We start from the raw sequence: 72,089 nt of genomic DNA on the forward strand, positions 1-72,089 counted from the left end.
TTCTTCGTTTAGTGAGCATGTTGCTGATCGTTCTGCGCCAATTTTTGATAATTTATTTGTTCCAATTCCTGCTGACTTGAAAATTGTGTTTAAGCTTAGGAAGATATAGCTTAGGTTGGATGTAACCTTGCTGGTTGGCTTGAACCTTGTAGTATTTAATTTAAGAAATTAATGTAGTGTAAGTACTGTTTAGTACTTTAAGTATTTTGCTTATGATGTAGTTTCGGCTTGCCTTTGCTTTTTAAATTATAATGCCAACTCATGGGATGTAATGTTTAAGTCTAATGCAATACTACATCATGTAATGCACTATTATTGGTTTAAATGAAATGAATTATATGTTATTTGGCTTCTTCCAATCTTGTTGTTGTGCTTGTTTCCTACCATGCTTACAATATTAAAATTAATTTGTTATTATTGTGCATTCTGATAATTTTTAGGTTTTGATGAATTGCAGCATACACCTAAACAAGATTATTAATTATCTTATATTACAAGTACAAATTCCCTTTAAACATGCATAAAAGGTGTGATCAAGAAACAACAATAATAATACATCAAGCAACAATAACAATCATCATTATAATAATAATCTCAATAAAGCATAATAACAATAGCAAGATCCTAGGCATGATACTAACAAGCCCTAGCATGTCACTAAACATTAAAACTTCAAACCTAACATGATACTAACATGATATTAGAAAAGAAATAGGAAGCATCATAAACATACATAATATCAGAAATATTAGTTAACCCTAAACATGATATTAGGAAGCAATAAAACATCCTAACATGATACTAGGAATCAAAATAATCAAGCATGCTTCCTATATCAAAAGAATAATAAAGCATTAAATCACTTACTTCGATACCTTGTATCTCTTTCTAATAACAAAATACACGTGTTAGTAACTTCAAGGAAAATAATAAATCAAACAATTAAATTAAAAAATTGAAATAGAGTTTGGGACCAAACCCTCAGAAATTATCAACCTTTCACGTCTAGGGAAAAGACAACTTCTAACTTGGCTAGGTGTGTCTAGAACTAATGAATGTGGAATTTTGTGAGAGGGAAGGTTTAGAAAAAGAATAGAGAGAAAGAAAGCTTCTAGCTTTTAGAGAGAGAATAGAGAAAGATGATGGTTGTGAATGAATAAAAACGAGAGATACGACCCCTATTTATAGAAAAAATAGCCCGAAATCAAATCAAGTCATATTCGAAATAAAATACCTCCTGTCGCCAACGACAGAAGTTAGCGCCAGACAACAGGCTTAGCGCCAGGCGACAGCCTTGTCGTCTGGCGCTAAGTCAAATTAAAACGCGCTTCCACGGGAATCCTCTTCTTAATACGATTAAGAAGCTTATTCCGCGTTGATCAGATTAAAATCATGTTTGTGACAAATCACATACTTTATCCAAAATAAAACTCTTTAAAATATAATTATTAATCCTAATCTCATCAGAATTTACAGGAACCTTCTAGATATTCTAGAAGATTAAAATCAATACTAATAGCTTTAGGAATAATAATTAATAGGCCCTCCTCTAAATCGTTCGGCCACATATAAAATCATTTTGGGTCAAATCTAATTTAATCCATAACTTCCTCATTATTCATTAGAATTGGGCTTATAATATATTATTGAAAAGCTCTCTTCGAGCCCAATCCAGCTACACTATTTTGGACCCTTATCATGGACCAAACTAGATTGGACTGCCTATTTTCATAAATAGAGTGTAAGAAGAAACATTTTCAAAACAGAAAGAAAGATATCTTAATAAAAACATCCACATCACTAGACTTTTCACACTTTTACTTCATTCGATAATCAAATGACGTGAAAGATATTCATCACTGGTTTGGTTTTTGGGAGACACATTTGGGTGTCTACAAGTATGAAACACTTTAAACTAATATGAACCTTCATAATACAACTAAGGGCATGTTCACATTTACTGAACCGAGCTGAACTGAACTGAACTGATTGGAGCTGAACTGAAATGAACTGAACTGAACTGATTGGAGCTGAACTGAACTGAACTGAACTGATTGGAGCTGAATTGAACTTAACTGAGCTGAAATGAATATTTTATGAGAGAGAAAAATTAGGAGCTGAACTGAACTGATTAAAGCTAAACTGAACTGAACTGAAATTAAGTAAATGTGAACAGACCCTAAGTCAATAATACACAATGAAGGATATGCATTTAATGAGTAGTTATCTAAATTGTTGACCTAATTATATACATAATAATACATACTGAAAATGATGCATGCAATACAAACAATTTGAAACCTATTTCATTTAAAAATGACTAAATGTTACATACTCATTCAAATAGTTTAAATTTCTTAATACCATAAATTAAATCGAAAAATATTAATATTGAATCAAATTTGATTCTTCACTACTGACACCCTAATTTAAATTTACAAGGTGGTGCGCGCGCACAGGGTTGTTTCTCAGTTTTTAGGGGTCTAAGAGCAAACTAATTCGGGGCCCAATAAATTTGGGTATTTGCGAAATATACTAAATATACATTCAATTTCTTAAACACTATATTTAAAAATAGCATTAACTTAAAGTGCGAATACGCTACAGTCCAAATAAAAATGTTATTCTATAAAATTCATTAAAGAAAAAATAATAAAAAAACACTTGAAAAAAGTTAGTAGGGTAAGATTTGGGAGTATCATATATGTACCTTGGATAGACTAAAAAAAATAGTGTTATTATACTTTTTATAAGATTTATTATAAATTTTATACCCTATTTATCTCAGTTTATACTTCATGTATTCTATTTTTGGTGTTTTAAAATGTCGTTAACGTTTTAGTTTTATTTTACATACTTTTATAATATATCCTTTGTTTCCTCAAATTGTTTTTGTACAAAGGGATAAGAGAATAGTAAATAAGAGAATTGGAAGCCGACTATAAAAATAAAACTCAAAAGGCTCAAAAAATAAGGGGGAAAATTGAAACAAATACAAGAAGAAAACAAGTAAAAAATAAAGAGTTCTTATAAAATTTCCCAAAAAAAAAAAGAAAAAAAAAAATGGTTAAAATAGAAAGGAGAGTAGATTAAAATTAAAGAAAGAAGCCGAATTGAAAAATGAAACAAAAACATGAATGACCCAAAAGTCAAAGCTAATTAAATTCAACTATAACAAAGTTAACAACTTTCTATGACCGTTGCGCTAGTTTATTTATTTGTCTAACATTTTAGGAGATTAAACTTTATGGCTTAAACATTTTTCATAGAAACGGAGATTTTGATTTGGGGTCCCTGGCCGACAGCCCTGGCTTCCTTGGTCCAACAACGCACTGCACGCGAGCGTATGAAAAAAAGAAACTAGTATACTGTAAAAGTCAAAGGGTGACAACTAAAAAAAGGGAGGAATTATAATTTTGTAAAATCATATTTTACAATCCCCTCTTTTTTTTTTTTTTTTTTTTTTTTTTTTTTTTGTGTGTGTGTGTTTAAAAAGCCACAAAGGGTAGATGATGAAAATCAATTTCAAGATCCCATGGGACCAAGAAGCTCGGTCCAACCGAGTTGTCCTCCACTCTACTTTTCAATTCTAAATTAAGGCTTTAATTTAAAGGTTAATTATTGAAATCATTATATATAAGCCACTTAGACGGAAAATTACACAAAACCACAAGTTACTAGTACCAAGATAGAAACAAAGTAATTGTTGGCAAAATTAAAAGTATGTATTGTATTAGGTGTTTAGAGAACAATAAATAACAAAAATAAATAAATAAATAAATAAATAAATAAATAAATAAATAAATAAATAAATAAATAAATAAATAAATAAAATAAATAAAAATAAAAAATAAAAAAATTGGTTCGTTGACCATGTACATGATTAGAAAGGGTATACTGTATTACTGTGAATTTATGAGAAGGGTAAGGTACCAAAACCAAAAAACAAAAGAAAAAAACAACCCAACTACGAGGGGCAACTGTTAGATGGTTAAAAAATAATGGAACATATTTGCAATATTGGAAGTATTTTTCCTTGATTCCTCCTGTTATCACAAACAATATTTTTTTTTTTTTTTTTTTTTTGGTGAAAGAGAGGGGCAAGCCTCAATCACAAACAATACTAGAATAAATCAAACACGATTAATCAATTCATGGCACCATAAAACAAGCAATGAATTTTTTCTACGTATTATTTTTTTTTGGGTTGGCTCAACCATCAATTACACTATGGCTACAACCGAGGCGGCTAGGTACAGAATCATCTAACCTCTACAGTCCCTTGTTGGCAAAATGGCATGGGAAATAAGTTATGTTACAAAAAATGTCTACAGAATCTAACAGAACTAATTCTATAAATCTATTGAAGCAAAATTCATGTTTTTGGCAGGTTCCAAGCTTTTACATTTTCCCTTTGTCTTCGGCTACTTAGCCGCAACTGAGTACCTGAGTTCATTCTTTTGAAGATGTCTGCTCATCGGTCTTCTCACCCAAGGCAAATCTTCATCAAACCAGATTGTCATAATTCTTTATACGTATATTGCAGTTGCTTTTCAAGAACAAGGAGAAAGAGTTATCAAAATGTCTTCTTTCGCACAACTGGCTTCCTTGCTTCTTTCTTTGCAGTTGAAGTGGATCCCGGCATGGATATTCCTGAGACTAAATCCTTTATTCTGTAGAGTACCAGGATAAAAAAAAATGTTACTAAAGATGGAATCTCTGGACAATGAGTCTCTAAGAAGTGAAGGGAGAGGAATTTGGGAGGGACACCCGGTGGATAGCACTACCTTGGTATACTCATGAAAAGAAGTATCACCGAAACTCCAACAACAAGAGGGAAAACTGGGGCTGCCGTTAATTCCTGTGAGAAAAAAAGTAGCAAGTAAATTGTAAAAACAAACATTAGTTCCCCAGATATGAAACAGAGCTAGTCTCAAGAGTCCATTAAGCTTGGCACCAACCTGTATTTGAATATCCTCATTTATTCTGTATCGGAGAGGGCCAACATGTATATGTCTATGCTTCTCTATGTCGACCTCAATAACGTCTGATATAAACTTGTGGGTGGTTAAAGGGAGAGCAGATCGAAGCTGCAGCAGGTGCTTACCCTTGGGCAAGTCTTTAACCTGGAAGAAGCGTGATAGTGGCAGGGGAAAGGAAGACTTCACTTTTGATGGCTCACCAGCTGACTTGACCTCCACCCAAAGATGAGAATCTAATTCAGCATTTCTTTCACCCTCAACATGGCAACTCAAAATGCTTCTCTCAGGCTCTTCAAAAACTACAAAGTCCAACCCCTTGATATCCTCAAAGCCAACCTAAGATCAAATCAGTGGAAAGCAAATCGATACATCAATGAATGTAAGAACAAATATACTACGTATATTAGAAAAAGTCTCAAGGAAAGCTTATGAGTATAAAACACGTGCTCCCTTTACGATTTCAGAATGGAGATTCAGTTGTGCTATACTAGGGTCCTAGGCAAATACAATTTCAACAAGAAACCCAAGATAGTATATCTGTTGGTAGGAAGAGGTGAAGTCAACACTAAAGCTGTAAAAGGATCTTAAATTTCAAATCCCAATCTAAACCATAGCAGCATATACTCAAGTCAACAAGAATGAATCTCACTTTGAATAAGCATAATCAATAATAAAGTGTTCATTATTTTTATAACCACACAAGAGAGGTGGGGTAGGTTTTTCATCCATAACAAAGGGCTCGACTTTACCAGTTGCAAATGATATAAGACATACCTTCACAGTGATAGATTCTGGAGATGCGCGCTCAATTCCAGCCCCGGGTAAATCATTCTTTTTAGCTACCTTGATTATATAGGTTGTGTCTGGCAGAAGTCCTCGTAATCGATAGAATCCGAATGAATCAGTAGTTGTTTCCTCATAATAGCCTTTTGATTCTGCTCGTGCCTCAATTGAGATACCTTCTCTAGGTTGGCCGGACAACAAAGTAATCATGCCCATAGCACTACAGGAAGCAAACTTTTAGATCCAAGGGAATGTAAGTAGATATGAGATAGGATTTTAAGGAGTGCAAAACCAACACAAGTAAAACGCTAATCGAATTGCCTGGTAGAGCCATCTTCATCATCTTAATAAAGAAAAATTAGGTTATTCTCATAGGTGTTACGATAAATTGCTAACCAATGTACTAGTTCAGACCATATAAAAGAAAAACTATCATCTGAAAGAAGCATGGAAAGACCAATATTGAGATTCTTGCTCTCGCTATGAAAACCTTCAGACTGCCCTTTTCTGTCCAGAACAAAGGATATCAAATAGGTTAGCTTCCTTTGTGTCTACCCATCATGCAGGCATGCTGATCCACAAGCAGCACATACAAAGAGCTCTTCTACTTCAGAAGGTTTTCACTGGTTAGGTAAGATCTTCTAGCGCTCATCATTCTATTTTATTCCAATGATCATCAAATTCTTCCGTTTCAAAATTATCATATTTATGTCCAAGATTCCATTTTATGATTAGAACCAACAGGTTATTTAGTTTGAGCTTGTGAGACACACACTAGTGTTTTGCAATCATAAATGTGATTGGTACTAGATATATATATTTACATGGACTGAAGGGCAATTTACCATGAATAATAAGCACCCCCTCTATCAAAGTGTTAACATATGATGCAAATCCACCAAAGATAATGTCAAACCTGTAAGCAACACGAGTGGCTTCAAAAACAACTTCTTTAGACTCTCCTGATCCAAGTTCAATTGGCTGTGCACGTGGAGAGAAAGCATACTCCTGCAGAAGGTTGCATAAACATAAGCCTCAAAGAGCAATGCATACAAATCACGAAACCAGCAGCCAATTATCAAGTTAGGAACAGCCGATGCAATAGATTATCATTCCTATAATGACTAAGTCATTGGTTGTCAAGCATAGACCATAATTCAATAGAACCAAATGACCCCATCCCAACACCTCGAGAAGAAATTACTCAACAGAAACAAGTAAAGGAAATAATCTCAATCTGAGAAGCTTAAGTCCTGACTAAAGACTCTCAAACTATATCATATTCAAAATATGCCACAATCTAGATGAATAGTAATAACAATAAAAAAATATTTTATAAAAAAGGAAAAGAAAAAGATCTTAACAGATCATTTAAGTTTTTAAATGTAACCACTACAAAGACTTACTCATAAGATCAAATGACAGATTATTGCCTGTAATAGGTCAATGAGCATCGAGGATGTACCTTTAGCAAAGGGCGGAGATAGAAACTTCCAGGGAACAAGTTCTCAAAAGCAAAATGGCCACCAACTCCTGTAATGGAGTTGTTCCTGTAGCCATCATCACCACTTAGTGATAATAAAGCTGAAGGAAATGGCTCTTCGGTGACTTCTTTAGAGTATATATGCACAGATATTTGACCAAGCTTCTGACAGGAAAAGGAATGAGGTCCAACAGCTTTCAGATGATAGCCAGGCTGCAAGGAATAGGAAACTCATTATGATCCACCAAGTAGGCAAAAGATAATTACCCAATAATGACTACTCTACTAATGAATAAGTAGGCAAAACATAATGTTTCAACTATTAAATAAAAAACTGTCAACTTTTAATGTTCATCATGTCTTTGAATTTACAATTTACAAACAGTAGATGACTAAATAAACACAATGAAAACATGGGATAGCATCTTCCTAAGAGGCCAGTTGTGAGAGATAGTGCGACTTGTGCAGTGCTTGTTATTTTGTCTAGTGTTAAGGTTTAGGTCAAATCAACACTACTTCACTATATTCCATATTCTGTTATCCCTGTGTCAATGTTGGACTTTAGACCTATTGTTTGTTCTGTACCATATAAAGCCATTACTAAACGCTAAGCATGAGGTTGAATGCGGAGTAAGCAGTGGTTGTTTCTCAAAACCAGAGTGCATTTTTTACAAGTAGAACTATCGTGCATAATAATCAGGTTGCTGCAGGATATAGTCAAAGTGTCAAGTATTATAATTGTGTTTTTCGTTTTCAATCTAATAAACAATTGGGTTTGCCAGAGAATAGTCTAATGAGTCATGAGACTACATAAATAAGCACACATTGACCATTCCAATCCATCATTCATAATCTACCCAGGGGCTGATTGATGACCTCAAGAAACCCTTATAACGAATTCCACAAAACTCCTACCTCAACAATAAAGGATTAAAAGTGGATTAGTTATTCATTTCATTTCTTTATATTTTATTTTATTGTAATAAGAACCTAAGGAGGGTGTCATTCATAATTTCATACAATCCAGGATACTTCAGGCTATCATGTGTAATATTATCCATGAAAGAAAGAAGATAGGCAATTGTCATCTTAGCAGCACACGCACCAGCATCAAAACGCAGATGACAATTACAGATTTTAGTGTTACAGATTCATTAAACACGACATTAACTTAATTACATTGGTTTCACAATTACAATGATAAATCACTATAGGAGATAACTAACCTTTGAAGCTTCCAAGGTGTAACTTATATCATCATATAAAGGACCCCCTACAAAGACACCATCAGATCCAGTTGAAATTTCAAGAGCTAATTCACCCTTCTTAAGTGGAGCATTATGGCTATCTCCAGCAGCTATTATCCTGATACTTACACCAGATATAGAGGGCGAAACAGATCCTTCAATATAGAGACCCAATCGACCAGTGAATGAAGGAACTGAGCCTTGGCAACCATCATGTGTAACTGCGATCTGAAAAATATAGGTGGTTAGGAAGCCATGAAAGAGAATCTTTATAACATACCACTCCCAGCTTACCTGATGTTGTCTAGGGTAGAACAAAATTTTCTTTAAACGATTTATACTCGAAGATGTGGCTGAAGTCAAGGTTCTGCAGCAGCAAACACAAGTCAATCAGAAACAAAATGGTTTTGAAGGAGCAAAATTATAACAACAGAGGAAGGAAGAATAAAGGCAAATGATGATTGGTCAGAGACCTTTTTCATGAAATTTACAGAAACATAATTTAAGTTAAAACATGTTTTGGAACCAAATAAGTTCAATCCAAATTAGAATTATGTACTTTGTATTTTAAATTACACTCACTCTATCTAAAGCGTCCACCTCTTTATTTAGGTTTATCCCATATATTATTCTCTTTGGTCATCAATGAACATGAACCCAAACAACATTTTCTACACTAACTTATTTATGGTAAAATTCCCACTCATTTACTGTACATTATAACATGTGTGATAGGTCAGAATGGACAATATCTTTAACGAGAGCTAAACCCTGGCCTTCGTAAAAACCAGTCATTCCATGGTTCTAATCCAAGACAGGTCATGCTCACTATGATAATGTTCTCTTCACCTTTAAAAGGTAAAAAACAATTTTTTATTTTTTTTTATTTTTTTATTACTTTCTCCGTTCTTTTATTATTGCACCATAAGAGCTTGACACAAATTTTTTGGTAGTGGAAAAAAGGATGAGAGAGAATGGTAGAAATACAAAGTTGCCCATGTGATTATATATTCAAAATGAAAAGTAAGTGTTGAAAAGCAAGGGTATATTAGGTATTTATAGTGTGAACACAAATATTTCTTTTCCTAAAATGGATATGGTGCAATATCTGTGAAACTTCATTAAAAGGCAAGTGGTGCAATATTATAAAAATGGAGGAAGTATTAAAAATGAATTTCAGTCAGTAAAAAATCTGTTTGAATTATTAAAAATAAGTTTTATTTGGTACATTAAATCAGTAAAAAATCAGTTCCAATAAGTAAAAATAAGTTTTAATCTGTGAAAATCGGTTTCAATAAGTACAAATAAGTTTTTATCCATAGAATCAGTAAAAATAAGGTGAAAGTGTGGCTTAATGCTAATGTACATAGTTATACTAATGTATCAAAACTAAAACTAAGACGACAAAGTTTCTAAGGATATTCAATGCACAGCTTAGCTTGATGACATGGCATTCTAATTTCAAATTGGTGATTCAATAGATGGAATCATGGAAAACAAACTGCATTAGAGAAAGACTTTTCTTTTTTCTTTTTTCTTTTTTTTTTTTTTTTTTTTTTTTTTTTTTTTTTTTTTTTTTTTTTTTGAGGAAAGGCAATAGCAGGATTTTAATCCAAATCAAGATCCGCTAAGGCTAGGAGGCCTTGTGGTATGTTTCCAATACAAACAAATTCAGCACAACTACGGGTATCCCATCTTGCCACTAGATGGGCAACCGTATTTCCTGCTGTTTTGTGTTATAAAGTTTACAAAAATAATGCTTATCTCCACTCTCTGTACAAGATATCCTGAAGATGCATACCCAAAAAAACCCAAAAAAAGGGTTTCTATCTTACCATGGAGATCAACCCAATTGTGGGCCAAAAATTTGAAAAGACATGCACATGTCATACATGAAAGAGGTAGAACTAGCTTTCTAAGAAAAAGTTGGTGGTTCTTGGCGAAGAGCTTTCTAAAGTGTCTCTCTAATGATAACCACATAAGATATTGTTGGGATAGAACTAGCTCTCCAATCTTTTCCTTATATTATATTTTTTAAAAAAAGTGAAACTTTTGGACCAGAAAAGCTCATGAATATTAAATAGACCCTTCATCAGATTCAATTTTACCAGCACTTCCCAAGTACAAAATAATTATCACCTTCTGCCAGAAGAGATTTCTTTAATTTCAATATTCTTACCTTCATGGCTCATCTAAGGAGCTGACAAAGCAAGACACTTAGTTTAAGTAAGAATTATTCATAAGGTCACAATTAAGACATAACACATAAGCCTAGTTTGAAATTTACACACACACAAAATAAATAAATAAAGAATCTTACAAATATACGACATTCCTAACCATAAACAAATGCATGGGAATGTACATGCCTCATATACATTGGAATGGGAGATATACCTTGATTCACTTGGAATAATTGTAATTTTCTGCCCAGGATTTACCCACATAGAATATTTATATAGAGCAACCTCTGTTTCATCACTTTGATCAGGTAAAAGCTTGGCAATTGTCCCATCAGCAAGAACATTGCCATTTTCAAAGACATCAATAACAATGCTCTCTGGAAGTTCAACAGATGTCACTGAGGTACGATCAACATTGATTTGTCCTTTCACAAGATACTTCTCCCCTTTCAAGTGAACAGGCTGCATATAAAGTTGAAAAAAAAAATGGTCACAAATAAAATTTGAGCAGAAAGAAGTTAAAAAAAGCACTTTAATTAAACAGTTAAATAAGCAACACACCATCAGATTTGCTGTATCAATGTTGATGGAAGAGCTCCCAAAGAAAATGCAAGAGTTGACAAACTCTAATTTATTTAACCCTGGAGACTCCACACACAAGCGCTGCAAGCCTTTCTGTAGGAGAAAATTTTAAGTTAACTATTTTAGGTTACAGTAAGTCAATGACCAATCAATGAAGGCTTAAGAACTCTACATAAGGGTATGTGGCTGAGTGCTTATAACAACCTTAATTTTCAAAGGCAGAGACTCTCCATCTGGCTGAATCATCCTAGCATCTACATCGTGTGAAGAAGTAACATCAACCCAGTAACCTTTATGAGAAAACAAAATCCCTTCAACATCCTCTGTGCCAACATCAACATCAATAGAACTCTGCTCCCAACACCATCTATCTTCTTCTATGGCAGTATCAGCAGGAGCATACTTGACCTAGTGTGTAAATACATTACCAGAAAGAAAGAATTCCAATTAAATAGGAACACATCTGAGTCAAAACCATCACAATTACAATTGTCCCACACCTTAATTGAAAAGGCTATAAATAAATAATTAAACAGCATTTGTTTGAAGTTTAAGTACCACATAAATTTAAAAAAATGTAAAGATATAAAATAAAATAAATACGTAGTATAAAAAGCCTTGAACATGAAATATTTTGTGATGAACATTCCACCATAGCAGTTTAATTGCAATAAACCATGACCATACTAAATAATTTCAAAGGGATCAGAACAAAGTAATGCACAGTATGTGCATAAAATGGATATACTGTGACACATGAGCATAAACACAAAATAATTATGGAGAAAATCACAGCATGATCTCATTTCACAGTAAATCACTAGTTCTAGAATGCTAAATCAGGTATCAGCTGTGTCATGTAGTCCTTGCAGACCATGCTACACAATTACGAAATAACCAAGTAACACAGTTTGGATCTGCAAGTTATAATAAAAATATGGAAAGAATTGCATCCATGCCAAAATGGAATTTGAGAGTACTTCACACACATGTGTTCCAAGGTTGGAGACAGATACGTAATGAATCTGACATTCTTCAACCTAGATCATAAATTAGCACAGATATTTGCATGGCTTTTGTACAGTTGTTAAAACAGAATTTATTTTACCATCTATTCAAGGTTCTTGCTTTCAATTAGATATCTACATTCACCTGAAATTAATAGCTTACTTTGTACGAAGTCATTAATATTGCATATGATAGGAAAAAAAACAACTAATTTTAAATTAAAATAGCATTTTGCTATCTCAAAACATGAGAATGTGGATCTTTGTCATCCCAACAGCCAAACAAAAAGGAAAAGGAAAAGGAACCTTTATCACTGTAGAAATATGAGGTATATTCACATTATTCTGAATGAATAATCATTGAAAGCACTAAATAAAATCTAACAAAAAATTAACAGGTACCCTAAAAATAGCAATCTGCTTCACCCTCTTAAATAGTTGAAATATATCTTCACCAAACAAATTGCATAGCATAAAGTAAAAGCAAAGTGTGAAACAAAAACAACATGACAATACGTTCTGCATTTGCAAGGAGTGAAGATGATTTTTAGTAATGATGGTTTCTAGACCTCATAGGATGAAAGACTAAATGCAAGTAATATACCTCAACCCTGTACTTTCCAGGGAAGACATCCAAAAAAGTAAATTTGTTATGCTCATCAGTCAATCTGACCGTCCTCCCTTTGTTACTTTTACCCAGTCTCACAAGTGTGATGGAAATAGATGAGCCACATCTCTCCTTACACACGACCTCTCCGTGAATTTTCACTTGTGCCTGAAAGTTTGTTAATTTGTAAATCAGATAATGCCGATAAAACATTCTATTGCTTAATAAGAGCAGATTTACTCAAATGAAGCAGGAACTCAAAGCAGAGGTCATATAAAGCATCAATTTAAAACAAAGTGGACAAACTTCCAATGAAATTTCATACTTGCCCCTAGCACTCCAGCCAACATCAAAATTGTACTTATATGTGTTATGAGGAGATGGTTAGAGCATAAGTTAAGCACAAATAATTAAGCTAAAAGCGTAAGTAAATATTCAGGGAAACAAACCAAAAGAAATCATATACATGTCATACGACTAGAAATTTATGGAGAATGACCTACCTGAGAGAATTCAATATTCAAAAGTGGACTTCTAACACTGACATCAGTATAAGGAGGCAAAAACACAAGTTCCGGAGCATTCTCCGGTGTAGATGCCATGGCAGACAGACGATAGTCACCTGGTGGAACCTGCATAATGTAAAAGTGAGATATGATTGTTTAAAACAAGTCAGTCAGATATAATAGGTCAAATCAGAGAAAATCAATTTGACTTTAGCCAGAAGATCAATTAGGAGTTTAGGACTGCAAATATGCAACGATGAATGATTCATAACCAGACAGCAACAATAAGACAAACAAGAGGTTAAAAGCTACATATTGCAGATAATAGACATAGTTAAGTTACCATCAACATCATTGCATAAGCCAATCAGCAACATCTTAGCATCAGAACCAAAGCAAAGAATTTTTATTGGCCCGATATCCTAGGCAGTGGCTAATTTACTTCACACCCAGTTACAAGCAATTGTTTTGTAATGGGATTTTACCAAAAAAAAAAAAAAATACAACAAAGAATTTTTTTTAAAAAAATACTGGAATCTTCACAATTATCATAAAACTCCAGGTTCCATCTGCAATTGGATCAAACTCACAGATAATAATTTCCTTTCATATTTAAACAAGAAGAATATGTCTAATTTCCAGCAAAGCTTTAAAAACAAGAATATTCAGACCACTGATTTCATTACTGTCAGTCAAATTTCAACCTGCAGGGCAAAAATCAACTCTAAATGCCAAGTAGAGTTATAGCTTCCATTTTCTGTAACTGGAATGGAATGAAAGAAACTGATGCCACACATAAGAGAGTGAAAACAAGCAACTATGCAGGTTCATGCAATAATCAGGTTGCTAACAATCCATGTTTGCATAACCATAAGGACTTATCAACATGTTACATCTAATTATCAGGAAAGATATGCTTAAAAAATAGGTAAAAGGAAGTTGAATCATTTCAAGCACACCTGAAAACAGAAATTTCCATTTTGATCTGCCTGTCTCACTTGAGGTTTAACATTCTCTGGTCCATGGGTTAAAGCTACCTACAATTTAATAAATACAATAAGTAGAATCAAAAATATCAACAATTGTAATAATAGACATTAGTAGGATACCAATACATGCTCAATCAGAAAGGATGACACAATTTCCTGACAAAACAATAAAAGAACCAGGTGCGCCTACATTAAAAATATGAAGAATAAAAACTTAAAACCCTCTGAATATCTCTCTATTCCTGAATATTTCAAAGCCGAGGATTTGTCTAGTAAGGGAAAAACTAGTTTAAGGGCCAATTGGGGAAAAACATCCTCAACCAAATAAGTTAAAGGGCCAATAGGGGAAAAACACAAAAATATGATATCACATTATCACACAACAATTACCCATGTCATGAGGTCATGACAGGATATGACATTATTATGCAGCAAATGCTCTGAACAACTTGTCATAGAACAAGTGGAACAAAAAATGCTTTTTTTTTTTTTTTTCTTTCTTAAAGTGAAGAAGAAATGCTTTAAAAAGGTAGGACCTTTAAATTCAAGTCAAACCATAAGTAGAAACAGGAGCACAAACAAAAAAGCTGATGTTGAAAATGGTTCAAAATGCAGGTTTGGCCAATATTGTGGAAAAAGTTGCGGTTATGGTAGACACAGTTAGGATCACGATTGTCGCGGTTCTAAATATTTTAATTAAGCCTTAGAGTTTAATTACAATAAGTGTGTACTACTTGTACTATTGTACTTTGAGAAAAATTAAATTTTATTGAGAGAAAAAAAAAATAAACTTAGTCCTTGAACAAATTAAATATTGTGGAAGTAAACTCTCTGTTTACCATGTATTAAATGATCTCATACACCCGAGTAATGAGTTCTTGAAAGAAAAAAAAAAGGTTCAATGGTCAAACTTGAAAGTGACACCAAAGGTCTAACTGCTTTTGCTATTTCCATTAATTCATTGGACGTAGAGAGACCTGATTCTGTGAAGGAAAGAAATCCCCACCAGGTGTACAGACCAGAAAACCTCACATCTGGAATACTCTTTAAATCACAACCTTATTCTCTCACAAGATAACTCATTTCTCTCTCTCTCTTCTACCCAATGAAGCATTGGCCTTCATCTCCACCCTTATTTTACAAGATGAAGCCATGGAAGACAAAACTGTTGAATAATTTTGAGAATTGGAGGCATAATTCATGTTAATTAATTATATTACTTAAGCAAAGGTGTTGTGTATAATTAATAAAGAATATTAAAGCAAATAAACTTGATTGAAGGTTGATAAAGAAGAACTCAAACTTTGTTTTGCTGCCCCTGTACTTCGCCCGGTCAGCCGCCCGATCGTGGTGGTGCTCGCCCGATCGGGCACGAGGGTGGCCTGGAAATTGCATTCTTCGCCGCCCGATCGGGCAGACGCCGCCCTATCGGGCGCGAGAAGGACTGACGAATTCATTTCTGGATTTTGGGGCAGCCACCCGATCGGGCGCGAGAAGACGCCTGGATTTGACGTCGATTTCCGCCCGATCGGGCGGCAGCGGGCCCGATCGGGCGCGTGTCAAAGAGGAAGTTGAAACTGACGGTTTCGTCAGTTTTGCTTGAAGGATGTCAGTTATTTTCGTGGCTGTTGGCAAAGATTATGCTTTAATATATATATGTTCTAAGAACATATGTTGGATATACTTGAGAAAAATCAGAAATTTATTTTTCTTGAAAACCTCTTTGCAACTCATTATCATCATCATAAATCCAAAGGCTTATATACATTGAATTGTAATCATCTTACTTGTGATTGCAATTGTTTCTTTGTTGTATCTCCTAAGTAATTTTCCGTGAAACCCAGTTGTAGTATAGGGTCAGAATTATACTTTTGGGAAAGTGATTCCGTTCACGCCTCGAAGTTTTTCCGTTCTAATTTGTTTGCTATTTTTGTGACCCTTGTTTATACTCAAATTCCCCAACAATCCAAAAGTATAATTGACAAAGATGGCAAATGTTAAGGAATTAATGGCCAACATTCAAAAGTTGGACAAACTCGAAGGTGTTGATTTCCGAAGGTGGCAGAGGAAGATGCATTTCTTTTTTACTACAGTTGGGGTGGCTTATGTTCTTGCTACTCCGAAACCCGAGGAAAAGGAGGAGGAAACAATGGATGAAGTGAGGAAACGCAACAAGTGGGAAAACGGCAATTACATTTGTTGTGGTCATATTTGATATCTATCAGTTTATTGATTCTGCTAAGTCTCTATGGGATGATTTAGAGGCTAAATATATGGCTGAACATGCTTCTAGCAAAAAGTTTCTTGTTAGTAAATTTAATAATTATAAAATTATTGATAGTAGGCCTGTTATGGAGCAATTTCATGAGATACAAAGAATTTTAGAAAGTCTTAGACAGCATAACATAGTTCTTGATGAGACCTTTGTAGTGTCATCTATAATAGACAAATTACCTTTTTCTTGGAAAGACTTTAAAAGTGGTTTAAAGCATAGGAAGAATGATGTTAACCTTGAGAGTTTGGCTTCTCACATCCGGATTGAGGAAGAAATCTGGTTGCAAGAGGGAAATAAGGATGGAAATCCTAGCTCTACTACGGTAAATGTAGTGGAGGATGCCAAACAAAATGTGAGAAAAAGGGGTAATGACTCAAACAAAAATAAAGGCAAGAAGCCTAAGTTAAGCGGTGATGATTCAAAGTCACGTGCTTGTTGGGTTTGTGGAAAACCCGGTCACTTCAAGAAAGATTGCACAATCTGGAAGAAAAGGATGAGCAAGAAGGCTCAAGATGGGAATGGCAATGCTAGCCAATCCCAAGACAAACAAGGCTGATTGTTCGTGGTATATCGATTTGGGAGCATCGAGGCATGTGTGCAATGATAGATCATTGTTCAAGACCTTCTTGGAGGTTGCTGATGGAGAAATTCTCTATATGGGCAATGACTCTACAGCTAAGGTGCTTGGCAAAGGACAAGTGGAGCTAGTCTTTAGTTCGGGAAAATCTCTTATTTTAAGAGATGTGTTGTATTCTCCCGAACTTAGGAGGAATCTTGTATCTGGTGCGATCTTGAATCGATTAGGTTTTAAGATGGTGTTTGAGTCAGATAAATTTATTTTGTCTAAAGGAGATCAATTTGTAGGACTTGGGTATTTGTGTAATGGTATGTTTAAATTAAGTATTTCAAATACTTTGAATGATGTAGTGTATGTTGTTAATGATAATTCTTCTCTATGGCATTTGCGACTTGGTCATGTTAATTATAAAAAGTTATATTTTATGTCAAAGCATGATATGATACCTGTGTTTGATCCAAGAATAGAGAAGTGTAGAACATGCATGTTAACCAAAATCACAAGGAAACCATTTCCTCAAGTTGTTGAGAAAAATAATTCATTGCTTGAATTAGTGCATAGTGACTTGTGTGATTTTCACAACACACCTTCTTTAGGGAATAAGAAATATTTGGTAACTTTTATTGATGATTATTCAAGGTTTTGTTACATTTATTTGTTATTCTCTAAAGATGAAGCCCTTGATAAATTTAAAATTTACAAAAGTGAAGTAGAATTGCAAACCAATGATAAGATTAAAAAGCTAAGAACTGATAAAGGAGGTGAATACTATGACCCAAGTTATTTCCAATCATTAGGTTTAGTACATGAAACTACCGCGGCATATACACCACAACAAAATGGTGTAGCGGAAAGGAAGAATAGGACAATAGAAGAAATGGTAAATTCTATGTTGTCATATTCAAGTTTAAGTGATGGATTTTGGGGTGAAGCCGTTTTAACGGCTTGTTACGTGTTAAATCGTGTTCCCATGAAAGGGAAAGATGTAACCCCATATGAGCTTTGGTATAAAAGAAAACCAAACTTGAGTCATCTCAAAGTTTAGGGTTGTAGGGCAATTGTAAAAGTGTCGGAACCTAAACGTAAAAAGTTAGGTGAAAGAGGAGTTGAATGCATTTTTATAGGATATGCGGATCAAAGCAAATCCTATAGGTTCTATGTAATAGAACAAAATGACTTTTGGTCGGTTCACACCACCATTGAGTCAAGGGATGCATTGTTTGATGAAAATCGATTTTCTTCAATTCCTAGACCAAAGGATATAACTCCAAGTGTCAATGCTCAAAGTATTGATCAAATTGTTATTGACCAAGAGGTGGGTGACCAAACTCATTTAGAGGAGGCATCTACATTATCATTACAACCTAGGAGAAGTAAGAGGAGAAGGAAAGAAAAATCTTTTGGCCCGGACTTTCATGTATACTTAGTTGAAGGATCAAGGGAATCTGTTTCAACACAATTTCCATACATTTTTAATGTGGAAGATGATCCTTTGACCTATGATGAGGCTATGAGGTCTCGTGATGCTCCATTTTGGAAGGAAGCTATTAATGATAAGATGGAATCCATCATGGGAAATAATACTTGGGTTTTAGCTACTTTACCACCAAAATGTAAACCAATTGGGTGCAAATGGATCTTCAAAAGGAAATTGAGGATTGATGGAACGGTTGAAAAGTTCAAAGCCCGGTTAGTGGCACAAGGTTTTACACAAAAACCTGGTATCGATTATTTCGATACATATGCACCTGTTGCTAGAATCTCAACTATAAGATTGTTGATAGCACTTACGGCTATCCACAATCTTGTGATCCATCAAATGGATGTTAAGACAGCATTCTTGAATAGAGATCTAGAGGAAGAAGTTTACATGCGACAACCGGAAGAGTTTGTTGTGGAAGGTCAGGAAGAAAAAGTTTGCAAGTTGATTAAGTCTTTGTATGGGCTAAAGCAAGCACCTAAGCAATGGCATCAAAAATTTGATGAGGTTTTGTTGTCTAATGGTTTTAAGTTGAACAATTCAGACAAGTGTATTTATAGCAAATTCGATGACAACGGTCAAGGTGTCATAATTTGTCTATATGTAGGTAACATGTTGATCTTTGGAACTGATTTGTCACAAGTTGAAAAGACAAAGTCGACAAAGTCATTCCTTAGTTCAAAGTTTTCCATGAAAGACATGGGGGAAGCGGATGTCATCTTGGGCATAAGGATAAAGAGGGAAAAAGGAAAGTTGATCTTGTCACAATCTCATTACATTGAGAAAGTGTTCAAGAAATTCAATGTATGTGAAGACACTACTTCTCTTTATTCAACACCTATGAATCCTAGCATAAAGTTGATACCTAATGAAGGTTATGCGGTTTCACAACTTGAATATGCTAAAGTAATAGGTTGTTTGATGTATGCCATGACAAGTACTAGAAGTGATATTGCTTATGCAGTTGGTCAATTGAGCAGGTACACTAGCAAGCCTAGTATGCTACATTGGCAAGCGGTTCGACGCTTGTTGAAGTACTTGAAGAAAACCAAGGAATTTGGTTTGTCTTATAGTGGATATCCTTCGGTTGTAGAAGGGTATTCGGATGCAAGTTGGATCTCTAACAAAGATCATTCCTCCACAAGTGGATGGGTTTTCCGATATGGGGGAGGTGCTATTTCATGGGCTTCAAAGAAACAAACTTGCATTGCGGACTCCACAATGACATCGGAGTTCATTGCTTTGCATTTGGCCGGTAAAGAAGCCGAATGGTTGAAGGATCTCATGTTTGAGATTCCTTTGTTGCCAAAACCGATATCACCAATAGTGATACATTGTGATAACAATGCTACCTTGGCAAGGGCTTATAACCAAGTTTATAATGGTAAGTCAAGGCACATTGGCATACGGCACAGTTACATCCAAGGACTTATCAAGGATAGTGTGATCACTATTGATTATGTTCGAACGGATCTTAATCTCGCCGATTGTTTTACAAAGGCATTGGCTAGAGATGTTAACAGTAGGATGGCAATCGGTTTAGGATTGGAACCCTAAATAATCACAATTAGGAGAATCTCAACTTAACGCCCAATAAGACGTTGGGTCTTAAGTTCAATGAGATTAATTCTCTTAATTGATGATTAGGAACTTGTTCATTCATCCAAGGTAAAGTTCCGGTTTTTCTGTGATGAAAAGAGGTTGTTTTAAACTTAATAGAATTCCCGATAAAAGTGCTTTGTCACATGAGCATGTTGGAACTCTACCTATATAAGTACGAGGTTTAGCTGCTTCAAGAAGCTATTAGGGGTGTAGCTTTGATGTACTTATGAATAGATATGGACACATGGCTTATAGTGTCAAGCTAATATGTATTTAAGTAATTAATCTTGTGTGTGTAATATCTTCAAGTTTCCAGATGTGTTACTTTTGGTTCAAACGTTTTACGATACCAAATTGATACGGATTCTTGAATTGTATATTTCACTAAGTGGGAGTTCAAGTCTATGTACACTTTCATTTATGCATAAGATTGTTTTGTGATGATGATGTTTTTTGCAATGTATCTAGTTTAAATTCTCAAAATGGGGGAGGATTGTTAAATAATTTTGAGAATTGGAGACATAATTCATGTTAATTAATTATATTACTTAGGCAAAGGTGTTGTGTATAATTAATAAAGAATATTAAAGCAAATAAACTTGATTGAAGGTTGATAAAGAAGAACTCAAACTTTGTTTTGTTGCCCCTGTACTTCGCCCGGTCAGCCGCCCGATCGTGGTGGTGCTCGCCCGATCGGGCGCGAGGGTGGCCTGGAAATTGCATTCTTCGCCGCCCGATCGGGCAGACGCCGCCCTATCGGGCGCGAGAAGGACTGACGAATTTATTTCTGGATTTTGGGGCAGCCACCTGATCGGGCGCGAGAAGACGCCTGGATTTGACGTCGATTTCTGCCCGATCGGGCGCGAGAAGACGCCTGGATTTGACGTCGATTTCTGCCCGATCGGGCGCGTGTCAAAGAGGAAGTTGAAACTGACGGTTTCGTCAGTTTTGCTTGAAGGATCTTCAGTTATTTTTCGTGGCTGTTGGCAAAGATTATGCTTTAATATATATATGTTCTAAGAACATATGTTGGATATACTTGAGAAAAATCAGAAATTTATTTTTCTTGAAAACCTCTTTGCAACTCATTATCATCATAAATCCAAAGGCTTATATACATTGAATTGTAATCATCCTACTTGTGATTGCAATTGTTTCTTCGTTGTATCTCCTAAGTAATTTTCCGTGAAACCTGGTTGTAGTATAGGGTCGGAATTATACTTTTGGGAAAGTGATTCCGTTCGCCTCGAAGTTTTCCGTTCTAATTTGTTTGTTATTTTTGTGACCCTTGTTTATACTCAAATTCCCCAACAAAAACTAGAGCATGCGCTTTATTCCTTTGAAAACCATAAAAACCTGGATTTGATCAATTCAGGGTGATCTAATGCCTTGGTTCGGGAAATTCAGAGTTGAATTGGGTGAATTAGCCAATAATGCATCCCTTATTAAAAGCCATTACAAACCAGGAAATTTTTTATTGGCAAACTTGAATCCCATTACAAACCAGTGTTGACAGCTTTCAAGGAGATTTAGATTTACACAATCTTACTCTAGGTAGTGGAAACCAGTTGATAGAGAACTTCTAAAAGAGCCACAAAATCGAACACAATATTTAAGGAGAGGAGAAAGAAATTTTTGTTGGTTCACATGGGTTACTTAATCACCCTTTTAGAGCACATAAAAGATTGTCCTCGTATACACTGTAAGGGTAATTCAGTTAATGTGACTACTAAAAGCTTACCAAATTAAAGTATTGGTCATGTAACATGACATTTCTAATTTAGGAATGTCAGTCAAGTAATTAAAAATGGAGGAAGTATTATTTAAAAAGGAAATAGTTGCCTTTAGAAAATAAAGAAATCTTTGGCCATTTAGAGCATCAGTAATCCTTTGGAATTGGGTGCTCCAATATATCTTCAGATGTGATGCCCAACAGTTTTAGCCCAAATCTCCTCCCTCGTATAACTTAAGTGTCCGTACATACGGTATGATTCTTTGCTCATTTAATCCTGACTATGCTCTCCGGTCTCCATAACAAGGAGCATAAAGGCTACAAAGTTCCAGTTCCAGTTTCAGTTAGCTACGGACATAATAGTCTAGGATGTTAAAGATTTACAGTCACATATATGCCTCCTTGAATTCGTTTACTTTTATCGTTTGATTAGCAATACAGAGCAACGGTAAAGGACAAGCTCAATTGGCAAGTCGATGAAATGGATGGTTTTGAGACAGCAATGAGAATCAGTGATGGTAGGAGCTAGCTACAACAGTTTTCCATAAAAATTGCACACATGGGTGTCTTCAGGATAAAAAAAACACTCAGGTATTCACATAATCAATCAAATCAGGAAAACAATGAGGACACCAGAAGAAAAGAGGCATGAGGTTTTAAATCAAGCTAATTGAGGAATGCTAGCAGAAAAGTGAAGAGAGTCAATTTCCAGCAAAATATCAGATAAGATGAGATCTAAAAAGGTTCCAAAATACACTCGCCAAGCCATGTTTTACTTTGAAGAGTCACATCCAGAAACTCCACATGCAACCAAAATTTCAACAGCGCTCAAGTAAAGCTCTCTCTCAACACAAAAGAAAAAGAACAGTAAAGATGATACGTTTTTCTCATGCTTCATTCAGACATCCCCAAAAACTTATCAAGGTTAGGAACCAAAGAAGAAGTAAATAACCAATTAACATGATATGAAGAAGATACATATGACAGCTTCCACTTACCAAGTGATATAATAATAAGTCATTTGGCTTCTAACAGTATGCACACATAGGAGAAAAATCTGAACCTACCTTAGCCTTGTATCCAGCATCAGCCATCCGCACGTAACCACAAACATCATAAGAAACTGCTCTGATATCAGGGATAGAAGCCATATTGGGTAGAACCTAGCATTAACATAAGTAATCATGAAAACTGTTAATCATTACCCTGTAATCATGTATTACAAAAATAAGTAAAGAAGGAAAAATAAATAAATAAAGGTGTTCTGCTCAAAACAAGCTAAAAAAAATTAACAGCCCATTTAGTAGGTGTTAATTGGCAATGGATCTGTGCTTAATTTATGAAAGAAAAAGTAACATACAATGTCCATGGCAATGAAATTCCGACCCAAATATGTGATTTTCTTCATATTTTTTTATTAGCACTTAATAGTTAATACCAACAATAAAGTGATAATGAATGGTAATAAAAATTTATGATGAAAAAGTGATATTTGGTGGTGAACAAGCATTACCATGGATAAGGACATGTGACTTTCTTTACAAAATTACATATAAATCCATTACCATTACTGCCATTTATGAACTCCTACCAAAAGGGTTGTATGAGTTTCTTACCAAGAAATCCCTTAAGATTTCAAACTTGTAATGCTTCTTGTGGGCTTCAATTGCATAATGATTAGAAGTAACCTGAAATAATTATCATCAAGAAGACCTTAGAAATTATATCAAATAAATAGTTATAATTAACACTTTTCCCTTATAATATGTGACAAAATTGTAATAAATAGTTAAAATAAATATTAACAACAAAAAAATAAATATTAAAATTAAAAAAAGTGTCATGCATGCATATAGTTCTAGTTTACTTTATAAAACAAATATCCAATGGCAGCATAACAAAACGCTGCACCCAACAAAAGTCAGCAAATTTTATGAAAAACGAAAATAATTAGTAACATCAGCAAATACAAAGCTGGTAGCTACTAGAGAGCACTTAAGATGCAAGAAAGCATATTATTGTTAAGGCAGGAGATTGAACCTTGAAAAACAAGTAAAGGCCAAGTTCATGTTCAACCAAATGAATGAGAAAATTATAGTGCGAGAAATATAGATGAAACACATTAAATTTCAGCAAATTTTTTGATGAACATGTTAGTGCAGAATCATGTCTATTCCAATTAAATCTCAACAACCACTAGTTTAAAACAATTTAATAATAGAATCTTGAACAATATATCATACAAGCTCTGGAAAAAAAAAAAAAAAAACTGCAGCTGGACACTTCAAGCATACTACTCAAAAAAGGGAAGATTAACCTCCATATGAGAGGTATAATTATCATGTTACTTGCATGAGATACCTGATCAAGAGTAAAATATCCATTTTCATCAGTGAAAGATCTTTCTTGACCATCTACAAAAACTTTAGCACCATCCACTCCAGCACCATTTCCATCCACTACTCTACCGCCTATTGAAAATCCAGTCACCTAAAGAAATAATATGAAAACCACACATTAGTTTAGAATCCTGTACAACTGAACCAAAAAGTGAAAAGATAAAAATCATAAATCAAGGATTCAAGGATTACAAAAATTCAAGAATATTCATCACACAACAAAGCAGATGACGTTTAGCCTCGAGAGATATTCATAGTTTTAGTTATTGACATAAATTGACAATATCCCAATTTCCTCTTGCAAATCTAATGTATTTCTCCATAACACGTTATTGTGGAGACCTAAGTTCTCAAATCTGTCTTACAAAAATGTGCACGCCCTCTATCAACAAGAGTACAAGGCAATGAGATCTAGGAACATGTAAGATCACTTCACAAAATGAAATTAGTGATACAACATTCTTGTAAATAAAACAGGTTGTTATGAAATTAATCAAACATCAAAAACTCAAAATCCCCCTCAAGCTCAGTTCACATAGATGCCCTCCCATTCACCTTCAACACAAGAACCAGCGAGGTAGCTAAGCTGCCAATGCAGCTGCCAGCAATAAGCCATTACCAGTTGCATAACCTAATCATAGGTAGCCTACACCTGAACCAGGAAACATTAAACATGGTGATGACACCAGATTTTCAACATTCACTAGCATTTTAAGGATCCATGAAATGTTTTTGTGTCTTCAATCCAATCAGTTTCAAGCTTTTCCACAAAAATACTCAATCCATAATAGGTTAATTCAACCCTAGTTAGAGGGTGTTGGTTGTCTAATAAAATTTTTTGAAATATGAATGTGTATAGAGAAGAGAAAATTAAACAAGGCATGAGATTGTTGTGGGCTGGCAAGGGTTGGAGTACCCAAAGTCCTTGTTCTTCCAACACAAAAAACTGATTCTTGCAAGCAATACATTCAGAACTAGACCCTAATATTCACTAATCCCCTCTGCAAATTTCTTTCTACATCATTGAAACTTCAGCACGTCAGCACACGGAAAAAGCTTGAAACTCATATAATAACAAATTTTAGAACACACTTCTTAAATTCATAAATAAAATACACATCAAAGAAAAATAATAAAAACACTGCATAATCTCCAATTATAGACCCAAGAAAAATCAGGTAATCATAGAATAACTCAAAAATGCAAAACTTTTATGGAAGCAAACATGTTCAGAAAAGAGGGAAAGAGTTTGCAGGTTTATGATATTAGGACAGATAATTTGGGTTATATAGATTGAGACAAATTACAATACTGCCATTCACGTCCAGGAGGCCAGACCCCTTGAAAAATCCAAGTTTGTTTCTGAGCTAAAAGTATATCTGTAAACACACGCATATACCAGTAAACACTCACACACATCCATGCATATGTGTGTGTGTGTGTGTGCGCACGTGTGTGTGTATAGAACTGTAAACAACTAAAGATAAACACAGGCCATCAAAGTCATAGTACCTGGAACTTCTGCTGTAAAGTAACATGGGAATGCTCAACAGATATAGCCACAGTGGGTGGTGATATGTCAAAAACTGTGTTTTCCCCCTTGTAATAAGGAACAAGCTCATAATCCCCTGCAAAAACAAGAGCAAAATGACCATTGACAAGAATCAAAATCAAGGATAACACTTGTAGCAGTCTCCGGAAGATTAGGTATAAGAGGCAGTCTAGTCAAATAATTGAGATCAATAATAGACTATATTGTTCCTACTACTGATGGACATACTTTGCAATAAACTCACTGTTTCACTCTGTCTCTGGCCTTTGACTATGACAATATGAGTGTCTGACAAAGAATAATATTAACTGTAGTTGTAGACAAGTATACTAGGAGTAGTAGTTCCACGTCAACTATAACTTGACTTTCCAAATTTACCTACTTACTAATGCAATGGTTATATTGTTTAACCTTTAGTGAGTGCATATATGGAATCATCTACTAAGTATAAAAGTAAAATGGAGCAAACCAATTGTGAGATCCTAAGATGAAAGGGGGGCAACTAAAGTGAAAAGAGTGATACTATTTGTTTAGGAAATGAATAATTAAATATCACTGAGCTTAACTAGAATCCAAACACATAGCAATTAGAAACGTGAAATTCAAAAAAGGAAAGAGGGAAACATCCACAATAAAGCTAGAATAGGCATGCTTCACTCTAATCTCTGATAAACCTATACATTAGAAATAAAAAGTCGGTAGTTCAATTCCACGATTAAAGATGATAAAGATGCATTTTCAGAGCTCAAACAAATCACTGGAGGATTACAAGCAAAATCGACATGCTGCACCTATTAAAGAACAAAGCCATATAAAAGACAACATGAAACACGAAGCTTACCACATGGTATAGACTTAAATGTGAACTTTCCATCTGCATCAGATACAGCATGACAGAGGGCTTTCCTATCCCCAGGACCATGACCAGCACCCTGGGGACATTCAACTTCCAGAACATCATCTGAATATAAATAAGTGTGGACTCCCAAGATTGGATTTCCCTAGAAGCAGACATAAGCATGCAATTATAAGATTGCAGAAGTTGATTAGACAAGAAACAAAGAGTCCACTTATACCTAAACTAAAAAAGACATTCATAATAACTAAAAAAGCAATTATTACAACTGCTATGATACCACTTATACCTCAATGTAGTAACATAGTTTTGAAGACAAGAGTCCAAACATCAACTAAAGAAGCAAAAGATTAACTTCTAATTTAGGAACATCTAGAAGTGCCAGAGAAGAAATTATCTACCTGAGCTACAACATGTCCACGGATTTTATAACCGGCAACCGAGAAAATATCACCAATAACACTGTTTTCAAACCCCACCTCAACCTGCATACGACAAGGGCTTCAGTAAGTTTATTTCTGATCTCTTCTAACTGTAGGCTACTGGAAGTAAGGAATGGAAAACTGAACCAAATAATTAAGGAGGAAGCTTATTACCTCAGTAGAACCTCTAACTTCCACATTCAAATCAGGATGGGAAGCTCGTAATCTGTACCTCCCTGCTCCAGAGACGCACATAATTTGAAATTGTGACTTAGTCAATATGGTCATTGTAGACAAAGAAAGTTTGTTCATTTAAATTTGTGTTTAAAGTCGTAGAGCAAGATGTCTTATAGTCAAGATGCTTAGGATAAGATCTAAAACATTCATCTCCAGCCACAAAAGGAAAGAGCTTTATGTTGCTTAAATATGGAACAATGGAATAAATATATTTTCATTTTTTAAATGACCAGAAGATTTAATTCTGTGACTTTAAAATCCTTCGACTTAAAGCAATGACATAATAATAGAGGTTTCTAGAATATATGAAAAACTAAGAAGCAACTTTGATATAATTGGATTGGTCAAAATACAAAAAGAATTTATTATTTTTTATCTTTTTTGGTAGATGAAATAACAAAAAGGATTTGAAAATAGCTTCAGAAAGAATGTCAGATTGAAATGAAGAGATAAATTGTTACGTGTACACCCAAGGTTTAAAATAATGCACCGTGTACCCTTGCAAAGTTTTAAATGAACCCTTGACATATGATAATTATGTACTAAACACCCTTATTACTAGCACCGTTAACTTTCCGTTAGTGACAAAAGACAATAATGCCCTTAGTTATTATAGTTGATGCCATTAAACAAAACACAACACTAACACATACGTACAGTAGAACACTACCTATTTTGAAGGAGAAGGAAGTTTGAATCAATTTTCGAATGCAATTCAAGTGGAGTTATTGTGCAAGTGCTTGATTAAAGGTTAGTACACTTCAATTTCTTTAGCCTAGAGTGAAAATCGTTGTTGAAAATTATGAAATTTGGGGAATAGGGTTCATGCTTGTTGAAATTGGGGTATTTTTATATTCAAAATTCTGGAATTTAAGGCCTTTTATTAATGAAATTCTGCAATTTTTGGGGTTTAGCGTTCGAAATTTTAAAATAATCTATACTAGTAGTTGAAATTATACATTTTTTGGGCTTTCAATGTCGAAATTATGCAATTTTACGGGGATTTAATACTCTCGCAGAATTCCCATGGTGAAACGTCGTGTAGAAATTCAGTGAAAATTTATAGTTAATAGTTGTTGAAATTTTGAAACATAAAACCAACGAAAGGTTAACGGTGTTAGTAATGAGGGTGTTTAGTACATAATTATCGTATGTCAAGGGTACATGGTTCATTTAAAACTTTGCAAGGGTACATGGTGCATTTTTTTGAACCCTGGGGTACACGGAACAATTTCCATAAAGAATAATTAAAAAATAAATAAATAATAAAAAAAAATTATAGTTGTTAGTTGTTGAAATTTTGAAATATAAAACTAACGGAAAGTTAACGGTGTTAGCAATAAGGGTGTTTAGTACATAATTATCGTATGTCAAGGGTACATGGTTCATTTAAAACTTTGCAAGGGTACACGGTACATTTTTTTAAACTTGGGGTACACGGAACAATATCCATAAAGAATAATAATAAAAGAAATAAAGAATAAATAAAATAAAATAAAATAAAATAAACTCTGTTCCACGTAAGTTTTGCATGGAAAAACCAAAATTTATTGAAAAAACAAAAAGATGCAACCCTCCTTAACTGCAGATCTAAAATACACTCCCTCCACCCATTATTAAGGGTCATTGCAAGTTATCCACACTTATTAAGAGCATGTTAGTCATCTTGTTGCTATTCAAGCAGAGAGATTGTATTGCATTGGCATATTAAAATGAAAAGTAATAGAGCATTGTTGTGTAAGGAAAGATAGGAAATATTGAATGAGTTACAATATAGTCAGTAAACTTAAAGCTGAAAATAATGTCAAGGATTTGCATGATAGTTGCAGATGAGTTATTGACATAGTGATTTCAACTAAACTACAATTTAGAGACAATAGATTGGAGCACCACAACCACTACGATCAGTCCTTTACAAAACTCCCAAATCATCATCCACAAGAGATGTTATAATTCCTTCACGACAAACACATCTGCCAGTTGAATAGTTCACTTGAGTAGTTCATCTCATTAAGAGTTGCCACACTTTTATGCAAAATAATTCATTCACATAATAACATATCTCATTCATAAACTTCAATCTTTGCTAACTATAACTATTAAAAGAATAACTAAAACAAGTTCTTCTCCGACAAAAGGCCATTTGGTCAGCAATTACAATGTATATGATTCCCTTTAAATTCCCACGAAGAATCAACACCCTTGACGCAAAATATTGTTAGAGCATCAGTAATATAGCATTACACAAGGTGAAACAATGTTCAGTTAACAAGCCAATATTATAGCTTGAAAAGTGGATATTAAACATAGATAGCAGTTGCAGAGAGAAAAAACATTACACATAGCTAGGAAAAGTACAAACCTGGAATTACATTCTTGAAAGAGTAATCTCCTGTTGTTGATGTTGATACAGAGGAAATGAGATCATCTGTTGATGATAGAAGCTCCACAACAACATTTGATGGACCTCCTTTTTTTAACCGGCAACTCTGACCACCAACAGCCCCTAGAACTCTTCCAGATAGAGAAAACCTATGACAGGCCAAGAGAATCACTAAGAATTTCCAGCTAAACTCTTAGATAAGCTCATACATGCAAAAGAGAAGTACTAGAATAAACAGACGCAGACAACAATGTAACCAAAAAGGGACCAACCCTGTGAACCGAAAGTTGATATCTTCATTTGCATTGCATCCCCTATGGTCAATTGTTACAGGAACCTACAATTTGAAAGATGATTGTTAAAGAATCAATAAACAACAGAGAAACTGCTTCAACCAAAATGCACTTTAAATGAGATCAAAATTAAATAACCTTTTCTGGCTCCCATGCCCATCCTTTTGGCCCCCGGACCTTAATTATGAAGGATCCCTGCATGAAATGCGTAGTATAAGAAGCAGAAAATATTAACTAACTTAGTGCTTTGAGTTGGCCTTTTAGTCAGGTAGAAAGTCCTAGAAATATTAGACACTATGCCTCTGTTCTTTCACTTTATAAATACTTATTTCAAGAGATTAAACTTCAATGAAGGCTACCCTAGTCCATAAATTTAAACAAGTTTGATGAGGTTTTGTGAGTTCAGATAAATAAAGACAAATGCAATAAAGTTAATTTCAAGTGAAAATAACAAACCCTTAATCAAAATTATAGAAGAAAATTCCAACAAACAGCCATATAGCTAAATTTCTCTTCTAAGAAACTTAGATGACAAGTTCAAACTTCAGATTGAATAACTAAATTAGCTGCCAACAATCTGCAAATCCTTAGATGTACCTTCAGCAATTACCAAAAGAGTACAAAATTTACCAAATATGAACCAAATGTTTTTATTTTTCACCCCCTGACCCTCCCTTTTTCTTGTTACTATCACAAAATTGTTTTAAATTCACCTTATCATAAACAGGGATAAAATAGTAGCCATTAGGTGCACACTGAGTACTGTCCTTCACCAACCCATCCAAAGTTTGTAGCTCAACCTGAGAAGGCAAAACAAAGGAAGAATTTCCTATCAGGTCAATAATACACCATCGAAAGCTAAAAGATCACAACAAGAAGTCAAGTAAGCATCATATAAGTATGTAACCTATAAAAATAGGTACCAAAAAGTAAATCTAGTAAAATTATGAAATTGAGAACATGAAAAGTATCATATTTCAAGATAAACTCATTACTAATAGAAGCAAAAGCCCTGATTTATTTAGAAACATTTGGGAACAAAAACACCAAATGTAGAAGCAAGAGTTCAAAACTACTCCCTCCGTATTTTATTACTTGCTCCATTTCTCCATGCGTGGACTTTTAGGAGAAATAGTAGAAAGTAATAAAACATGAAGGAAGTGGGGTTGGTGGAAGAATAAAGTATGATAATAGTAAAATATTGTGAAAGGTTTCCAAAAAAAGGAAATGGAGCAAGTAATACAATACGGCCACAAAAGGAAAGTGGAGGAAGTAATAAAATACGGAGGGAGTATTAAAAATCAAAACAGGCCATTTTCTCCCTTTGTAGCAGAATATTTAGTATGACCGATTAGCTAGTCAAAATTCCAGACAATCAAACATATATGCATGCATAAAATTGGTAGACGACATTTTACACAGCATGGATAAGTGTGCCGTATAAGGAATGCAAGTATCAACTATTTACATACATCCCACTTACAAAAAGAACGCAATAAAATCAGTTCTAGGAACACCCTGTAATTCCATTAGGTAGAGTTTGGATACAAGTATATAATTTCAAATGATTCATTTTTTTTTTCCTGAGAATACAATTCCTCACATCAGTTCCAAACTATATGTTTGGGAATTTGAAGATTTTGTATCCATCATTCAAAATTCAGTATGTAGTTTGGAAAATCTTTGGAATTCCATTTCCATAATTATAAATTTAACTGTTTACTTCTGAAATAACGATAAATTGATCAGAAGCAAAATAAGAAACTAAAGATAGATCAATGATTCGATATTTCGGTAATAGTATTAATTAATCTCAAATTAAAGTTTTGGATCTTCATATGCGCTGACGCTAGTTGTTTGTGTCATCTAAATAAAGCCACCGTCGACGAGGATGAATGTTTCATTCCATATAAGATGCCCCCATCCAAGTGTTGAGTAGAGAAAAGATACCTACCTTTGGCATCTATAGCAACCTCTAGCGAAACAAGGAACAACGAGTACAGTTTGCATCTACGGTTGCCTCCACTAAATAAAGGAACGAGCCTTTTGTTCCAGTGACAGCAGATAGGTGGCAAATTATTTTGGTGGAAATGGTACTTTAAGGGAAAGAGAGAAGGGGTTTAGTAGAGGTTATTGAAGGAGACAGTAAACAATTCTGAAGACTAAGGCCGGAGAAAGAATCCGGAATACGGGCCTTGTTAGAAAGAGAACATAAGCAACGAAAATTAATTTGGTGGGATGATAGGCAGTTACACATTACATGGCGAAACATCTATATATTATTAAAACTCAATGGCAAGGCATGCTATCCGCCACATGCACCATTACGAGGCAAATGATATGGCATCATATCATATAATTACTAATCATATTTGTTTCCTCACAAAAAATTAACAGTTGTTTACATTTATACTTGAACTCGTGACCTTGTGATGGTTAAACCTTCAAGTTTTACCACCACTTTAACTTCACATATTAAGTCAATTAAGTCATATTACAAAGAGTTAATCACGTTCATAAAGATCATATATTTAATGTCCAACTTATGCATCTATGTTTTTAACAACAATCTATAACAAGGTAAAAACAATAATACAATATTAAAATTATCTTTTTCATTTGCTCATACATATAGTCATACAAGCTAAGCTATAGCTATTTAATACATGTATCCCAAAAATGTATTGTAATTTCTAACAATTCTAAGCTAATTTTTCCACATAATACATCACTTATATGAAATTATCTATTATTAACAAAGAACGAAAACCCAGTTTACAACAAATTAAGTAAGCTAATTTAAAATTTTGGTTCCAAATGTTTGCAAAAAAACCTTTACACTTTTAAAAACAACAAAAAATCATCTCAAAACAAATGTAACCAATCTATTAGTCACCTAATAGATGTTAATTTTCAAAATGCATACAATGATCCGGGGACAAAGAGAGTTTAATTCAAATCCCTTACTACTGAGTAAAAAAAAAAAAAAAAAAAAAAAAAAAAAATATATATATATATATATATATATATATATATATATATCTACTACCTCCGTCCCCAAAAGAATGACCCATTTGGTCTAATTTTAGTCCCAAAAAAAAATGATTCATTTGCATTAAAATCCCCACCAATTTGCAATAATATTTATGCAAAATTAGCTTCCCCATATAAAATTTTGTTTCCCTATGTACTTTTATTACTCTCTCTCTCTCCACAAACCCCATGTAAATTTATTTTTCCAATATACTTTTACTTCTTTTTATTTAACTTTCTTGATACCCGCGAAATCAACCCAAATGGGTCGTTCTTTCGGGGACGGAGGGAGTACCAAATTCTAGATTAGAAATTCTTGGGTATCCAAACACTTGGTTAGTCTAACATTAGCATTTCAAATGAAATCATAGTTCTCATACACACCATGTATGTATTTCACATTTGCATATAATGCAATACATGGGACATGATTCAAGCTCTAATAAAAACCTTCCGCACTACACAAGTACACATACACATACCGTTGAATACCGCCTACTTAGCATTCGTTTCGACTAAACATAAAAACAGATGAGATTTAAAGACTCAATCGCAATCACCTCAATCCAGGTAAAACCCACACAATATTTGCCAAAAACAAGTCAACAGAAAGAGCAGTCACAAATCAATACCGTGATATGTGAGTAATCCAATTTCGCATTACTCGATTTCCTCGACTTTACCAAACTCGAACTCGCCTACAACAACAAAACTAAAATCAGAACAATAAAAACTCGAATTTTAATGAAAACTTCATCTGAAAAAAATCGAAGTCAACTAACTGATCCAATTCGATTAACAGACCAAAACTAACTACAAATACATAGTTTAGCAACTAATATTGAAAGAATTCGCAATAGATTACCTCTATAAATCCGCCACATCCATGGATTGAATCAGCAAACACTGAAGTGGTATGAGCAAGTAATAATAATGTGATCGAGAATGTAGTTGAAATTGAGAGGAGAGAGAAGAAGGGTTTCATTGCGGAAGATCTGCTAGGGTTTATGAGATGAGCTTCGATCCCGTTCCTTCTAACTCTCATCGCAATCTTGATGAGCAGCAGATCGGTCAGCTTATGCAATGCAATGCAAAGCGCAAGCCTCTTCCTCAATAGAGTTTTTCTTCTTTTTTCTCTTTATTTATTTATTTTTCAACTTGTGCTAGGTCTATTTTGTTCATCTTATTTTTCTTTATCTAAATACTCCAACGAGAAAGTCTTTGGACTTTACCTTCTATTTTTTTTTTTTTTTTTTTTTTGAAAGAAATGATAGCAAGATATTATTAAAGAAGGTCCAATTCCGGCAAAGTTGTTATGCTTTGAGGAAAAGTACCAAACCGAACAAGTTCCGAATTATAACCGGTATCCCATCGTGTCACTAAGTGGGATATTGTATTACAATAACGTTTAACACGCTTAAAAGAACAAAAATTAAAACACAAGTTATCGCTTCTAATATCATCATAAACTAAATGAATCGGGAAAACACCACTTCTTGAATCCTGCACAGCAGCCACCACATTCACAGCATCACTCTCCATCTTTACTGATCTATAGCCAAGTCTCCAAGCTAATTGAACACCATTTGCTTCAGCAACTTTCGAAGATGTACAATGTGACTTCTTCACTGCTGCCGCAATAACAGTCTCATCTGCATCCCTTAAGACAGCACCCAGCCCTACATGCGAGCCTTCTAACACATGAGCATCAGTATTAACTTTGATCCGACCCACAGCAAGTCGTCTCCACTTCGCATCAGTAGCATTCGCGCGAGTTAAGGGGGTAGCAGTACCTTCTTTGCATATGAGTTATAGTCCTAAACAAGTCTCGAAAAACCTGCTGCCAACACCACACTATTTCACCGCTCCCCCTGGTACATGATTATGTTCCTACCCTCCCATGTTGCCCACATAAGAGCTGCCATTTCACACACCACACTTGCATTCACCTTCCTACATAGCCATAGCCACAATTCAATAAAACTCGAGCGAGGAGCATCATTTAACAAATCCTTGTGTTCACTAAGTTGCCAGATTTCTTTTGCCACCACACAATCGATCAAAGAGTGAGTCACAGACTTAATAACTCCACATAGCTGACAGGTAGCGTTAGGTGTAATGTGGTGTTGCATTAGTCTTTCTTTAACAGCCATATTACCCTTCTCAGCGTTCTAAAGGAAATGCTTAAGCTTTGGTGGTCCATGAGCCTTCCACACTGACTTCCATAGTTCCTCTTCGTCAACATTTCCCCCCACATTACTAGCACCCATTTTTGCAAGCCAATACCCAATTTAAGTGAATAATCACCATGCTTAGTAAGATACCAATACTGAGAGTCCCCCACCATATTCGATGACAACGGGGTAGTCAAAATTAAGGACCTCACATCAAGCTCAAATAACTCCTCAAGCTTCGCCACATCCCACTCTGACCTACTCTGCTACATGGGATTGAGGTGGAGTAATAAGTACACCATCTTTGAGCAGCCACCCATCTGACCAAACCTTGATAGTCTCACCATTCCCCACTCTCCAAGCTAGACCATCTCTAAGCAACAACTTAGCACCCCCACATGCTTCTCCATGAATAACTAGGGTCAAACCCCTGATTCGCATCCATCACATTAGAGTTGTTAAAATACCTCGCTTTTAAAATTTGGTGCAGCAAAGAGTTTATGTTGAAATGTAGTCGCCAACATTGCTTTGCTAGGAGAGCTTGATTGAAGCACTTACGATCACGGAAACCCATTCCCCCCAAAGCTTTGCGCTGACACAATTTATCCCAACTTTGTCAATGTAGCTTCTTCTCATTCTCTCTCGAACCCCACCAAAACTGATTAAGGAGAATATGAATTTCCTCAATAAGACCATCCAAAATCTTGAAAATACTCATCATATAAGTTGGGATTGCCTGAGCCACTGCTTTGATAAGGACCTCTTTCCCCGATTTTGATAGCAGTCTCTCCTTCCACCCATTCAATTTCTTCCAGATTCTCTCTTTCAAGATCAAAAAAATGGTTTTTTTTAGACCTACCAATAATCGTGGGAAGTCCTAAATATTTCTCATGTTTTTCGACTTCCCAAACCCCTAAAGTATCGATTATTAATTGTCTCCTTTCACTCGACACACATTTGCTAAAAGCTAATTCTGTCTTACTCAAATTGACTTTCTGACCAGATTCTCTCTCATATTTACTGATTATATTAATTATCATAGAACATTCCCGCATAATAGCTTTTGCAAACAAAATACTATACATCATCAGCAAAAAATAAATGAGACACCCTATGAGCCCCGTAGCAAATCCTTGCACCACTTATTTTCTTCTTCAAAGCTGCTTTTCTAAGAAGAGTAGAAAAAGCATCGGCACATAACAAGAATAAGTACGGAGTGATAGGGTCACCCTGCCGTAGACCTCTTGTAGGAGTTACAAACCCCCCAACTTCCAATTTACCTTGAAAAAGAACGAGACACTACGAATGCAATTCATAACTCTTCCGATCCACTCATCACAAAAACTTATTTTCTCCATCACTTTCTCTAAAAAAAACACAATTCCACCCTGTCATACGCCTTACTCATGTCAAGTTTAAGAGCCACCGACCCATCCTTCCCTTCCCCTCTTCTCTTCATCGCATGAAAAATTTCGAACGCAACAAGAGCATTATATGTAATTAACCGACCCGGTACAAAAGCACTCTGAATGACCGAGATAATATCATTAAGGAGTGGCTTCAATTTATTAGCCAACACCTTTGATATTATTTTGTAAATCACATTACAACAATTTATAGGTCTAAACTCCGTCATATTTGTCGGTTCATTACTGTAGGGAATATTTCAAGCATCCCACACTTGAGCCCCACTTTGATCATACACTTAAGCATGGTGACATCCAAAGGGAAGGAAGCTGGAGTAAAAGAGTTGCCAACAACTTGTAGGAACTTGTAAACCGTTCACAGGGTGAAGGTTACTGTAACACTCCCGATTTACTAACTAATAATAAACAAGAATTAAAGGAAAAAGAAACAACCTTTAAATAAATTGCGGAAGCATACACCTAAATCGGAGGTACTACCGCCACACTCAACAACCTGTCAAGTGTTAAGGCTTACAAAATCCCAATAATTACAACCCAATAAACTAGGTGAGCTATTTATACAACTTTATAAACTCATTATAGCATACTAATCGAAACATTTGAGCTTCTTTAGATACGATCGCTTGCTTAACCTGCTTAGAAAATCTTGACTGCTCACCATTAAGAACAATTTCCAACATAGATCGTCACAGGGCCACCAAAATAGATTGTCACAAACACAAGTAACACAACAAAACAATACACACGTCAGCAAAAGGCTGATTACTCCCACATATCAGAATACAATGAATAATAGAATAATTAACATTGCTAGATCAATTAAACAATGTAGTTCAAAACTACATTACACATTGTACTCTGAAAATAACCTTTATCAACTCAACCTCGAATAATAATACAATTCATCATTCAATTAACTCATAACCAATAAGTGTGCCATGCTCTTTGTTATATTACCTAGCCTTGGACATGAGTAATTCGAATAACAAACTAACAAGTATAAAAACTTGAATACTCTCAATAACTAGAAAACACCTTGAACCATGCCACATATGGGCTAATTCCCACTATAGGGGACCATAGAAAAATAAATAATAAAGATTGTACCTCTTTCTTAACTTATGATCATTACCCTCTTACCAACAAGCCAAGGACTAAGTTATATAACGCCGAGCCTCAAACCAAGAACAAAAATTATAATTCTCAACCTTTTGATCCCATACATCGATAAAATAACCATTCAAAAATTAATTTATAATATCTCAATATTGGCACATGTTCCCAAACAACATAACAATTTGATTCATAAATATCTCAACTCTTAGGGCAATAATACTAGCACCCAAAACTAATTACTTCTCAACCCAAAAAAATAATACTCTACATTAACAACCCTAAAACCTCGATAAAATAATACTCCCTATGGAAACAACATTAGAACCCTAGAATAAAACATAATCATTCATAAACAATAAAAGTAATACAATACTCATATCCAATCAAATTATATAATACCAATAATCAATCATATACATATACAAACTTGATCACACGAATTACAATTATTAAATTTATACATAATAATAATACAGAGTGCATCATATCACACATAATATTATGAAATATAATACAAACATCTCCAAAGTTTCGTGAGATGTTGTGTCTATTTTATATAGCATTTTACCCCCGTCCCTTGGTCGTAATTAGTAGTGTTTTTGGCTCTTTAAAGCCATTTTTATTACTAATTGGTGTTTTCTAGTGTTTTCGTAGATTTGGTTGACTTTTGCAGGGATTTATGCTTTTGGAGTATTTTCCCGAGTTATTTTGGGAGCAGTCGCGAGCATTGGAGAAATACGACCATCTTTGAAGCCCAAGGCCGGTTAGAGTCATCGAGCCGGTGATTAAGGGCTCGGTAATTGGGATCCCGAGGTATTTGGACCGAATATTCAAGACCCAAAGAGGAAATCCGGATTGGGCCGAGAAATCAAGCCCAATCGAAGTCCGAGCCTCAAAGTGGAGCAAGGGCCCGATCGGGCAAGAGGTTGCACGATCGAGTGCGGCGCGGCGTTGCTGGTGTTGTGCGTGCTTATAGCGCGCCCGATCGTGCAAGCATCTAGCACGATCGGGTGATGCTGCGGAGAAGGAATGCGAAGAAAAAGGCGGGCCCGATCGGGCGGCCCTTCACCCGATTGGGCGCGTGTTTCTATAGGACCTGATTAGTTAGTTTTAATTTTTGTTTTAGGAAACGTTTATAGAGGAGTTTTGTACGGAATTTTGATTATCTTCTTTCTCAGACTTTCTCTCTCTACTTAGGATTTTTCTCTCTCTTAACTCATTTCTCAACTCTTGTTCTTAATTTTTCGATTAATACAGATTAGTTTGGTAACGATTTCTCTTCTCTTAATCTTAGTTATTTATTTTACTCCTTCCATCATGACTTGTTTTATTGCTTTGATTAGTTTAGTTTTTACTATGTGTGAGTAGTTTTCTTTCTAGGGTTATGGGGATCCATAAATAATATGAAGGGGTAATTTATTGTTGTTGATTGTCAATGCTAGATTAATTTCCTATTGATTGATTTAATGCTCTGTGACTAGATTTGCGCAGATCTTTTATGCATGAGTTTAACAATATTGATTCGAGATTCGATAGATGAGAATTGATGTTTAGGTCTAGTTTCAATAGGCAAGTTAATTTATAAATGGTTAGGTCGAGACTCGAAAGATGAGATTTAATACCGGTAAATTAATTGTGTGATTTTAATACGTAGCGAAAGCCCTTTATAATCTGATTAATGTATGCATTGATGAATGATTATTGTTTTCTGCCCTGGAATATTATTTATTGGTGAACCTATGCCCTAGATCCTTTTATATATTATTCTCTCCTTATTCTTAATCTTCGTAGTTTAATTTTACATTCAAATTCACATATTGATTACCTAATAATCTAGATTATATTAGTTAATTAGGAATAGAAAGATTTGTTTCCTTGCGGAGATCGACCCTACTTCCCTATATAAATTAGTTAGAGGACTTAGGAATTACTTTTGATTAGGGGATACGACTTTACCCTGTCAAAACTTGGCGCCGTTGCTGGGGGAAACAGTTTTATTTTTATTTCTGATTATTTTTGTAGTCTGGATTATTTTCTTCTTCTCATATTTGCTTCTAGTTTTTATTTATGCCCAGGTGTTCCATATCAGGTTACATCCCATTCGATCCTGAGATCGAACGTTCCTTCCATAGACAAAAAAATCTCTACAAGCAAATCCTGGCGGATTCTGGTGATAATAACAATAATCACCGAGACCCTCCAAATGGTTCTAGCGATTTAGAGGTATCATCAGATCCAGAATCAGAGATGACGGCTCCAAAGAAGCTTAGTGATTATTCACAACCAAAGCTTACGGATTTTCCACATCTCACCCCCACTCCGGCTCTTGATGGGGTTCAATTTGAAATTAAACCTCAATTTATAACGATGATAGAGAGGAAGCAATTCAGTGGAGCCAAGGGTGAAGACCCGAATATTCACATTGCCGACTATTGTCAATATTGTAACACCATCAGGCAAGTCGGGGTCACTCAAGACCAAATCAGGGAGATTCTCTTTCCCTTTTCTTTAACTGGAAAAGCTAAATTGTGGTTTAATGGCTTAAATAGAACTGCACTTGGTATAACTGGCTGGGAAACTCTTGTTTTGAATTTTTATAACAAGTATTATCCTGCAGAGAGAACAGCCGTACTACGGAGTGCGATTCAGAACTTTGCCCAAGAAGCCGATGAATCCTTATATGAGGCTTGGGAGATGTTCAAGGACTTACAAAGAGAATGCCCTCACCATAATTTAGCACAATGGCAGTTAATCCAAGCCTTTTATAATGGCATTGGAAATTCTTCTCGAATAATTTTAGACTCTGCAGCTAGTGGGAGATTTATGAATCTTAATGTTGAAGATGTAGGTCAGGTTATTGAAGATATGGCGATACACAATTCCCAATATGGGAATCCTAGAGGATTTGCGAACAAGGGGAAACATAGTGTTGATTCTGTATCCTTTTTGCAAGCTCAACTGACCTCTATTTGCCAAAAATTAGATAATCTGAGCACTGCTAATGTAGCTAATGTTTCTGCGATTAATGATAATTCTAATGAGGCTTTCTGTGAAAATTGTGGTATTGTAGGTCATTGGGAGCAGGATTGCAGGAGTTCCGTGGAGCAAGTTATCGCCTTTCAAGCCTATAGGCAAAATAACCCATACTCCAACACCTACAATCCTGGGTATCGGAATCATCCGTACCTTTCTTACCGGAGCACTAATGTTCAAAATCCACCACCACAAGAACCACATGCGCCACAACAACAGCAGCAGAAATATTACCATCCCAATGCTAGTCAGAAGAACCAACCACAACAACCCTCCTCATCTTCTGACCCTTCTCTGGTGGAAATTAGAGCAATGTTGGTTAATACGCAAAAGCACATGGAGAGTAGAGATGCGACAATTGATCAAATTCTAGCGCATAATAAAATTGTAGACAATCAAATTGCGCAACTTTTCGCTACTCTACAACCCCGCCAATAGGGAGTTCTGCCGGCACAGCCGACCAGGCCTACGGATCAAGCATTTGCAATTACTCTAAGGAGTGGTTCAAACTATGAAGGGCCCCCTATGCCCAGAGTTGATGAACCTGTTTTATTAAATAATGCTAATCTTGATTCCGTAACAATGTAGTTCATAGCCCTGCAGGGCTAAAGGATAGTACTAACATATCTAATTCTACATTGCAAGGTACGACTCCAGAGAAGATGGCCATTCCAGACAAGAGCAACAATGCTCCTAAGCCAATTATCAAACTTCCATTCCCCAATCGTCAATTGAAGACAAACTTGGATAAGCAGCTTGGTAAGTTCCTGGAGGTGGTAAAATATTTGAAGGTAACAGTTCCCTTCACTGAATTAATCACACAAATCCCCTCGTATACAAAATTTGTGAAAGGAATATTAACGAGGAAAAGGTCTATTAGTGAGGTAGAGACAGTAGCTTTCACTGCGGGGTGTAGTGCCGTACTTCAAAATAAGTCTCCACCTAAATTAAAAGATCCGGGTAGTTTTTCTATCCCTTGTCATATTGGCAATCTCTTGATTGATAATGCATTATGTGATTTAGGTGCTAGTGTTAGCGTCATGCCATTATCTGTGTGTTCTAAGTTAAATATGGGTAAATTAAAAGCTACCAATATAACTCTACAAATGGCCGACCGTTCTTTCAAATACCCCTTAGGTGTTTTAGAGGATGTCCCCGTTAGAGTAGGTAAATTTTATATACCTGTAGATTTTGTTGTTCTTGATATGGCCGAGGATATGCAAACCCCAATAATTTTGGGTAGACCATTCCTTAACACTGCAGGAGCAGTCATAGATGTAAGAAGTGGTAAGCTAACATTATCTGTAGGGGATGATAAAGTTGTTTTTAATCTGAATAATGCCCCTAAAAGCTCCATGACTGAGGAGAAATGTTTCAGTGTTAATGTGGTTGAAAATTACTCTAACAAGCCCCTAGCTCTTGAAAAAGATCCCTTGGAGGCGGTATCTTATGTTGCATCCCTTTCAGATGAGATAGACAAATGGCAGAAGGAAGTCGATGCAATAGAAAGAGCACTTTACACCGTTGGTCTTGGTTTCGAAGATGAAAAGGTGGAACCGATCGAGCAAGTTGTGCAAATCGAGCCTACGGTAGGTATCCCGCCAGATCGAGTTGCAAGTGTTGAATGCAATGACAATTTGAAGCAATCCTCGATCAAAGAAGGATCTTTGGTGCGTTGCATTGAAGATCCCCCAGTCCAAGTTAAGGAGGATCCACCAGATAAGGTGATTTGGCGTCCCACAGGGTATGTCAAAAAGCCGCATCGCAGCCTAAACACCGCTAGATCGGGTGAGAAAACACCCGATTAAGCGTTAGGCCAAGGGTCCTAGTTATTGTACTTGGTAAGAAGGTCGTGCGAGACCTTGATAAACCAGCGCTTTGCGGGAGGCAACCCGTATTTCTTGCTTTCTAGACTAGTTTTCCTTTTTCTTTATTTTTATTTCTACTTTAGAGAGGCGAGGAGAGTGAAATTTTACCATTTATAAGTGTTTTTGTACAGGCATAGGCTTGAGAGGTCAAGAGACTTAGAAAAAATTGAAGACGAAAAGAAATCGAAGAAAATCTAAGGACATCTGACTCGGCACGGGCCCGATCGGGCGGAGCTCGCCCGATCAGGCGCGCAAGAAAGGAAAATATTCAGCTTTTAATTCGCTCGATCGGGCGTGGCTTCCCGATCGGGCGCGTAAGTAGGGCTGGAAATTGGAGCTTATTTCGCCCGATCGGGCGCGCAAGTGCAGTTGGAAACTCGAGATAATTTCGCCCGATCGGGTGCAAATCGAGTGAAGGAAAAGAAATTTCGGGCGAAGCTCGCCCGACCGGGCGAGTGAAAGGGCGAAATTTTCGTTCGTGTTCGCGCCCGATCGGGAGGAGCTCGCCCGATCGGGCGCGCAACTAAGGTTTTGGAAATCAACATAATTCGCCCGATCGGGCGTGCCAAATTTTGGCCGTCCTTTAATTCTTTTCCTCTTCTTTCTTTCCTCACTTTCTTCTTCTTTCATCTTTTTCACCATTACTTTCTTTCTCTAAAACCTCCATTTTTACACCTTTAAACTCACTTATTCTCAAGATCTTCTCCAATCCTTCCATCAAAACTCAAATTTTTTTGCATATTTTTTAATCCTTTCATCTTTCTCTACAATCTTAACCTAATTTCTATTACTTTCTCTCAATTTTCTCTAACCCTAAGAGAGAGAAAGTCTTCAATCCTTATCTTTTCTACCACAAATGGCTCTCAAGAGATCAAGAACTGTAAGGGGGAAAGCTCAAGGCAGCAAGAGGCCATAATTGACCCGGATTTGCAAGTTCCGGGATGGGAGAGGGTGGTCATCACCACCCAAGAGCAAAAACAAAGGATGATCAACCTCACTTCGAGGCAGGTAATTCCCACTCGTTTTATTCATCACCCCATCCTTATTAGATTAGGAATTGATAAGCATGTAGAAAAGTTGTTCAAGGGAGTTGGCATGAGTGGTTTCTTTAACATGCATTACGATACTTATGATTACTTAACCTTAGAATTCGTTTCTAGTTTTAATGTCATAAAATCTAATGCTTTAATTTCTCATGTTCAATTTAGATTATTCAATAATGATGTTAGATTGACATTGAAAGAATTTGGTAAAATTTTTGAGTTAAAATCGGATAGGCCAATTGAACCTCAACGAGACAACATCGCCGTTGTCTATCAATCCCTTACGAGGGATCCTATTTTGAACCTCCAACATGCCAAGGGCACTTGGATACAACATCCCGTGCCAAAGCTTTGGCAACGGTTTGTTGGCATTACCATTTTTAGAAGGCATGAACCCGCTAATGTGAGGCAGGATGAGCTTGAATTGCTAGGGTCATACATGATCCATAGGAGTGAAAAGCTCAACATAGTCCACAAAATGGCCAACCACTTCCAACGGGTGGCCAATGCGGCCGAGGCGGGTAGGTCTAGGATACCCATTTATTTTGGTGGCCTAGTTACACACATAGCGGTCAAACACCTTAACTTTGTCCCTAACAATGACGGTAAGGTAGTCAGACCAACTATTATGGACCTACCCTATTTAGGTGGCCTTAATTGGATTAATGTCATGGGAGGTGAGACTTGGTGGGTGATTCAACGGGAATCGGGTAGGTTGGATAATGCTTTCACTTTACCCAACCCCACCTTGACCAAATTTGAGAAGGGGAAGCCTTCTTACACTTTTGAGATTAACGGTCAAGGTGAGGTTCAACCACCTCACCCTTCACCTCAACCCCACCAATCTCCCATTGACCAATCACCTCATCACCATTCACCACACTACCCATCACCTCCACCCTTCACCTATGGTATACCCACTTCCTCGGTCGACTATAACGTCGACCCCAATGCTCCTTATGACTCTTCGGCTTTTAGGAGCCAATTAGACCGTATCGAGATGGGGAAAGGGAGAGTTGAGGGTATGAAGCAAAACCTATATTCTAGGTTAAGCACCTTGGATGGGAGAGTAGGACACATAGAGAGGAACCTTGGGAGGGGTCTATACCCCATGTATGATGATTATGCCCGTCGGGGGGCTATTCCCCCTGATTCACTTACTCCCGATTGGTTCCAATACCCCCAAGGAGGGTATTCTCACCCCGGTGCGTATGAACTTATGTGGACTACTCTTCAGTCCATGGTTATGGGGGTGATGTTCCTTTTGGGGGTATGGGGGGGATGTGGACCCTAACTACTTTGCAGGTGGTTCGGGTTATGGTGGTGCTGGATCGAGCCAGGGTGGTGCCGGCTCGAGTCATGGAGGAGGATATGAGAGGATGGATGACGATGAGGAGTAGCTCCTCCTAGCTACCCTCCCAAGTCAATGAGGACATTGCTTGATTTGGCTTGGTGGGAGATTTCTTGTATATATGGTAACTTTCTTTCTCTTCTCTCTATTTATTGCTTTCCTAGTGTAGTTTTTTTTATTGCTTTTCTATATATAAAAATGCAAAAAAAAAAAAAAAAAATTGAAAAAAAAATTCCAAAATTACGTTCCAATGAATTGTAAATTATGCTTCCCTGTGCCCCTTACTTGAGAAATTTGTTTTGGTTCTTGGTATTTGATGATAGGCATTGTGGATTAGTTGATCATGATTTGATGTTTGATTGCCTTGAAACCTTAACATGCGCCAATTTTGCCAACTACTTGTGAATATAGTGCTTGACTAGTTGATTTGGTTAGGAATGTGTGATAGTTCCATATTTCCTGGTATGTCAATGAATTTGAGTATTGGTTTGCAACTATTAGTAATATTTATATGATTCATTATTATGCACATTGAGGAGGACGAAGGCATTTGTTCTTTTAGGTAGCCTCCAGATGATTGTAGATACATTTATTCCCTTCTTGCTACCCATGTTGTTGCCTTGACTTCTTTTTTGTTGTTTATTAGCCACATTACAAGCCTATTTTTCCCCATTGGTTACTAGTCCCAAGCTTGGCTTGGGGGAGCTATTAGTGAGTGAGGTGAGGGAGTTTGTAGTGTGCTTATTATTTGCGCAATTTGGGTGGGCTTTTGAGAAGTTGTTTTTTTGTTGATCATGTTTATTTTTGATGAGTTTGAGAGTTATATTTTCTTGAAAAAATAAAGCATGATGTTATGAAAAAAAAAATAGAAGTTCAAAGAAAAAAAATGTAAAAAAATAAGTGAACTTCAAAAGAAAAGAAAAGTGTTCAATGTGCAAATGTTCTAGTTGGAGGTTGATCAAAAGAATTTTTTTTTTGAGCTTTAATGAAAAATTCAAGTTTGGAAAATAAAGTTTGTTTATTCACTCCACTTCTTCATTATTATATCTTATGAGTGAAATTATAAGAGTTGGGATTTTTTATATTGATTGGAGTATATTTGGTTGATGTTAGAGTTGGTTATGTAGGAGATGTTGATCATTATTTATTTTGATCATGTGTTTTACTAGGATTTGCTCCCTTATGCATAGATTTTCTCTCACTTGTTCCCAAATTTATCCTACCCTTTACCCTAGCCTTACATTACAAGCTTTAAAGACCTTCTGACCTTTGTGCACAAAATTGTATGGATGTGAAAGTGTTGCTTATCAATGTAAGTTATGATTTGACATATTTCGAGTCGACTAGTAGGATTGAGCGTTCATTGTTTTATACACATGAGAGTGTGAGTTGGGAGGTGTAGGCGTCGCTCGAAGTGCGCCTACGTAAAAGCATGTGTGAATATACTTGGCACTCATAGGAAGTGGGAACTGACATAATAAGATTAGGGACAAATAAAGTAGGGAGCCGCCAATAAGTTTTTAAGGAACTTGTAAACCGTTCACGGATCATAAAAGGCAACCACGAATAAAGGGACAACGAAGGCAACAACGATTGACCCGTGAAGGTTACACCCAATTCATAATCCATGAGATTACTAACTCCATATGGTTCGGAACCACGAAAGGAGGATCGGGGATGATGGTACGAAGTGAGTCATGGAGTCACATTCGCCCGTATTGGCCTCTACTCGATTCTTATAGTGAAAAGTAATTCCTCTGATCTCAAAGGCATACAAACAAAGATTCAATTTGCTCCAAACTATTATTATGCTAAATTGGTTGAATATTAATGCAACACATAATTCTAAAATATCGTGATCACTTGATTAAACAATAAGATTAAAAAGGATCCTAAACCGGTTGTCCAAATTATCTTATTAGGCTTGATTTTCAATTACATATTCCCTTTAAACATGCAATATGGTGATCAACAAATAATAGAATAAACATAAATATTGGAATCAATTCAACAATAATAACGTTAGTCAAATCAAATATAAAATAACCTAATCATGATGCTAGCAATATTAAAATAAAATAAGAGTAATTAAATTAATTAATTACTCACATTCTGCGCGTTCCTTTAAATTGCTACATCATGAATAAACTGTTAGTAACTTCAATAAAAATAAATCAAATAGAAATTAAATTAAATTAAAAGTAGAGTTGATTTGGTCCAAACCCTCAGTTAACTCTACCTTTTCACGCCTTGGTTTAAGGACGGAACCTCGGGTCAAGTATGGACTCCTTGGAGTGCTTAAGGGAAGTATTTTGAGAGAATAGGGTGGCTAATATTTAGGCTAAAGAGGGAGAAGAGAATTATTTTATGATCAAGCTTTTTGATTGGAAAAGGGATGATATGACCTCTATTTATAGAGAAAAAAGAAGGTCCAAGAATCAAGAAAAGATAAGAATTCGAATCGGATAAAACTCTTGCGATAGATAGTAGTTTTTACGATTTTTGTTTTTATCATATCTTTTGATCCAGAAATCGGAATAAGATGAATAAGATATCGTTGGAAAGCTCTTGAAGTTTACTTTCTAACGCAATTAGAATCAGATTAAAATATTTTTTAGAAAAAAAGATATAGCCGAAATAGTGAGACTGTGTCAGTTTTGGATAGAGTTTGACATTTTATTCATATCTTTTCCGTTATAACTCGGAATTGATATTATAATATATCATTGGGAATATAATTTCACGGGATATCCAACCTTATAAAATTTGGATAAAAACTATGAGGCACGAAAAATAATATCTGTCTATCTTTGAATGTCTTTCAATTCGAATAAAAATAGGATTTTCAAAAAGAAAAGTTTTATTCAATTTCAAACTCTTTAATTTTATCTTTTCAAAACGGATAATTAAGATCTTTTAGAAACTTATAGAAGCTTCTAATTAATCCTAATTGGTTTAGGAATGGAATTAAATAATTTGGCCCTCCACATGATCATTGGGTCGTAGGTAAGGTGGGCTTAGGTTCGGTTTGGGCTTAGTTTAATATTTTGGCCATAACTTATTCGTTATAACTCAGATTTGGGCTTATAATATATCGTTGGAAATCTCTTTTCAAGCCCCATCCAACTATTCAATCATTGGACCCAGATTATGGACCAAAATAAACTGGATTAAACGTTTTTATAAAAAAGGACACGAAATGAATGATTTTAAAGGACACGAAATGAATTATTTTGGGTTTAAATGGTTTGGGGAAATAGGATAGGATTGGGTTGGTTTATGAAATGGAAATACGGATTTAAGCACTCCAAGATTAAATACTCAACCCGACCAATAATGGCGGTGAAAGGTTGTTCATCATCGGGTTTGGTTTTAGGGAGACATTTTAGGTGTCTACAGGAGGGCATTGTTCACATAAAGGGGTTGGATGGAGAGCGATCGAATACATCTTTTACTCGCCACAAAAATGAGAGTTTAGTGCGTGAGAACTAGTCTTGAATTCTATATGCTCTTGTGGTTTACTCTATTTGACAATTGTTAGGGAAGATTGGTAATTAGATGGATTTGATTGGTTGATTTTGAAACATGTTTATTTGATGAGGGATTTGTTAAACATCGCCCACAAATTACTACATAAAGCCCACAAAATTAATATGATTTGACAATTTTGCCCCTTTGTCAATTTTCTCTGAAAACGAAAATTTCACTCACCGAAAAATGTGGAGTCGTACGGGGACGTCGGGGGAGGCCGGAGATCCGGGGGACGACGAATGTCATCGGAAAAGATGGCTGGCGTCCGGAGGAGCCGCCATCACCGTGGCACCGGCGCCTGGCCGGGACGCCGCCACCATGGCGGTGGCGCCTAGCCAGGACGCCTGTACCATGGCTGAGGCTTCCAGGCCAGGCGCCATAACCATGGTATTGGCGTCCCGGCTAAGCGCCACCACCATGGTGGCGGCGTCCCGGCCAGGCGCCGGTTCCAGGGTGGTGGTTCGGCCATTTTTTTTTTTTTACATTTAACTTGCTTAAAATTCAAAATAAAAAATTTTCTCAGTTACCAAAAAAAAAAAACAAGAAATATTTTTTTCTCAATTTCCAACTAAAAAAAAAACAATACAGTATGAAATGTCCAACAAGATTAACATGTATCAAGATTATAGTCAAAACTCCAGCAGAGTATATATAAGTAATTATTAGATAAAATATTAATTAGTTGTAAGTTTGTAACATTTTAGATTGTTCTTTTAGCTTCCAACTTAAACATATTATCATTGCTGTTTTTAAATTTTGATATAACCGTTCGTGGATCCGCGCAACTTACCCATGCAACATATAGAAGCAATACAGTATAAAAGATTAATGTTCTCATTAAAAGAGCAACGTACAAATAAGATTACAAATAAAGAATGTAAACATGAAAAACTAAAATGCAGCTAGGGTGTTCCATTCGTGGATCCGGTCATGATATAGCGCATCCCAACCCTCTACGCTCTCTGTGCGAATGTTGTACCACCGAGGTATAATCGGTGGCACTGGAAAATCGGATGACATGTCTAGTCGGATGAAATGTCTGTATGACGACCCAAGAAACGCAATAGCTAGCTCTCTGACCGGTGTGGTGACAGTCTCACGCGACTGCCAAGGGAGAACCGTGGTACAAGGATAATAAGCTTGACTATGCACTCCCAGGCCGAAATGCATGACTGCGCATTTGTGTTCTTTTAGCTTCCAACTTAAACATATTATCATTCCTGTTCCGCCGTTGTCGACCTCGAGGACGGTCAACTCCTTCGGGTTCCTCATAATCTAAGGTAGACGTGTGGAACATGTCATGAAGTACATGAGTAGCGTCACGAATAATAGAAGGATGGCTGGAGGACACTCGGTCGTACATCGAACGAAACTGCTCCAACTCCTCCTGTTCACGGTCGGCCGTTTGAGTGTCTGCATGCTCACCAATAACAAGCGTCCTCCAGAATAAATGGACCTGATCAACATGTAACGACGCCCTTTCTTCTGTAATAACGCGGTGAATGGTGCATGCGCAAGGTAATCCATGAGTTACTGAAATAGCACACCCACACCGAGCATACACTTCGTCAGCCAAGTCCCTCATCCTGTTCAGCTCAGTGAGAATCATCCTGTTCAGCTCAGTGAGAATCAACCCCAAGCAGTAGTGCGACACACGACCATGGAGAATCTTAAATATAAAATGGCTATACATCGTACCATGTCGTCGTCTGGAGTCCTCTAGAGAGTTCCTGATGTCGTTCTTCTGAGTTTCAATTGACTTGTTAAGTCTATCGAACAGTGTATCCAAAGCAGCGGTCGATGAATCAATCCAGTCCTTGGTAGCTCTATGAGCGCTCTCAACTCTACATGTTGTAGTGTTCCCAAAATGAAGTACCTGGTTTGTCCAATATTTGACAAACTTTTCCCTGTGAGGGACCCATTGCTGCATCACATAGTCCACCAGTGCCGGACACCACTGGTACGAATCCCTGAAGTTAGCCAATGCTCGCTCATACGCTTCCTCTGTGGTAGCCTGTAGGATCTTCCGCCACTTACCATTCACCAATCTCTCTGCCATTTCCAAATTCTTGTTGAAAAGGTTGTAGGCTTTCACTTTCACGCAGTTGTTGATGTGCCATGTGCACAATAAGTGGTTCGATTCTGGAAACAGCTCTGCTATGGGGGCAAAGAGACCTCCCTCACAGTCGCTGACGATGGCTGCTGGATGAACATTAGGCCCGATGTAGTTTCTCAGCTTCTCCAACACCCAATAATAACTTGGAGTCGTCTCATCCTTGATGATTGCATGACCAATCAGAAAGTTCTGGTTCGTTGGAGTCATCCCCATGATCTCAACCAGTGGGAACTTGTACTTGTTTGTCTTGTACGTTGAGTCGATCAAAATCACAAATGGCCAAGACTTGATCATATCAGCACAATCAGAATGCACAAGGAAAAGATGAGTCACCTCCGCTGTATCTTCATCAGAATCAAACTAGAACAGGTAACCACGTGATTGTGCCTGGTGTAGCAGCTGCTGTATAGGGTTCCTTCCCTCTGACCGTTCAAACCTGAGTTGTTGTCTGACGTTGTAGATGTGTCTTCGGTTTGGATGGTCTTCTGGAAATTTCTCTAACACAGATGCTAATATTTTAGCAGGCTTGACTTGAGCATCACTCATTTCTTTCACAACTAGTTTCGCAGCAGGACTTAAGCCGCTCAGCTATCGATGACCCTCTTCATATACTATCATCTCATAGTTGTGATACCCCCATTTAGAGTAACCAATCACTTCCCAACCGTCACGACTCCGTAGTTGTCGAACCTTTACTCTGAACTCACACCCACAACCTTTCCGCTTTGTATCAAACCGAGTGGCTGTACGAAAATCTCTTTCTTCTCTTTTGCGATAACGGTCACATCTCAAAATGCGATCCATTCTACCATCCCGTTGAGATTTATGAGTTACTACTACCAAGCAAAATCCAGCTGCAATTGCAACCTTTTTGCCCAATCAATCGCCTGTTGAGCTTCTTCGAATGGACCATCATGTCCAAATATCCCACTGTAATCATTTCCGTCTCCACCATATTCTTGCATCAATTATATATTACAATAAATACATTTAACGGATAATACATTTAATTTCTATATTTACACAGAATTAACACAAAAAAAGCATAATTATATATAATCAAACTTAATTTTTATAAAAACCCAATTCGAATTTTCAAACTAAATTTAAAAATATACCATTTCGAATTTTCAAACTTAATTTTAAAAAAACCTATTTCGAATTTTCAAAATTAATTTTAAAAAAACCCATTTCGAATTTTTTTAAAAAATCATTTTCGATTTTTTTTTCAAAATAAAAATAAATAAAAAACAACAACAAAATCAAAAAAGAAAAAAAAAATTAATTTATAAGGGTGGCGTCTGCCAGGGCTGCCACAGCCACTGGACTGGCGCCTGGCAGGGCCGCCTCAGCCAGTAGAGTGGCGCCTGGCCAGGACGCCAGTCTGGTGGTCTGGGCGTCTGGGATGGACGCCACTCTGGTGGTTCTGGCGTCTGGCTTGGACGTCCAGGCTACGGTTTGGGCGTCCATCCTAGGCGCCAGAGCCACTCCGACGGTAAACCGTGAATTTTAACGGTGACTTACCTCGTTTTCCGTCAACGACGACGTACCTCCGGCGTCCCCCGCATCTCCGGCCTGCCCTCCGGTCTCCCCCGGCGAGCCAGTACGCCGCCACATTTTTTAAACCGAGATTATTTCAATTTTAGAAAATGGGCATAATGGTCACACCAAATCATATTTGTGGGCTTTATATGGTAATTTGCAAGCGATGTTTAGCGTTTCACTTTGATTTACCCTGGATCGTTTGTGCTTGATTTTTACTTTAGGGGTGAAGAATATTTATTGATTCATTGATAAGATCTTTGCTTAGGGACAAGCAAAGGTTTGGCTTGGGGGAGTTTGATGTGTCTATTTTATATAGAATTTTACCCCCGTCCCTTGGTCGTAATTAGTAGTGTTTTTGGCTCTTTAGAGCCATTTTTATTACTAATTGGTGTTTTCTAGTGTTTTCGTAGATTTGGTTGACTTTTGCAGGGATTTATTCTTTTGTAGTATTTTCACGAGTTATTTTGGGAGCAGTCGCCAGCATTGGAGAAATACGACCATCTTTGAAGCCCAAGGTCGGTTAGAGTCATCGAGCCGGTGATTAAGGGCTCGGTAATTGGGATCCCGAGGTATTTGGACCAAATATTCAAGACCCAAAGAGGAAATCCGGATTGGGCCGAGAAATCAAGCCCAATCGAAGTCCGAGCCTCAATGGAGCAAGGGCCCGATCGGGCAAGAGGTTGCACGATCGGGCGCGGCGCGGCGTTGCTGGTGCTGTGCGTTCTTATAGCGCGCCCGATCGTGCGAGCTTGTAGCACGATCGGGTGATGATGCGGAGAAGGAATGCGAAGAAAAAGGCGAGCCCGATCGGGCGGCCCTTCAACCGATCGGGCGCGTGTTTCTATAGGACCTAATTAGTTAGTTTTAATTTTTTTTGGGAAACGTTTATAGAGGAGTTTTGTACGGATTTTTGATTATCTTCTTTCTCTGACTTTCTCTCTCTACTTAGGATTTTTCTCTCTCTTAACTTTTCTCTCAACTCTTGTTCTTAATTTTATGATTAATACAAATTAGTTTGGTAACGATTTATCTTCTCTTAATCTTAGTTATTTATTTTACTCCTTCCATCATGACTTGTTTTATTGCTTTGATTAGTTTAGTTTTTACTATGTGTGAGTAGTTTTCTTTCTAGGGTTATGGGGATCCAAAAATAATATGAAGGGGTAATTTATTGTTGTTGATTGTCAATGCTAGATTAATTTCCTATTGATTGATTTAATGCTCTGTGACTAGATTTGCGCAGATCTTTTATGCATGAGTTTAACAATATTGATTCGAGATTTGACAGATGAGAATTGATGTTTAGGTCTAGTTTCTAGGCAGGTTAATTTATAAATGGTTAGGTCGAGACTCGAAAGATGAAATTTAATACCGGTAAATTAATTGTGTGATTTTAATACGTAGCGAAAGCCCTTTATAATCTGATTAATATATGCATTGATGAATGATTATTGTATTCTACCCTGGAATATTATTTATTGGTGAACCTGTGCCCTAGATCCTTTTATATATTATTCTCTCCTTATTCTTAACCTTCGTAGTTTAGTTTTACATTCAAATTCACATATTGATTATCTAATAATCTAGATTATATTAGTTAATTAGGAATAGAAAGACTTGTTTCCCTGTGGAGATAGACCCTACTTCCCTATCTACATTAGTTAGAGGACTTAGGAATTACTTTTGATTAGGGGATACGACTTTACCATGTCATGAGATTACATATAATAGACAATATAATCAATTTAATAAAACATCTTCAAAGAAGTTTGTGTGATTACATATAATAATAAGAGTAAGCAAGCAACTCCAAAATGACGAGTGTGATTACGTTTCAAATCGAAACACCAAATTTATTACATTCGAGCAAGGGATCGGACATTGTTAGATTTGAGGAACAAAAGTCAGCGAGTATGCTTGATCCGAATGATACGATATATAGGAAACAAGGTTACCCAATAATAAAAATAAAGAATAACATGAGGTTCGGTAATTGATAATTGCTTTTAGGGAAACAAAGAAGTGTGAATTAGATGAAAAATCATCTTGCTCCCAACCTTGAGGACTCTTGTACGGCAAACCGAAGTGCATGCGCAAAGAAATAAGGTATAGATATATGTATATAGATATATGTATAAATATATGTTAATATTAGGGTTTCAAGATAATTTATATAAGATAACAAAAAAAAAAGAAAAAAAAGAGTATAAAAGATAATTTCATATTTTAGCTATAAAATATTTTTGATATAATCTTAAAATATTCGGGTATTACATTTACACCCTTTAACGATCCAGGAGATCATTAACTCCAATAGGTCTGGAACCATGACTGAAAGTTCGGGCATGAAGGTACAAATCCAACCTAAAAGAGATTGAACTTGCCCTAAAAATAAGCCTCTACGTTATTTTTCTCGTATTCATGTGCGATTTCTAACTAACATACAATCATTAAGTTAACCCTAAACCTGTTTAATCTATGTTGGTTGAATAATAATGCACAAACAAATCTATTATAGGCGATCACTTGAATTATAATCATATTAACCTAAACAAGATTATTAATTATCTTATTAAGCATGATTACAAGTACAAATTCCCTTTAAACATGCATAATAGGCGTGATAAAGCAATAACAATAATATATATCAAGCAACATAATAATAATCATCATAATAATAAAGCATAATATTAATAGCAAGATCCTATGACTGATACCAACAAGATTAATAACAAACCCTAGCATATCACTAAGCATAAAGATCAAAGCTTTAACCCTAACATGATACTAACATGATAGAAAGAAAGAATAGCTAGGAAGCATCATATAAACATACATGATATTAAATATATTTGTTATTACCCTAAACATGATATTAGGAAGCAATAAAACATCCTAACATGATACTAGGAATCAACAAAATAATTTAATTATAAGCATGATTTCTATATCAAAAGATCAATAAATCAATTAAATTACTTACTCCGATGCCTTGTATCTCTTTCTAATAACAAAATACACACGTTAGTAACTTCAAGGAAAATAATAAATCAAACAATTAAAGTAAATAATTGAAATAGATATTTGGGACCAAACCCTTAGAAATATTAAACCTTTCACGTCTAAGGCGAAGACAACTTTGAACTTGGGTAGGTGTGTCTAGAACCAATGAATGTGGAATGTTATGAGAGGGAGGTTTAGAAAAAGAATAGAGAGAGAGAAAGCTTCTAGCTTTTAGAGAGAGAATAGAGAAAGATGATTGTTGTGAATGATGAAAAACGGGGAGATACGACCCCTATTTATAGAAAAAATAGCTCGAAATCAAATCAAGTCATATTTGGAATAAAATACCTCATGTCGCCAACGACAGGAGTTGGCGTCAGACGACAGGAGCAGCGCCAAGCGACAGCTGTAAGCACCAGGCGACAACAATTAGTGTCAGGCGGTAGTTTTGTCGTCTCGCGCTAAGTCAAAATTAAAACGCACTTTGTATGCGGAATCATCTTCTTAATATGATTAAGCAGCTAATTCTGCGTTAAGCAGATTAAAATCATATTTGTGATAAATCACATATTTTATTCAAAATAAAACTCTTTAAAATATAATTATCAATCTTAATCTTATTAGAATTTAAAAAGAACCTTCTAGATATTTCTAGAAGATTAAAATCAATCCTAATAACTTTCGGATTAATAATTAATGTCTCTCCTCTAGATCATTGGGCCACATGTAAAATCATTTCGGGCCTAATTTAATTTAATCCATAACTTCCTCTTTATTCATTGGAATTGGGCTTATAATATATTGTTGGAAAGCTCTTCTCGAGCCCAATCCAATTACACTATTATTGGACCCTTATCATGGACCAAGCTTAATTAGACTGGCTATTTCCATAATAGAGTGAAAGAAGAAACATTTTTGAAAACAAAAAGAGAGATATTTTAATAAAAACATCCACATCACTAGACTTTTCACACTTTCACTTAGTTCGATAATCAAATGACATGAAAGTTATTCATCATTAGGTTTGTTTTTGGGGAGACACATTTGGGTGTCTACAGAATCCCCCACTTTAACTGAGTTCGGAGAAATGCAAGTTTCGAAAACAAAAGTCAAAGTAACGATAGGGACGGAGAATGATTTAGAACGTTATGCAATCTTAAATCATTCTTGTAACGCCGATACCTGCAAACTAACGTTAGTTAAACAAATAAGAGAGTTAAGAAACACGTATCTTGCACCGTCGAGCACACGCCTCTATAGTAACCAATTTGTTGCTGCTTTTGTTGGTGACGACCTCCACAGTGCCTCGTGAACGCCATCTGAAGGTAACAGTGCCTCGCTATCTTCACTTGCTTGTGACAATCCTCCATAGTGCCTCGGGAACATCGTCGAAGGTGACTGTGCCTTGCCATCTTCAAATTTGTGGCAATACCTAGCCACGGCTGTGCCTCGCCGCTATAGACAATCTCCACTCTACTTCGGGCCATCGTCGAAGGTGACTGTGCTTTGCCATCTTCAAGGTTTGTGGCAATACCTTGCCACAGCTGTGCTTCGCCGTTATAGACCATCTCCTCTTTAACTTGGGACATCGTCGAAGGTGACTGTGCCTCGTCATCTTCAGGGTTGTGGAAGTACCTCGCCACGGTAGTGCTTCGCCGCTATAGACCATCTCCTCTTTACCTTGGGACATTGTCGAAGACCGCTGCTTGTAGCCATCTTCAGTTTTATGATGATAACCTTCCCAGGAAAGTTATCGAAGACCACTGCTTGTTGATCCTTAGTGCTAATACTTCACTTTGCTATTTGTTGTTATTTAATTGTGATTCCTCGCTATGCTAGTACCTCGGCGCATTTTGTAATGAGCTGGTACTTTGGCGCTTTTGCTGATGTGCCACTACCTCAGCGCGTTTTGTGGATGAGCCGGTACCTTGGCGCTTGTGTTTTTTTTGAGCCATTACTTTGATGCTTGCGATGATCCAAGACTTAGGCGCTTCAAGTTAAGTGAGACGATCATTTATCAGGTCGATCACTTATTGCGATTGTAATCGAGCCAACTACTTAATCATGTCAAATTTATTATAGGGGATAACTAGCGTACCAAGGAATTCGAAATTGTTGTATAAGGTCCGCATAATTATTTATGGGGGCCACGTATCTTGTCGCTGTACCAGCGCGCACCGGTGCATATTGTCACCAGTATTTTGCTATGTTGCTAGGCAACAAGACATTAGCACCAGGCGACAACTTTGTCGTCTGACGCTGGAGTCGGGTTTTTTCGAATATAACCCCCTTTTTTTCCTCCATTTTCGCTATTGCTGCTGTTCGCTGCTCGGTTTCACTCCGAATCTTCAACTTGGTCATTTCCTTTCAACCAAGTCCGCTCAAATCTTTTGCAAATTAAAGCTCTTCATCTCTAATTTACTAATCCATGTAAGTTTTGCTCAAACTCCTCTTATCTTGGAAGAATTTCATGCGTTTACATTCGCGGTTTTTAATTTCACAAAATCCGAGAATGATCTCGCTCGCTTGTCCTTTGGAAGTGATAGCTTCAGATGCTTTGAAACTCTGTCAAAAACCCTATCCTTTAAGATTTTACCGTGTACAAGTTAATTTCGGTAGAGATCTTGCATCTTGGGAAGTTTGCGATTATGACCAATTACTATTCTAAACGAGGTGCTTGATCAAAATTCGGAAGTGCTCAAACAATCAGGCTGATTATCAATCTAACTGCGATCAGGCCAACTCTAGTTGACTTGCTAAGCCATTTGCATCCTTTAGCTTTAAATCTTTTGTAAAGGTTGCTCGTACCTGCATTTATATTTTGGAATATAGGACTTCGCTCATCTTTTTTATATTTAGGGTTAACCTAAGGCTCAGTGTTGCTTGACTTATATAATATTTAATGTGTTTTAAACACATATGACTTGTCATGACTCGACTCAAAGCATTTTGACATACATGGCTTAACATGACTCAAGGTGCAAACTTGACTTAATGCTATTAACCGACTCAAGGTCGACTCAACTCGATGTGTAAACTTGACTTAATGCGATTAACCGACTCAAGGTCGAATCAACTCGATGTGACTTGTGTGTGCAAGTATCGACTTATGAGACTCGATGTTTACATGACTTATGTGTGCATTTGACTTAAAAACGCAGAAAAATAAAAATTTCCATCATTTTTGTGGAGGGTAACGACTTTCTCCCGAAAAAGAAAGACGCAAAAAGATAGGAGTAAAGTGTTACGATGTATGTCGAATGAGCTTAAACAAGTGTATGGATCAATGTCGTATCTTAGGGCGCGAAGATTGTAACATCCTAGGCTATCTCCATTGCTAATTTTGGATGAAAGTATTTAGGTAACTTAGGCACGGAGGCTAAGCACTTCATACTTCATGATGCAATGATGACGAGGTATGCTTCCACGTTATGTTAAGATTTGGTGACAAAAGGTTCTTAAGGGAAGTATCATTTGGGCATGTATTTGTGACGTGTGTGAAAGTGATACTAAAGTTAGGCTGAAAAGGCTAACGGTATGGAAAAATATTATTTCAAGAAGAGTCAAATGATGTTGACTCTTAGGCTAGGTAAGGTAATGATGTAAGGATCAAGCCCCCAAGTTTAGCTCTAAATGGATAGGGATGAGCATTATTGGAAATTCCTTGATACGATCATGGTGTAAGTGTGTGAATATGAATATGAATGCATTTTTATTACGGCCGCACCCCAATGTGAGGTTGCCTACGTATTCTTTAGGAATCAGGCCGAACGTAGCTCTAGCTGAACCTCGCACAAGTGTGTGTATACCTCAAAGATGTCTTTGAAGGGTTGCAACGTGGTTAGGCTAAAGGTTGAAAAAGAAGGGGGTAAAGGCTTAAGACCCTTGATAAGCCCCCAAGGTGTGCAATCTTGCATTTGAAATCTTTATATTTTTATGCTTGAGGTTTTTTCATTTTTAAAATCTCTTTCTTTTGTTTATATTTATATATTTTTTTTTTTCCTTTTTTCCTTTATTTTTTTTTAAATTTTGATAAGTGTGGGCAATCCCGATCATGCGGTCTATTACTCACTTGACATTCATGTTTCTCAGGCACGGTACCTAGCACTCGATATGAGACGCAATCTGAGACGTGTTCATGTCAAAGACATATTCATTTCAATGACATTGGAACACTTGCCCTTTTGTACACTTTTATTATTTTTTGCTTTTTTGCTATTTTATTCTTTTGAAATCACTCAAACTTTTGAAATTGCATAAGTTGCATGATAGGCTCAAGTCGTAATCACCTAATCAAAAATAAAACTTAAATCCACTAACTTTGTAGATAGGGAAGAAGGATCGAACCACAGGGAAACAACTCAATTTACTCCTAATTAATTAAATGCAATCTAAATTATCAAGTAACAAATTGTTCTAAAAAGGTTATTAAATACTAAAAGTAAGAATAGGAAAGGAATAAAAAGGGATGTAAATCAATAAAGGGAAAACCTAGGGCATAGGTTCACTAATAAACAATATTCCAGGGCAAATCATAATAAGCAATCATCAAGCATCAATTAACCAGATTATAAAGGGCTTTCGCTCGCTACGTATTATAATCACAGAGTTAATTTACCGGTATTAAATCTCATCTCTCGAATCTCGACTTAACCATTTATAAATTAGTCTGCCTATTGAAACTAAGCCTAAACATCAATTCTCATATGTCAAATATCGAATTAATATTGCTAAACTCATACAATTAAATCTGGCCAAACCTAATTGCATAGCATTAAATCAATCAATAGGAAATTAATCAAGCATTGATAATCAACAATCACAAATTACCCCTTCATATTATTTGTTAGATCCCCATAAACCCTAGAAATAAAACTACTCAAACATAATTAAATCTAAACTAATCAAAACAATAAAGCAAGACATGATGAAAGAATTAAAGAAAATAACTAAAATTAAAAGAGAAGAAATTGTTACCAAAAGAAATCTGGATTAAGGAATGGAGTTAAGAACTAAAGTTGAGAGAATTTTAGAGATAGAAAATATTCTAAGTAGACAGAGAAAATCTAAAAAAAAGGTAATCAAAATTACGTACAAAAATCATACTTAAACATCCCTAAAACAAATCCTATTTGAAAACTAACAATCTCGACAATCAGATCTTCCAAAAACACGCGCCCGATCGGGTGAAGGACTGCCTGATCGGGCCCGCCTTTTTTCCTTCGCCTTTCCTGATGTGCCGCGCCCGATCGAGCTTACTCTCACCCGATCGGGCGCGCCTTCTTGGTTCTGCTGCTTTGTGCGCGCCCCCGATCGCCCGGCTTCTTCTTCGAGGCTTGGACTTCGATTGGGCTCGATTTTTCGGCCCTATCCGGATTTCCTCTTTGGGTCTTGAATACTCGATCCATATGCCCCGGTATTACATACCGAGCCCTTAATTACCGGCTCTAACCGGTCCTGGGCTTCAAAGACGGTCGTGTCCTCCTAATGCTCGTAGTTGCTTCGTGAAAAACTCGGAAAACGCTCCAAATGTGCAATTTCCTACAAAACTCAAGCAAAGCTACAAAACACTAGAAAACACAAATTAGTAATAAAAGTGGCTCTAAAGAGCTAAAAAACACCACTAATTATGACCATGGGATGGGGATAAAACACTATTGGACATATCGTTGCACACCATCTGTAGACACCCAAATCTGTCTCCTCAAAACCAAACCCAGTGATGAATACCTTCCATGTCATTTGATTATCGAACGAAGTGAAATGTGAAAAGTCTTGTGATACGGTTGTTTTAATAAAATACTTCGTTATGTTTTTGAAAATATTTCTTTTCTTACTCTATATATGGAAAATGTTCAATCCAGTTTAGTTAGATCCAAGGTGAGGGTCCAATAATGGTTTATTTGGATGAAGCTTGAAAAGATCTTTCCAACGATATATTATAAGCCCAATTCCGATGAATAACGAGGAAGTTATGGCCAAAATACTAAACTGGGCCCAAACCGGATTTTACCTACGACCCAATGATCATGTGGAGGGTCCATAGGTTTAATCCCATTCATAAACTAATTAGGATTTATTATAAGCTTCTATAAGTTTCTAAAAGATCTTAAGTATCCTTTTTTGAAAAGATAAGATCAGAATTGGAAATTGAATAAAACTTCTCTTTTTTAGAATCCTTGTTCTGTGCGAAATGGAAGATGTTTAGATATTATTTTCATTCCTCATAATTTTTATCCAAGTCTTATATGGTTGGATATATCTTGAAATTATCTTTATAATGATACATTATAATATTAATTTCAAGCTATAACGAAAAAGATATGAAAGAAATACGAAACTCTATCCAAAACTGTCATCTTTCAACTATTTCGGCTATATCTTTTTATTTACAAAATATTTTAATCTGATTCTAATGGGGTTGTAAATTATACTTTAAGAGCTTTCCAAAGACATATTATATGACTTATTTGGACTTTTGGATCAAAAGATATGACAAAAACAAAATCTGCAAAAAACTATCCCAGCGCCAAACGACAGATCTGTCGCACGACGACAAGGTCTGTTGGCTTGTCGCCAGGCTCTGTTGCGTGCGATAGCCATGCAACAGAACCAATTTTATTTCGATTCGAATTCTAATTCTTTTCTATCGTTTCCGGATTATTTTCTTATAACAGGGGTCGTATCTCCACGTTTTTTATTCATTCACAATCATCAACAATCATCTAATTCTCTATTCTTTCTCTCTCTAAAGCTAGAATCTTGTTCTTTATCCCTCTTTCTAACCCTTCCCTCTTACAAAATTCCGCATATACAAGTTTTAGATACACCTAGCCAAGTTCGAAGTTGCCTTCGCCCTAGACGTGAAAGGTTGATAATTTCTGAGGGTTTAGTCCCAAATCTCTATTTCAATTATTTGATTTAACTGTTTTATTTATTATTTTCCTTGAACTTAATAACGCGTGTATTCTGTTATTAGAAAGAGATACTAGGCATCGAAATAAGTAATTTAATTACTTTATTGATCTTTTGATATAAAAATCATGTTTAGATTATTTTGTTGATTCCTAGTATCATGTTAGGATGTTTTTATTGCTTCCTAGTATTATGTTTAGGGTTAACTAATATTTCTGATATTATGTATGCCTATGATGCTTCCTATTTCTTTCTTATGTCATGTTAGGGACAAAGCTTTGATCTTTAATGTTTAGTGACATGCTAGGGTTTGTTATTAATCTTGTTAGTATCATGCTACCTAGGATCTTGCTAATATTATTATGCTTTATTGTTAATATGATGATGAATACGAGAAGAATAAATTAGATATTGAATATTTCAAGCATCCCACACTTGAGCCCCACTGTGATCATACACTTAATCATGGTGGCGTCCAAAGGGAAGGAAGCTAGAGTAAAAGAGTCGCCAACAAGTTTTAGGAACTTATAAACCGTTCACAATGTGAAGGTTACACCTCTTAATGATCCAGGAGATCGTTAACTCCAATAGGTCTGGAACCATGACTGGAAGTTCGGGGATGAAGGTACAAATCGAACCTAAAAGAAATTAAACTTTCCCTAAAAATAGGTCTCTACTTTATTCTTCTCGTATTCATGTGCGCTTTCTAACTAACATACAATCAATAGGTTAACCCTAAACCTGTTTAATCTATGTTAGTTGAATATTAATGCACAAACAAATCTATTATTGGCGACCACTTGAATTATAAACATATTAACCTAAACAAGATTATTAATTATCTTATTAAGCGTGATTACAAGTACAAATTTCCTTTAAACATGCATAATAGACGTGATCAAGCAATAACAATAATAATATATCAAGCAACATAATAATAATAATCATCATAATAATAAAGCATAATATTAATAGCAAGATCCTAGGAATGATACCAACAAGATTAATAACAAACCCTAGCATGTCACTAAGCATAAAGATCAAAGCTTTAACCCTAACATGATACTAACATGATAGAAATAAAGAATAGGAAGCATCATATAAACATACATGATATTATAAATATTAGTTATTACCCTAAACATGATACTAGGAAGCAATAAAACATCCTAACATGATACTAGGAATCAACAAAATAATTTAATTATAAGCATGATTTCTATATCAAAAGATCAATAAAGCAATTAAATTACTTACTCCGATGCCTCATACCTCTTTCTAATAATAAAATACACACGTTAGTAACTTCAAGGAAAATAATAAATCAAACAATTAAATTAAATAATTGAAATAGAGATTTGGGACCAAATCCTCAGAGATATTAAACCTTTCACGTCTAGGGCGAAGACAACTTCGAACTTGGTTAGGTGTGTCTAGAATTAATGAATGTGGAATTTTGTGAGAGGGAAGGTTTAGAAAAAGAATAGAGATCGAGAGAGAAAGCTTCTAGCTTTTAGAGAGAGAATAGAGAGAGATGATTATTGTGAATGATGAAAAACGGGGAGATACGACCCCTATTTATAGAAAAAAATAGCTCGGAATCAAATCAAGTCATATTCGGAATAAAATACCTCATGTCACCAACGACAGGATTTAGTGCCAGACGACTAGAGCAGCGCCAGGCGACAGCTGTTAGCGCCAAGTGACTGTTTTGTCGTCTCGCGCTTAGTCAAAATTAAAACGCGCTTTGTACGCTGACTCATCTTTTTAATACGATTAAGCAGCGAATTCCGCGTTAAGCAGACTAAAATCTTATTTGTGACAAATCACATATTTTATTCAAAATAAAACTCTTTAAAATATAATTATCAATCCCAATCTTATTAGAAATTAAAAAGACCTTCTAGATATTTCTAGAAGATTAAAATCAATCCTAATAACTTTAGGAATAATAATTAATAGGCCCTCCTCTAGATCATTTTAATCCATAAAATCATTTCGGGCCTAATTTAATTTAATCCATAACTTCCTCTTTATTCATCGGAATTGGGCTTATAATATATCGTTGGAAAGATCTTCTCGAGCCCAATCCAAATACACTATTATTGGACCCTTATCATGGACCAAGCTAATTTGGACTGGCTCTTTTCATATATAGAGTGAAAGAAGAAACAGTTTTGAAAACATAAAGAGAGATATTTTAATAAAATCATCCACATCACTAGATGGACTTTTTACACTTTCACTTAGTTCTAAAATCAAATGACATGAAAGGTATTCATCACTGGGTTTGGTTTTGGGGAGACACATGTGGGTGTCTACAATTACATTTAGGATTTAATAGAATGCACGTTCTATTAATCTCATTTATATTCACATTCCTTCTCCACCAATTTTTGACAAGAGTAATTATATTGGACCGCACAATATGCCAAAATTTTTGAAAGAAAAGAGCATGCATACCATCGATCCCGAGCGCTTTGTTAGGGTGCATTTGGAATAAGGCTTCTTTGACTTCGGCACTGGTTGGCTCCAAACTCAAAGCATTATTCATATAATCAGAAACACAACATTCAAAACCTGCCATAGCTTTATCCATTTCGGTGGGGCAGCTAGTTGAGAAAAGTTTTTAAAAATAAATACCCACAATTGCATGGATCCCAACATCATCATCACACCAATTCCCGTTTTTGTCTAACAACCCCCTTTATTGCATTCTTCTTCTTTCTAGCATTGGCTTTTTGATGAAAGTATGCCGTATTCTTATCACCATCCCTCAATTCATTTGCTCGAGATCTTGCAAACCAATAGGATTCTTCCAATCGGCGCATTTCAGACAATTCCCTAGAAATATGCTCACACTTACTCATCATAGAAGCATCCACACTCTCACCTACCTTGTGCAACTTGTATTTTCGTTTCTAAATGCCAATTTTTTCTCTTAGTGACACCAAAAGATTTTGTTGCCCACCTTTCAACTCATGAGCACAACCTGCAATTTGAGTATGTGCTTCCATCCCACACCCCTCCTTCCATGCCTTCGACACCAGCGAAGCATATTCTTCATTGGACAACCACATTGCTTCAAAGTGGAAAGGTTTTTTTTTCCTCCTCCCCCTTTCATAGTAATTTATCGTATCAACAATTATAGGGGCACGGTCCGACTCCTCCCTTGGAAGATGTCTAACATAGAAGTTCGGGAGCAAAGAACACCACACACTGTCGGCAAGGAACCTATCCAACCTCTCCCTAACCATAGTCTCTGGCGTTCTACCTCTTTGCCATGTAAAAATATTGCCTTTATAGCCTAAGTCTCGCAGTCCACATACATCAATTGTTTCTCGGAAAGCATCCATGAGACATTCCCTTCTAATAGCTTCATTATCCTTCTCATTCATACTCACAATTTCCTTGAAGTCCCCAAACATAATACATGGAATAGTGCACGAGGTTTTAAGAGTATTCATCATCTCACAAGTCTTATGTTTATTTTCACACTCCGGCCAACTATAGACTCCAATGGCCCTCCAAACCGGGTTCCCCTCAGCATTCAACACATCCGCAGCATAATAGTGAGTAGAGTACGGGATTTTAGTCACATCAACATCCGTCCACCAAAAACCCATCCCCCCTGACCTTCCACTACTGCTAATACACACACCATTCATGAAACCACACCTTCTTTTGATTCTCTCAAAAACCGATAAATCAATCATCGTCTCCATCAAGAAAACCACCTCCGGCCTCTCTTTCCAACATAAGTCACGCAGAGTACGTTCCGTTCAAGGGTTGCCAATTCCTTGGACGTTCCAACTTAAAATTTTCATTGCAACTAGCACGAATTAACAAAGGAAATCCTCCACCATACCATCATAAACAATCCCAAGGAATAATAGCACAAACACCTGCGAAGGAAATAGCGGAGAATGAAAATATGATTTGAGAAAGCGGGCGCAATAAAGAAATGAACCTTAGCACATATTAACAGAGGAAAATTTGTAGAAATTAATGAAGAAAGCAGAGAAAATCGATCACAAGATGACAAATTCTAAGTAGGGACTACAAACCCTACTCGAGGGACTCCTCATAAGTCATAACTTAACGGGTAATATCATCCTTTGGACTTTACTTTAGAAAAAGTGTGTATATGGTCCAATTGGACTTACGCACCAATAAAATAATATTATTCCAAAATAAAGCAAAAATCAATTTAATAATGTTTCAATCGTTATGTTGGAAAAACGAGAACGAGGTATAATTTTTGGGGAAAGTTACCGCCATAAATGTGTGGATGTCATGTGTTTGGCAAATTGGATAGAAAAGGAAGAAAGTGAAAGTCCTAGAAGTAATTCAATTATTCAACAATTCAACAAAATCGAGAGAAAGATGCTCAACTAAAAATTCCACTAAGCTCCTAAATTTTTTACTAAACGAACTCGAAAACAACCGATTAAAATTTGGTAATGTTATGTTAATTTAAGTGGTGTTTTAGTTAGTATCTATTGAAGTGTTAATTAATTAAATTAAATTTCTAGGGTTTCTGAATTGGATAATTTGATTTTTTTTATTTTTTTTTATTTTTTATATCGAAGTTAGACTTACTGAATTAGGATGAGCATACATTTAGATAATTTTTTCGTATTGAAGATCAATGGTTGAGCTTGTTTGTACTTGAGAATTTTAGTTAAAGCAAGAAATTCAATACAATGCACTATTGTTTCATGATTTTGTATCGATTTCCAAAATTAGGTGATAATTTGTAATGATGTAATGATTTCTTTTGGATACAATGTAGTTCTAGGGCTTTAGAACTTTGCAACTTAGGTTTCCGAATTAGGATTTGGTTTTGGTATACGCGTATGTAATAAAAGGTGTTTTGAATCAAGTCGACATGCCATGTGGCACTCTCCAAAGCGTTTCAAATCAATATTACATGTCACGTGGCACTTTCTTGACTTTCTTTATTGTTTATTATTCCATGTTATTATACACAAATTAAAAAAAAATTTAGAAACATGATTTACATAAGGGATGAACTTTGGTAGGAAGTTAACCATTGAACTATGTCTTCATCTTTAATATCCAAAAAAATTACTACTCTGTATTGTAATACATCTCTTAATATGTATCTTTTATATAATTCACAATAACCATAATACATCTAATAACTCGGGCATCGCCCATGCCCAAAACTAGTTGCTACCTCCGTTAATTGTTATATGCAACTTTGGAATATTTTATATCTCATAAATAATATCCCTTAGTTGCAGATAACAATAATTAACAGAGGTAGTATTTCAATTATTGCTAGTGTGAAGAGTTGATTATTATTATTTTTTAAAGCAAGCAGCGAATTTCATTAAAATAGATCAATTTCCGCCAAAGTTGTTAGTCTTTGGGGTAAAGGATTAAGAGATACAAATTCATTAAAACCCCTGGCATCCCATCGAGCTACATTATGTGCTAGAGTATTACCCGCCCGCTTGACATGAGAAATAGAGAAAGAACTAAAACAGGAAGAAAGACTAATGATATCCTCATAAAGCATAAATACGGGAGCAAAACCAGCATACTTGTTCTTGACAACACTAACCACAGAAACTGCATCAAGACTCGAGATGAACTTTTGCAAACCCCAACCTTCTTGCAATCACCAACCCGAAGTAGCAGGCATGAGCTTCAGCCATTTCCACCTCCACCCAGAATGCTTAATACGTACAACAGCTGCTAGCACAACCCCCTGTTCATTCCTAATCACCACACCCAACCCGGTTCTAGCCCCGAAGTGAGCATCACAATTGATCTTCACTAAGCCATGCCTCGGACAGCTTCAAGAACTAGCAGCAACATTGGTTACAGGGGCAACCTTGTTCGTAACCTTGATAGCGTACTCATTGCATTCACGAACCAAGTTAACCCACCCTTAAGAAACCTCCAACGAGACAAGAAGACCCTGCTCAAATATTGCTGCATTTCTGCAGTGCCAAGAAGCCCACGCCAACGCATCAATAATCACCAACTCACACTTAGAAACTTGCTTCAAAAGCCATATAAATCGCTCTAAAAAATTGAAGCAGGGGCCTGTTGTAAGAGCGATCCATAAGAGCCGGTAGGCCATATTTCTTGAGCTGTTGTACACTCAAAAGTTGAGTGTATGATGGTCTCTTCAAAGAAATTACAGATTAAGCATGATTTATCAGTAATAATGTGGCGATAATATAAGCGTTCTTTAAATGCCAAAAAACCTTTACAAGCTCTCCATAGAAAATGCTTTAGCTTTGGGGGACACACCGACGACCAAATAAGTCTCCAAATTGCATCCATATCCATCGAAGCATCTGAACCTTGGGCCTTTTTGCACAACCAATACCCTGACTTTACATTTTATATCCCATTTTTCGTCGGCCACCAATACATGTTGTCAGGTGGGCTATTGGGAGACAGAGGAATAATAAGATCATGGCCTTCTCTGCTTCATTAAAATTGTAACACCCCCGATTTACAAGCTAATTATAAACCATAAATAAAATAAAAATAAACAACCTTTAAATAAATTTGCGGAAGCATACACCTAAATCGGAGGTATTACCGCCACACTCATAAATTTGTCAAGTGCTAAGGCTTACAAAAATCCCAATAATTACAACCCAATAAATCTAGGTGAGTTATTTATACAACTTTATAAACTCATTATAACAAACTAATTGAAACATTTGAGCTCCTTTACCTACGATCATCGCTTGATCAAATTTCAAAATAGACTGTCGCAGGGCCACCATAAGAAAAAGGCATGGCTGCTGTAGGGAATAATTTCAAGTCTTTAAAATTCCACTAGCTTGAACCCACTGTGATCATACACTAAAGTACGGTGGCGTCCAAAAGGGAAGAAGATAGAGCAAAAGAGTCGCCAACAAGTTTTTTAGGAACTTGTAAACCGTTCACGAGGTGAAGGTTACACCCCTTAACGATCCAAGAGATCGTCAACTCCATAAGGTCATGAACCAAATAAGGGTTCGGGGATGAAAGTACAAATCCAACCTAAAAGAGATTGAACCTGCCCTAATAATAGGCCTCTACTTTGTTCAGATCGTATTCATGTGCGCTTTCTGATTAACATGCAATCAATAGGATTAACCTAAACCTGTTTATCTATGTTGGTTGAATATTAATGCACAAATAAATCTATTATTGGCGATCATTTGAATTATAATCACGTTAACCCTAACAAGATTAATAAATATCTTATTAAGCGTGATTACAAGTACAAATTCCCTTTAGAGATGCATAAAGGTGTGATCAAGAAATAAATAATAAAATAGTCACCAAGCAACATAATAAATCAATAATAATAAAATCATAACAATAATAATCATAAATAAAATAATCATCATCAAAACAATAATAATAAAATTCATAATCATCATTAATCATGACAATTTTTAATCATAATCATAATCATGTTCATGTTAATATTAAAGCATAATAATAGCAAGATCCTAGGCATGATACTAACAAGATTAATAACAAACCCTACCATGTCACTAAGCAATAAAAATCAAATCTTTAGCCCTAACATGATACTAGCAATCATAAATATTAGGAAGAAAATAGGAAGCATCGCAACAATCATATTCAATATCAAAATTACCCTATACATGATACTAGGAATATCATAATAACAATATAAACATGATTTCTACATCATAATATCAATAAAAACCATTAAAGCACTTACTTTGATGTGTCGTACCTCTTTCTAATAACAAAATACACACGTTAGTAACTTCAAGGAAAATAATAATCAAAACAAAATTAAATAATTGAAAGAGAGATTCGGGACCAAACCCTTAGAAATTAAAACCTTTCACGTCTAGGGCGAAGGCAACTTCGAATATGGCTAGGTGTTTCTAGATCTTGTGAATGCGGAATTTTGTATGAGAAAACAAATTTTGAAGAAAGAAAGAATTGAATGATGAAGAGAGATGAATGATGGAAATCAATTGGTGAATGAATGTAGATGATGATAATTGGTGAATGAAAACGGAGTTTTTAATAAGATATTTATAAAGAAAATCAACCAAAAAGATAAGTTAAACAAAACAGAGTCTGACGCTCAGAAAACAGAGCTGGCGCTAACCCTGGCTAGCTGGCGCCAGGCACCAACACTAGTGCCAGGCGCCAGGCCTGGTTCCAGGCACCAAGGCCTGGGGTTAGGCGCCAAGCCTAATACCAACGCGTTTTCGAAAATCCGATAAGTTTACCGTACTGGAGGATAAAATAATATAATTCCTTCGAAAATGCTGTTTGATTTTGATTAAAACTCTGAAAAGTCAACGAAAGTCAATTTATCAATGCTAATTGAATTAGGAATGAAAAGAACCTTCTAGAAGAATCTAGAAGACTAAAACCATTCCTAATTGCATTAGGAATGATAAATCATATTAGGCCCTCCCCTAGATCATTGGGCCGTACATAAAGCTCAAATCGGGCCCAGTTTAGTAAATTGGCCATAACTTCCTCAATATTCATCGGAATTGGGCTTATAATATATCGTTGGAAAGGTCTTTGCAAGCCCCATCCAACTACACTACTACTGGACCCATATTATGGACCAACCAAACTGGATTGGCGGTTTTCTTAAAATAAAGTTTTCAAAAACAGAAAAGAAGAGAAAAGAAATTAAAACTTTCCGCAACACTAGACTTTTCACACTTTCGTTTCATTCGATTATGATTCGACGTGAAAGGTACTCATCACTGGGTTTGGTTTTGGGGAAACACAAATGGGTGTCTACAGCTGCAAACACAAGTAGCACAACAAAACAACACACACACGTCAGCAAAAAGCCGAGTAATCACCACATATCAGAATACAGAGTATAAAAAAATAATCTACATTACTAGCACAATTAAACAATGCAGTTCAAACTACATTACACATATATACCTCAAGGTAAAACTAACTCTATACTATCAAAATAACCTTTATCAACTCAACCTCGAGTAATAATACGAACCTTTACTCGACTCATCTATCCCATAAATGTGTCACGCTCTTTGTTTTATACTTAGCCTTGGACATGGGTAATTCGAATAACAATCCATAAAGTATAAAACTTATATACTCTCAATAACCAGAAAAACACCTTAAACCAGACCACATATGAGCCAAATCCTACTGTAGGGGACCATAGAAAAATAAATAAATAAAGATTGTACCTCATTCTTAACTCATGATTATTATTTCTTTACCAACATGCCAAGGACTAAGGTCTATAACGCCGAGCCTTAAACCAAGAACAAAAAAATCCTTCTCAACCTTTTGATCTCATACAATGATCAAATAATCATTCACAAGCTAATAAATATTATCTCAATAATGGCACAGATTCCCAAATAACATGACAATTCGAACTCAATTCAATAATATTATATCTCAACTCTTATAGGAATATAAAACTAATACTCAAATATAATTAACTTACAACCTAAAAAGAATTAATACTCCACATTATCAACCCTAAAACCTCGATAAAACAATACTCCCTATAACAACAACATTAAAATCCTAGAAATAATTAATTATAAACAATAAAAGTAATACGATATTCAAATCATATAATACAACACTTTAATCACATTTATATAAATATTGAACATACAAATAAAAAATCATAAAATTTACACATAATAATAGGAAGTACAATTAATAAAAACAATAATCTATAATAAAACAACTCAAAGAATTAAAAGATTGT

The 72,089-nt window shown here is 35.8% G+C and overlaps 1 protein-coding gene across 1 annotated transcript; it reads right to left on the reverse strand.

Annotated features, from left to right (window-relative positions):
- Window positions 1-4,163: 4,163 nt before the first annotated feature.
- LOC110710119 (nodal modulator 1-like) lies at window positions 4,164-34,442 on the reverse strand. Its single transcript, XM_021888376.1, has 27 exons — window positions 34,076-34,442; window positions 33,843-33,908; window positions 30,891-30,977; window positions 30,316-30,372; window positions 30,157-30,221; window positions 29,864-30,033; window positions 27,439-27,500; window positions 27,244-27,327; window positions 26,828-26,987; window positions 25,947-26,062; window positions 24,397-24,525; window positions 23,652-23,723; window positions 23,103-23,198; window positions 14,340-14,417; window positions 13,378-13,506; window positions 12,872-13,042; window positions 11,465-11,668; window positions 11,240-11,353; window positions 10,893-11,140; window positions 8,790-8,862; window positions 8,475-8,723; window positions 7,231-7,461; window positions 6,682-6,773; window positions 5,757-5,985; window positions 4,962-5,318; window positions 4,788-4,861; window positions 4,164-4,673 (listed from the first exon to the last, which is right to left on the reverse strand). Exons 1-27 carry the CDS (start codon window positions 34,253-34,255, stop codon window positions 4,577-4,579), a joined length of 3,690 nt encoding a protein of 1,229 aa, XP_021744068.1. The 5' UTR covers window positions 34,256-34,442; the 3' UTR covers window positions 4,164-4,576.
- Window positions 34,443-72,089: the final 37,647 nt, after the last annotated feature.

Source organism: Chenopodium quinoa, unplaced genomic scaffold (assembly GCF_001683475.1).
Source record: "Chenopodium quinoa cultivar QQ74 unplaced genomic scaffold, ASM168347v1, whole genome shotgun sequence".
NCBI classification, from domain to species: Eukaryota; Viridiplantae; Streptophyta; class Magnoliopsida; order Caryophyllales; family Amaranthaceae; genus Chenopodium; species Chenopodium quinoa.

Excerpts from the sequence above, each read along its gene's own strand:
- LOC110710119 (XM_021888376.1), bottom strand. The coding sequence starts at position 34,255 with ATGAGAGTTAGAAGGAACGGGATCGAAGCTCATCTCATAAACCCTAGC. Across the intron at positions 24,526-25,946 it reads CTTTACAGCAGAAGTTCCAG|GTGACTGGATTTTCAATAGG; the intron begins GTACTATGACTT and ends TTATTTCTTTAG. Across the intron at positions 13,507-14,339 it reads ATGGAAATTTCTGTTTTCAG|GTTCCACCAGGTGACTATCG; the intron begins GTGTGCTTGAAA and ends TACATTATGCAG.